At 43.1% G+C, this 72089-nt stretch overlaps 1 protein-coding gene across 1 annotated transcript; it reads left to right on the top strand.

The window, feature by feature from the left end:
- The first annotated feature begins 23960 nt into the window (after window positions 1–23960).
- On the top strand, window positions 23961–68000 carry LOC120517718 (SH3 and cysteine-rich domain-containing protein 2-like). The gene is made up of 11 exons (XM_039740174.1): window positions 23961–25478; window positions 53575–53887; window positions 53970–54067; window positions 55598–55679; window positions 55766–55878; window positions 56130–56184; window positions 57931–57977; window positions 58087–58175; window positions 59822–59873; window positions 65762–65899; window positions 65975–68000. Exons 1-11 carry the CDS (start codon window positions 25389–25391, stop codon window positions 66071–66073), a joined length of 1176 nt encoding a protein of 391 aa, XP_039596108.1. The 5' UTR covers window positions 23961–25388; the 3' UTR covers window positions 66074–68000.
- Window positions 68001–72089: the final 4089 nt, after the last annotated feature.

The following is a 72089-nucleotide window of genomic DNA, read 5'->3' as shown; positions in this document are numbered from 1 at the left end:
TAAATTTCACACAATCATGGAATAAATGACCAAATAGTGGGTAGACAGTAGGACTTTTGGCTGATGTTGGATATGATTAGCAGTTAGTGTCTCCACAAGGCAGTGAGGGGCTTATGTGGACACCATTGCTGGTCAGTCGAAGTCAGCCTGGCATGGGCCCTCAGCTCTTGTCCACAGGGCCTTAAAGATTTGCTACTCCCTGGCAGGTGGTATCCGTATTTTTACAGACATGTATATAAATATCTAGGCGCTTGTATCTGCACTTTTCAGTTTAATTAAGCAGATGAGAAAAGAAAAAAGAAAACCGCTGATCAGAGGCTTTATCAGAGACGGCCGAGCCCCCAGAGAAAACAATTTTCTAAGTAAATTTGCAGTGGTAAGAGTGTGACCATCAGTGCCTATCGCTGTGCTGCTCTGGAGCCTAATGAGGATGGAGAGCAGAGTGGGCTTCAAGCTGGGACACTGCGACAGACGATGATGGTGTTCCTCCCCAGCTGGTGACACAGGAAAGCTTCTGGCTCAAATCAGAACCAAATTTGTCCCACGATTCTCATTTTATACAAAGCCATTCATGACCATCACTGTCAGGGGACACTTTTTACAATGCATTCTCACAGTCACTTCGTCTAGTTTATGGGAGACCTGGAGCACATCCTGGCAGCCCAGGGCACAAGGTAGGAAACAACCCTTGACAGAATGCCAGTCCATTTTAGGGGCTACTCACACTTAGGTAGATAGGTAGATGTGAAAGGCACTATAGAATAGACAGATAGATAGATCATGTAAGGCACTATAAAATAAATAGATCATATAAGGCACAATATGATTGATCATGTAAGGCACTATATAACAGATATATCATGTAAGGCACTATATAACAGATATATCATGTAAGGCACTATATAATAGATAGATATATAGATAGATCATGTAAGGCACTATACAATAGACAGATCATGTAAGGCACTATAAAATAAATAGATAGATCATGTAAGGCACTATATAATAGATAGATAGATCATGTAAGGCACTATATAATAGATATATCATGTAAGGCACTATATAATAGATAGATAGACAGATAGATAGATAGATAGATCATGTAAGGCACTATACAATAGATAGATATATAGATAGATAATGTAAGGCACTATAGAATAGATAGATATATAGATAGATCATGTCAGGCACTATATAATAGATAGATCATGTAAGGCACTATATAATAGATAGACAGATAGATAGATCATGTAAGGCACTATATAATAGATAGATAGATCATGTAAGGCACTATATAATAGATAGATATATAGATAGATAATGTAAGGCACTATAGAATAGATAGATATATAGATAGATCATGTAAGGCACTATACAATAGATAGATCATGTAAGGCACTATATAATAGATAGATAGTGCCTTACATGATCTATCTATCTATTATATAGTGCCTTACATGATCTATCTGTCTATCTATCTATCTATCTATCTATTTATCTATCTATCTCTATCTATCTATATAATAGATAGACAGATAGGTAGGTAGAACTTTTTAGTCTCGAGTATATTCAGTTTTGCAAAAGCTCAAGAAATACTAAACTTTTATGTGTACTTTTAAACACATAAGAATGTCCAAAAGAAGAAAACTTTTAACTTGGCTAAAGGTACAAGAGCAGTCCCAGTGAGATGCCCTGCTGTAGGTATGAAGGGCCCCATTAGGGCCATTTTGGATTATTTATTTATTTTTTTTGTATTTTTGTGTAGCCCAAAAATCACACAAAGATTGCCACAATGGGCTTTTTTTAACAGAGCTTGTCTATTGACAGCCCCCAGCCTTGTCTCTCTAAGAAGACAAGAAAAAAATTCCCAAAAAAACCCTTGTAGGGAAAGAAAATGGAAGAAATCTCGGGAACGGCAATTTGAAGAGAGACCCCTTTCCAGGTAGGTTGGGCATGCAGTGGGTGTCAAACAAAGTGGTACACACAATACACAGAACACAAGTAATCCTCAAATGAATGGAATGACCAGTCGACGTAACCAGTTAGTCTTTAGGGGTTTGGAGCGAAATCCCACTCAGATTTTAGGAGAATATGCCAACTCCACATAGCCAAAGGCCACATACAGATTTGATTCCCAGGATGGTGTATCCATAATGCAGCTGCTCCAACTACTATACTACTGGGCCACAGTCCTTAATATAATTTAAGCCATTTCAAGCCATCCAAGATGGAAGGCGTACTGTTAAACATGCTGCTAGGAATTTCTGGTGGCCATAATGGAAATGATGCCTTTAATAATTGAAGAAACCTCAGAAGCCGACATTCAGGGACATAAAAATGAATGAAGGGCAATGGAGGACATTACTTATTTGAGAAGGTGTTCCCCCAGGTAAGTATTAGGCAGCAGGGAGAAGTATTAGATTATGGTGCCCACCCTGACACGTACTGTACTATATTAGGTAGGCCTTTGTGGGGTCCTTTGGACCTTGAGCTGTGCAGAAAGGGGCTGCAGGGACATTAGACGTCACCAGAGGGAACTCTCAGAAGACTGACCTAAGAGTTCCAGAAGGCATTCACGGTCCTGGTGGGCAACCTAGCAAGTGAGCGTACAGTAAATGCTGCCTCCCGTCATTAGTCTGCTGAGCTTAGAGTCGGGGGGGTCCGTTGTTGGCAAGAGGATGGGAGGCCTGAGGTGCTGATGGGGTGCAGGAGGTTATTTGGAGGAGTGCTGACTGTTAAGTTATTACTCTCAGTACTCTGCATGTATATTTAGGACAAATCCTGTGTACAAAGGCCTAGTGGGCTGCAGCTTATTTGCTTCTCATTTCTCTTTCTCTTATTTATTTCTCTTCTCTTTGGTTTTGTGTCTACTCTTTTAATCTTCTTTTCCTTTATAATAAAAGTACCCCCTTTGTGGTGGACTTTTTCACAATGTTTTGGTATCTTAAAGGTCCAGGATCCTTACCTATTTGTCATTTGTGCACCAATTCAGTAGTCCGGCACCCCCCAAACACTTTTATTTGACTTACGTTAATCGTCGATCATTTTATCCATCCACTCCAAGAGAACCCCAGACCTTTGATCAATCATCAATGAACCGAGCCACCCTAAACTTCAAGGGGAATCCGCCATCCAGAACGGTTTATGGCTTGACCCCCCAGTTGTTTCCAGGCCCACCATCTTTACAATTTTTGTGTTTGCCACTGCTAAGTGGAATCTGCATGTTCTCCCTGTATCTATATGGGTGTTCTCCTGGAACTTCTACAACCCTCCATGTTAGGATAAGCGCCAATTCCAAAGTGGGCCCTATGATGGACTAGTGCCTGTCCAGGAATGTTTCCTGCTGTGCACCCAGTACTGAAAGGACATGCGCTGGTCTCCTGCCACCTTTAATGGAGAATGAACACGCACCGGCCACTTTATTAGGTACACCTTGCTAGTACCGGGTTAGACCTGCTGTAGTTCTTCATGGCATTCAGCCAAGTGCTGGAAACATTCATTAGGGACTTTGGTCCATATTGACCTGATAGCATCACGCAGTTGCTGCAGATTTGTCATCTGCACCTCCATGATTGTGAATCTCCCATTCCACCACATCCCAAAAGCACTCTGTTGGATTGAGATCTGGTGATTGTAGAGGCCCTTTGAGCACAGCGAACTCATTGTCACGTTTAAGAAACCAGTTTGAGATGATCTGAGCTTTGTGACATGGCGCGTTTTACTGCTGGAAGATGGGCACACTTCAGTCATAAAGGGATGGACATGGTCAGCAACAATACTCAAGTAGCCTGTGGCATTTAAACGATGCTCAATTGGTGCTAAGGGACCCAAAGTGTGCCAAGAAAATATCCCCCAAACCTTTACACCACCACCACCAGCCTGAACCGTTGATACAAGGAAGGATGGATCCTTGGATGCTTTCATGTTGTTGATGTCAAATTCTGACGCTACCATCCGAATGTTACAGCAGAAATTGAAGCTTGTCAGACCAGGTGACATTTTTCCAATCTTCTATTGTCCAATTTCCTTGAGCCTGTGCGGTTTGTAGCCTCAGTTGCCTGTTCTCAGGTGACAGGAGTGTCACCCGGTGTGGTCTCCTGCTGCTGTAGCCCATCTGCTTTAAGGTTTGACGTGTTGTGCATTCAGAGCTGCTCTTCTGCATACCTTAGTTGTAACGAGTGTTTATTTGACTTACTGTTGTCTTTCTATCAGCCCGGACCAGTCTGGCCATTCTCCTCTGACATCAACAAGGCATTTTCAACCAGAGAACTGCCACTCACTGATATTTTCTCTTTTTCAGCCCATTTTCTGTAAACCCTAGAGATGGTTGTGCATGAAAATCCCAGTAGATCAGCAGTTTCTGAAATACTCAGACCAACATCCATGCCACGTTCAAAGTCACTTAAATCACCTTTCTTCCCCATTCTGGTGCTCAGTTTGAACTTCAGCAGGTGGTCTTGACAACGTCTACATGCCTAAATGCATTGAAGTGGTGCCATGCGATTGGCTGATTAGATATTTGCCTTAACAAGCAGTTGAACAGGTGTACCTAATAAAGTGGCCAGCGAGTGGGTGTTATAAACGCAATTTAGGTTAAGATGACAGCCAATGCTGCGGTGGGCTGGCACTCTGCCCAAGGTTTGTTTCCTGCCTTGTACCCTGTGTTGGCTGGGATTGGCTCCAGCAGACCCCCGTGACCCCGTAGTTAGGATATAGCGCGTTGGATAATGGATGGATGGATGGATGACAGCCAATAGGCATCCCTCTAGTGGTCACATGAGATCTACAAGGCAAAGCTGGTGAAGTGAGGTTCAAATAGTAAGATGGTAGTGAGGACAGATCCCTACAGTCCTACACCAGGGGGCAGCACTGCCTTCCTAGTCTTAACTACACAGGGTCCAAACCAAATGGCGCTAAGGGGCAGGGGGCCGTGTGAGGGCTCAGGTTCAGCCTAAGTCGCCTCGCCTCACCTCACAGAAGGCGTATTCTCGGCTGCTTGAATGTGACTTTCATTTTTTTCCCATCGAACAAATGAGATGCTGCATTTGTTGCAGATTAGAGACAGAAAAACAAAATAAATTTACCGCGATTTAAGAGTGACATGGCCGTTAGCACCGCGTCCTCTCACCTTCTGGGACTTGAGCTCAATTCCCAACACAGCACCCGACCATATGCATTTGCATGTTGCCCCCCACGTTTATATTTGGTACTTTGACACTTTAGGTTAACACGGTACTTTAAACTGTCGTGGTGTGCATGACTGTGCCATGTCTATAACCTGAATGTATGCCAGATCTTTACCAATATGAATATTATGAAAGTTTCAATAGCACTGTGGCTCAGGGGCCAGTTTTCCAGGTTCAATCCACCACCCTGAAACGATTTCTGTAAAATGTATGCAAATCTAAAAACTGTGGAAGGCAGCATTTGGACCCTGACCTGCTGTTATTAATGTGTTATTAATGTGTTATTAATGTGGGTCTTGTGCAGCCCTAAATCCCTCTGCATGTTACAGGGGCCTGGCCATTTGGGGTTTTAGACAAAGAAGTTAAACCCCTGTGATAAAGGCGCTATATAGCACCCGACCCGGCACAGACTGACGCAGAGGCATGTGTAAAATTCACACAGGCTTTATTAGTTCTTCAGCTGTGGGACACGTCTTCCCCGTGCCACACAGCTCAAACACAGTCCCAAAAGCACTAACGCACAAAAGCAACAACTCTTCACCTTGCACCACTCCTCCTCCTCCTCCTCTCAGGCAACCTCTTCCTCCCGATTCTGACCCTTTAGTGGTGGAGGCTGGCCCGTTTTATAGCCCACCAGGTGATTGACCACCTGGTCCCAATTGCACCTCTGGGTGGGGCTGATGACTCGTCCAGCCAGGTTGTTGAGTCTTGGCAGCGCCCCCTAGCGGCCACCCCAGCTCCCACCCAGGTTGTGGAGGACTCCATGGGGAATCAACATCGGCCAGGGAGGCTGCCACCAAGCGTCCCGGGGGAGGTATTGAGCTGTCCATGGTGGCTCCCCTGGAACATATGCAGCAGGGGCGTCCCGGCCGGGCATGGGACCCGGCTGTCCATCACACCCCCTAGTGGCCCTCTTAGACCCAGTTGTGAGGGTCTCTGTTTGTCAGCATCCTCCGATGGTCTTCTTTTGCTTCTGCCACAGACATTGTGACCTTTTGTCCTTGTCGGTTAATTAAAGAAGGATCTCATTAGGACACATTTGTGTCTGGGTATCCTATCTTCTGGTTCTGGTGACAATCAGCCGCTGAATGTGCAGCACACAAGGGAAGAAAGAAGAGCTCATCCTAGCATTGGCGTTAAGCCTCCTCTGTGCCTCGTGGGCAGCTCAGGCCGGCCTCGGCACCACAGAATCTCAGTGTCACGTCCACCCTGCGTCCCATGTGGGCAGCTCCTCTTGACGTCAACGCCAAGCATCCACTGCAAGCAGCTCTGCATGGCGTCAGAGCCGTTTGTTCTCGACGTTAGGTGTGTGGCATCAATGTCAGCTACCCTTTACGTGCCGTGAACACAGCCTGGCATTGGCGCCGCTCCCTTGTGTGTCCTGCATGCTCGGCTTCAGAGCCACTTGCTTTTGCCATTGTGTGTGCACGGCTCTGCTTGACGTCAGCCATTACGCAGTTGTTCCAGGCATCGTGTGCCATCTGATTACAGCGTGCAACGGCTGAGGCCCCTCATTAGTGTGTGGTAACGGCCCGGCCTGATGTCAGTGGCGCACATGCATGATTACAGCCCTGTCATTTTGTTCCTATTGTTAATCGGCCTGCACTTTCTTCTGCTCTCTTCGGACTCGCCTTAATGGTTAGCGCTCCTATGGAAATGCAAGGCTTAAGCAGAAAGCTTACAAGTTCTGAGAAGAGATATCCTAGCGCCTAAAAATATGCCCGTCTTTAAAAATGCAGAAATGCTCTTGTGTTTGTGGTGGTGGGAGGGGGGATCACATTTCTAAACTTCTCCAGTCTACCGGCAGCCCCTTCATCCCACATACAGAGAAAGATGAAGAGCCGGTGATGCTTAATTGAGAAGAGAAGGCGCGTGGAAAAGGAGCTAATTTATTCAAGACGTGCTAACAAGAACAGCGTGGTACAAAGGCTGGGAAAACAAATGACGGGGAAGGCGTTCGGCACCCCAGTTCAATCCTCAGGTTGGGTGCCTGCATGTTTTCACCCTGGTCATCTCACACAATCCTCCTAAAACCAGAAGCAAAGCTACAAGGGTGCCCCTCGAGGACAGACCCCCCCCACCATGCAGAAGCAATAATGCAATCTTGAAGGGTGACACCCCCACCCCACCCCGGACCTAAAACTTGAAAGGGGGAAACGTACCTTACTTCAATCATCATTAAACCAAGAGGATGAAGACGTCAGGGGAGGGCTCCCCAGTTCCTTACTTTGATCGTCACTAAACAAAGTGGATAAAACCTTCAAGGGGGAGCCCCCTGAACTTTACCATCAATCACTTTTAAATACAGCGGCTGAAAACTTAAAGGGGGACCCTTCTTGCCCGGACTTTAGGTCAATCCTCAGTAAACCAAGTTGCTTTGCTGTTAAATAGACAGGCCAACTCTAAATTCACGCGATGCGACATAACACACCCTAAGGCTGCCAGTTTGCACCCAGTTGATCCAGGAGAGAGCCCAGCTCCTAGCTGACTTTGAACTGGGAAAATTAGGTTTAAAAAGCGAATGGCTCGAGTGGGAATACGAGAATACGAGACAGACATCCTCACTTTACCTGGGACAGCTGGGTAAATTCCTCACAAAAAGCACAAAGGCCTGTCCTCCCAGTAATAACTTCAGTCCCAGTGGCTCTCAAGGGGTTTCATACCAAGGAACGGCTTGCCAAAGACAGCAGTCAGGTCTTATTGTAAATCCTGCCAGCAAAGTGACAACATTTATTTTACTCCAGGTATTCATGTGAAAAACACTTAACATTATGGGGGTAGGGTGGCACAGTGGGTAGCGCTGCTGCCTCACAGTTAGGGGACTCGGGTTCGCTTCCTGGGTCCTCCCTGCGTGGAGTTTGCATGGTGTCTGCGTGGGTTTCCTCCCACAGTCCAACGACATGCAGGTTAGGTGCATTGGCGATCCTACATTGTCCCGTGTGTGCTTGGTGTATGTGTGTGTGTGCCCTGCTGGCGTCCTGCCCGCTGTTTGTTTCCTGCCTTGCGCCCTGTGTTGGCTGGGATTGGCTCCAGCAGACCCCTGTGACCCTGTAGTTAGGATATAGCGGGTTGGATAATGGATGGATTATGGGGGTAGCAGGAGGGCAGCCTCACAGCTACATTTGAACTCAAAAGCCCACTTACTCGCTTGGTTTGGGGGTCCGTTTAGGTACGATGTAAACCAGATTTGCAGCCAGTCTTTTCCATGTGAGCATGCGGGGCTTAGCCCTGCTAGCCCAATTTGAGTTTTATACTCATAGATTTCAGCCAGTGGTCCTGGGTTCCTTCTCCCCTGCTCACGTGTAGATATTTCTCCATGCACTCCGGCTTTGAACCCAACACCATTCAGGACGTGCGTGTTAAGGTGCTTGGAGAATCCAAACTGATCCTGTGTGAGAGAAACACCACTTGTGTTTTGTTCTAAGAGACCCCCTTCTCTTTGACACCCACTGCACGCCCAACCTACCTGGAAAGGGGTCTCTCTTTGAACTGCATGGCAATGCACAGAATCCTCGTTCCAAGGGTGCTTTGTGTCTGATTCTGTCCGGACAGGCGCCTGCATTACTGTATGTGGGGATGAATTGGGCTCCGTGTAGTAAGCAGTATGGAGAAATAGGACACTCAGGGAGCCTGGATGTGTGTGATTTGAAATGCATATGAGTTCTAATTGTGGTAACAGCTACAATTCCTCCGTTTAGAACACTGCAGCTGGTGGGCACATGCTGTTTCAAATCTAAATATGATGTAGAGTTCAGTTATGTGAAGCTGGGAGGCTTCGGTTTTTGATTTTTTTTTTTTCTATAAAACCATTCATTCATTTTCTTAACGCACTTATTCTAATTCAGGCTCACAGGGAACTGCAACCCAACTGTAGATTTAATATCTGGCCGTCATGGGGCAGACTCGCCTACACCCTCACAACACATCCACACAGTGACAATGAACTTAACCTGCACATCTCTGGTATTCCCAGGGAACCTCAAGGACTAAAGGACGACATGCAAAATCTGCACAGATTTGAACCCGGGGCTCTAGAACTGTGTCGTCTCCTTTAATATCATAAACATTGGATGATTTTCTTTGATGTAATGAACTGCCACACTTTTCCTGCCTGTTTCCAGGTCATCTTCTTTTCATTTTTTTCTGCTGTCTATCATAACCGTACACCATCTCCCTAGGATGGCTTTCTTGTTCTTTTTCCCTGTTCTTCAAAGAATTTCAGAAAATATATACATTTACTTTCTTCAGGTTTCTTGCTTTATTTTCCCATTTTGTTCCTGTCAAATGATTTCCTTCCTTTTTCTCCAATATTCATATAAAGGGATACAGATATATATATTTTTTTTAATATTTTCATGATTTCTTTTCTTCACCTGAATATGAATATGAATATTAAACTGCATCAGGCCCTGGAAAGCAGCCCTCCAACTTGCAGGGAGAACACCTGAGGGTTGATGGAACTCCAGCCACCATAAAAACTTCACGCAGATCCAAAATGGCAGACAGGACTCCTTTCTGCTCTCCACAGGAGAAGCTCTGCTGCATCCACCCATAGGAAGTTCTCCTCACACAGTGAAGGAGATGATGAGAGCCCTCGAGAGCCTCCTCCCTGGGAGAGCTGAAGGCACCACAGAGCCAATGGAGGTCAGGCCTGTTGGCATGTTGTTCTGCCTGCCTAAGGTAAAGTCATCCCTGATGGAGGGTCGCAGGAATCGTCGGGTAGAGGGGTCCTTTCATCGGATTGGCTGGCCCAGCGCTATCTCAGCTGTGGAATGGCCAATAGGGGGAGGCAGCTTGATGGCTGAGGTCTCCAGGACTCTAAACAAATCCAAATCATCTTATGTGATATCATCTACTGTTGAATTCTGCTACGTACTTGTAATATTTTTATTTTACTGTTATGCTGTACTGCAGTGGGCTGGCACCCTGCCCAGGGTTTGTTTCCTGCCTTGCACCCTGTGTTGGATGGGATTGGCTCCAGCAGACCCCCCGTGACCCTGTAGATAGGATATAGTGGGTTGAATAATGGATGGATGGATGTTATACTGTATTGAGGATTACTTGTGTTTTGTTCTAAGAGACCCCCTTCTCTTTGACACCCACTGCACGCCCAACCTACCTGGAAAGGGGTCTCTCTTTGAACTGCCTTTCCTAAGGTTTCTTCCATTTTTTTTCCCTACAAGAGTTTTTTTTGTGATTCTTCTTCTTAGAGAGTCAAGGCTAGGGGGCTCTCAAGAGGCAGGGCCTGTTAAAGCCCATTGCGCCATTTTCTTGTGGGCTATACAAGAATAAATTGCATTGCATTGTATTGTATTGTTGTGTGGTGCTGAGGTGTTGCCCATTGCATGGCAGCACTTGGCTCCTAATGGGGATCCCGAAGTGTTTCGCGCCATACCGGTGTATGCTCCCTAACCTGTCCTGACCTGACCTTCACCTCTCTTACAACAGACATCATCCATTAGCTGTGCCCACTTCTTCCAGTAGAGGGTCACAGAGGTTTGTGCCTATGCTGGATGACAGTCCTATATGGGACACACTGACACTGAGCCAGTTTAATTATAAACATCTCTTTGGGGTGGTGGTGGCATAGCGGTTAGTAGTTCAAATTCTGTGTTGACAGAAGGAAAATGATTATAAAGCACATTTCTTCTTCTGAGCTTACAATAGATAGATAGGAAAGGCACTATATGATAGATAGATAGATAGATAGAAGGCACTATATAATAGATAGATAGATAGATAGATAGATACTTTATTAATCCCAAGGGCAAATTCACATACTCCAGCAGCAGCATACTGATAAAAAAATATATATTAAATTAAAGAGTAATAAAAATGCATGTAAAAACAGACAATAACTTTGAATAATGTTAACGTTTACCCCCCGGGTGGAATTGAAGAGTCGCATAGTGTGAGTGAGGAATGATCTCCTCAGTCTGTCTGTGGAGCAGGACGGTGACAGCAGTCTGTCTCTGAAGCTGCTCCTCTGTCTGGAGATGATCCTGTTCAGTGGATGCAGTGGATTCTCCATGATTGACAGGAGTCTGCTCAGCGTCCGTCTCTCTGCCACGGATGTCAAACTGTCCAGCTCCATGTCTACAATAGAGCCTGCCTTCCTCACCAGTTTGTCCAGGCGTGAGACGTCCTTCTTCTTTATGCTACCTCCCCAGCACACCACCGCGTAGAAAAGGGTGCTCGCCACAACCGTCTGACATCTTATTTCAGATGCTGAAGGACGCCAACCTTCTAATGAAGTATAGTCGGCTCTGTCCTCTCTTGCACAGAGCATCAGTATTGGCAGTCCAGTCCAATTTATCATCCAGCTGCACTCCCAGATATTTATAATTATAATTAATAATTACTATTGTAATTACAGTGAATTTGGAAAATACTGTATATAGACTCATTAAATTTCTACACACTTTATTGTGTTGAATATTTAGTTTTGAGGGCGGCACGGTGGCACAGTGGTAGCATTGCTGCCTCACAGTTTGGAGACCCGGGTTCGCTTCCCGGGTCCTCCCTGCGTGGAGTTTGCATGTTCTCCCTGTGTCTGCGTGGGTTTCCTCCCACAGTCCAAAGCCATGCAGGTGAGGTGCATTGGTGATCCTTAATTGTCCCTAGTGTGTCCTTGGTGTGTGTGTGCGCCTTGCGGTGGGCTGGCGCCCTGCCTGGGGTTTGTTTCCTGCCTTGCTCCCTGTGTTGGCTGGGATTGGCTCCGGCAGACCCCCGTGGCCCAGTAGTTAGGATATAGCGGGTTGGATAATGGATGGATATTTAGTTTTAAATTGATACATTGGTTATTTATTTTTGCCCATCACTGCACCTTTAAAAGGACAAGGGTGTGTGGTTGGTATATTTGTGTGTCTGTCTGGTTGCTATGTCTCTGTCATTTCAAAAGATGGCGCATCACAAGCATTTGTAATAATGCATTTTATTACTACAAATGCTGTAGAGGCACCATCTGTGGGAATACTACATGCACATTACAAAATACATTCGAAGATGGTGCACTGCAAATGTTAACCCTGAGTTTTGTATTGGTTACTTAGATTTCAGCTCGTCTTATGTGGGACGCTATCCACTGACCTTAGGTGAAGACTGGACTCCTTTGGTGTCTCTTTGGAGAATCCTTGCGTACCGCTGGTTTGACTTTGTGTTGCTCATGGAGTCCTGAATGAGGCACATTACCTGCATTGTGAGGGAGCGTCAGTTACGGCACTACAGCCATATCCGGCTCGCAGGATCTTCATTGTTGAGGACCCGAGTGGTTGGACCAGACCAAGGGGACACCCAAGTAACATCTTGCTCAGCAGATAGATGGTCATTTCTGGAGGGTGGGACTGCACCGCATGTCTGCCTGGTGGGCTCCAAACAGGATCCCTACCTGTTTCGTCGTGTGGTGGGTGAGGCAACGCACTGTACCAGTGCATGCTCCCCAACTTGACTTGACTTATGTGGAAAGCACAGATAGACTACACTCAATAACCCATAATGACAAAGTGAAAATGTGCTTTCAGAAAGGTTTGCAAATTTATTAAAAATCAAAAACTGAAATCTCTCATCTAAATAAGGATTCAGACCATTTACTGTGGAACTCGAAATTGTGGCCGGGTGCTTCCTGTCTGCTTTAATTCTCCTTGAGATGTATCTAGAACTTGGTTGGAGTCCACCTGTGGCAAACTGACATTGTTTAGAAAGGCACACGTGGACCTGTGTACAGTTTATAAGGTCCCACAATTTACACTGCATGTCAGGACAAACACAATTCTCTGTAGACCTCCTTGATGAAACTGAGGTGAGGCCTAGATCAGGGCAAGGGGATAAAAACACTTTTTTATGTGTTCCCAAAAGCACAACGACTTCAATAATTGGTAAATGGAAAAAGTATGAAACCACCAGAGCTCTTAGTAGAATAGAGTTGATCGTGAGGCCAAACTGAGTTCCCAGGCAAGGAGGGCCTCGGTCAGGAAGGTGATCAAGAACCCAATGGTCACCCTAACAGAGCTTCAGAAGTCTTAACCTGCAGTAAGGAAATCCAACTCAGCAGCAATCCATCAATCAGGCATTTATGTCAGAAGCACTCTTGAGTAAAAGGCACAGGACAGCCCCCTTAGTATTTGCCAAATGGTATTTAAAGAACTGTGAGAGCGTAAGGGAAACGATTCTGGTCTGACAAGACAAAAATTGATCTCTTTCATCAGAACTGCAAACACTATGTCATCACTTACCTTATACCATTCTTGAAGCACGGTGGTGACAGCAGCATGCCATGGGGGTGCTTCTCAGCAAGAGGGACATGGAAACTGGTCAGAATTTAGGCAATGATGAATGCAGCTAAACAGAGAGAGAGATCCTTGAAGAAAAGCTGCTCCAGAGTGCACACTACGTCTGACTGGAGAGACGATTGACCTTTCAGCATGATAATGACTCAAAGCATACGGTCAAGACAACGCTGAAATGGCTTTGGCACAAGCTTGTGTCCTTGAGTGGCCCAGCCAAAGTCTAAACTTAAACCGCATCGAACGCGTGTGGAGATGCCTTACATTTTTGAAGAAGCCAGTGCTTTTGTACATTACTAAGTGCAACAGAGTTAAGCCACAGTGAAATAGAATGAAACATGGTTTTTTAATACATGGCAAGTTACTGTTTAGAATATGGCAGAAAGAAAAAAGAAGAAATTCTCAACTATCATTGCAGAGAAACTGAGTAGACAGCAAGAAGGGGATTTATAAGACTACAGCTTGGTCTTGAACACCATTGCCCCCCACTTATTGGCCACTAAGCTTAAAGACCTGGGAGTGAACATCAGGGGGGGACACAGGAAGGTGAGTGGGTGCAGGATTTTCTAACAGGCAGGCCTCAGGTGGTGAGAGCAGTCAACTGCTTCTCCAACACTTTCACTCTCAACACATGAGCTCCACAAGGCTGTGTACTGAGTCCTCTGTTGTACTCCCTTTGTGTGACCAAGCAGAGCTCCAACATCATTTTTAAATTTGCTGAAGACACAATGGTCTCAGGCTTCATTTCCAACAATGACGAGGAGGTCTATCTGGATGAGGTAGAGAACCTGGCAGTATGGTAGCAGGCTCATAACCTCACACTGAATGTCAGCAAGACCAAAGAGCTAGTGGTGGACTTCAGGTGGAAGCAGCAGCAGCAGATCTATGGACCCATCAGAATTAAGAGAATTCCTGTTGAGAGGGTGAGTGGCTTCAAGCACCTGGGTGTACATCACTGAGGACATGCCATGGAACCAACACAGGTCAGGAAGGCAAGACAGTGCATTTATCTCCTGGGGCAGCCGAGGAAATTCAAGGACTCCCCAAATCATTTTAAAGACATTTTTACACTGGCGCCACAGAGAGTATCTTAACACAGAGCTGCACTTAATGGTTTGGGAATTGCTCAGTCCAAGACCACAAAGCCCTGCAGAGAGTGGTGCGTTCAGCAGAGGACAGCACTGCCCTCTCTGCAGGAAATCTACACTGAGCGCTGTAGGACCAGGGCAACTGAAATAACGTTGGACTCTACCACACCAGCAACAGACAGTTCAGCCTGCTCAACTCAGAGAGACGGCTGCACAGCTCAATGGCAAAGACTGAGAGATTCAAGAGGAGCTTTCACCATCAGGATCCTGAACTCTGACATGCTGACAAACATTCGAACCTAAAACGCACTTTAACTTACTGCACAGTCACTTTATACTTTTTACTGTTTTGCTAAATTTTAATCTAACTTAATTTAATTTTATGATAATAACTATGGGGCTTCGCTCGCCAACACCCCCCTGGCTTGCACTGTGCGCCAGCCACATCACATCTCTGCTGCTCGCGTATGTGGATTTCACTTTCACCAAACAAGAAATCTTTTAATTCTCGTGGATACGTCTCTTCATTGGGAAGAAACACTACTTGTCCCTGATGGCAACACGAATAAAACGATCTACAAGTCTCCGACTTAAAGTTTGAATCTCAACGATACATTCGATCTCTTTTTGATGATTCATTATTTCACAGAGTAATAATTTCAGTTTGTTTGCGCTAATGCAATCATTTTTTGAGACTTTCGAATTTTAGCACTTTCATTATCTCTAACCTGCTCTGCATGTGTATCACGCCAACATTTTTGAATTCTTTTGGACGTTCTACTTTGTCATCTACTCTTTGTCTTTTATTTCCGGCCCCAGGAGTGGTTAAATCTCTTGGCACAAAGTCTCGTTTCACGGGATGTGAAAGTGTCTCTCTGAAAAAGTCACGTCTCATCCCAGGCTAAAAAGTCTCATCTCGTCCCAAGATTTATCTATACTAATAAAAGGCAAAGCCTTCACTGACTCATCACTAATTCTCCAACTTCCTGTGTAGGTAGAAGGCTGACCCTATCTTCACGAAATTTGGTAGGTGGCTTCCCTGCGCTAACCAAAACCGATGTACGTACTTATTTCAGTGGTATGATGCCACTTTCGGCCGCCATATTGAAGTTTCCAATGTCACTAATTCTCCAACTTCCCGTGTAGGTAGAAGGCTGAAATTTGGCAGGCTCATTCCTTACAGCTTCCTTACAAAAGTTGGGCAGGTTTCATTTTGAAATTCTACACATAACGGTCATAACGGTCAACAACGTCCTCCATGTTGAACTTTCTTATTCATGGCCCCATCTTCACGAAATTTGGTAGGCGGCTTCTCTGCGCTAACGGAAACCAATGTACGTACTTATTTCGGTGGTATGATGTCACTGTCAGCCGCCATATTGAACTTTTCAACAGTCTTTGTTACTTATGGGCCCATCTTCAAGAAATTTGGTACACGGGTTCCCAACGCTAACTGAATCCTACTTGCGTACATATATACGTCCATAGCCTGCAGCTCGGTCACCGTGTGAGGCGGTGTTGGTTCCCCCATCCCAACGCCTCCCACGTTGTTGGCTGCCTGCCTATATAAGGCGGTCTGTCGCTCCAGTCTCTTGTTCACTTCCTTGCTTCGCCACGGGACTCGCGTCTTCCTGCTGATAACTACAGCCTTTTTATTTAATCCACGGCTTCTCTGCTGTTTTATTGTTCATTTATTACGATTCTAGTTATTGTGTAGGTATTTTAGACTTACTTTACATTGTTCAGGTACTCATTTCCTTTATCGTTCCAACCGTACCCCGATTAACATGTCTATCGAGGTGATCACCATCGATCAAAGAACTGTCACTTACCGAGTGGTTTCCATGCCCGGAGATGGCACCTACCTTTTCCATTCTTTTTGTTACATATTGCACGGCCATATCAGGCTCACTCTTGATATCTGGAGAAACATTGTGTCTTATGTAGTGAATGACTGGGACAGGTTCAAGGTGTGGACTGATGACGGTACAGGATATAATTATACTACACAGGAGCACTAGAAGAGTGAAATGCTTAAGCCCGTCACCTATGCATCTGCATGTGAGTTGATGGCTGCCGCTGAATTGTTCGGTTGTCGCTTTCAAGTGTACAGAAATGGCCAAATATTTTACACCTTGTGACAACCGCCAATGCCTCTTAAACATCTTAGATTCACAGGTGACGATTTCAGTAGTGGACACTTTGATGTTTATGAATGTTTAAACTCTCAAAAGCTGGATGTGATTTTATCGCTGAAGTCGGTTGTGTGCTTACAACGCTTGACAGATGATGAATGTCTCTTCAACACAACAAGTCCTGTAAATACTGTCATAATTGAAACAAACCATGAAACTCAAACCAATTATGACAATCCAAGCTGTGAGATTTGAAACAAGATTACTGTTCACATGGCCAACTGTAAGTTACATGCTCAAGAGTAAGCTCAGCGCACAGCTTGGTCATATTACAACCGGAGGGCCGAACTCACAATGTGGTATACAAAGAGATCCTCAACAAATAATTATTGGTATATTTTCCCTGTTTAAAAAGGTTTAATTTTCTTCTTAATAAAAATTTTAAGGCAGTACTTCGACGCTGTGAAGCACGGGTATTTTGCTAGTTTTATTATAATAGAGTGATAACATTATAACATCATTACATTTATATTGCGCTTTTCCTTGCGACTCAAAGTGCTTTATACACAGTGAGTGGGGAGCCACTTCAACCACCACTAATGTTCAGCATCCACCTGCATGACGTGACAGCAGCCATTTTGCGTCAGTAAGCTCACCGCACATTAGCTGTTAGGTGGTGAAGTGGTGAGAGATAGTTAGCCAGTCAGAGGCAGGAGATGATTAGAGGGCCAGAATGACTAGGCTGTGGTGAGCAATTTAGTCAGGACATCGAGATACACCCTGCTCTTTACAAAATACCAGAGTCAGGACCTCAGTTTTACGTCTCATCCAAAGGATGGCAAAATTGTTTAAAGCACAGCGTCATCGTCACTGCACTGGGGCGTGGGATCCACATTCAGACCACAGGGTAAGTGCCCCCTGCTGGCTTCACCAACACTTTGTTCAGCAGCAAGCCAAGATTTCCCTGCACATTGTGTAACTGTGTGTGTGACAAATAAAAGTGTTGAATAAAAACAAAAGGTAGTGTAAGTGATGGCTGAGATACTAGAATTTCAGTCAGCAATGACAAAAGAGTCAACACTTTTAAAAAGTACATAAATATATGCTTTCTTACATTAATCTCTCTCTCATATATATATATATATATATATATATATACAGTAATCCCTCGCGATCGCGGGGTTACGTTCAGACCCCACCCCTCCCCGCGATAGGTGAAAATCCATGAAGTAGAAACCATATGTTTGTATGGTTATTTTTATATATTTTAAGCCCTTATAAACTCTCCCACACTGTTTATAAATATTCCCCGCAGAGTTATACAGTATAATCCCTTTGTATTCTCTTAGATATTAGGTAAGATTCATTGAAATTATGTATATAAAACACACTGTTTATATACAATAAAACATAAATATTATTTTAAAGATATTGAGTGGTTCCGATAGCACATATGTTACAGCCATTACGATAGACATGCCACCAGCAATAAATACGTACAATACAAGAAATAGTATACAGTAAATGTTTGTACAGTGACACTAAACGTACGTACATGTACTAAGTACTGTAAGTAGAAAATTAATTATGGTTACTCACCAACAATGACACGATGACTTGTCCGATAACAATGAGTTTTATTTTACTGCACAACAAAGGAGCCACTTCAGGCGATTGTGTAGCTCTGCCGTTGTTCTTCTTCTGGCAGTCTTCAATCCAAATCCCTAAAGCAGATTCCATCCGGACTACTGCCTTATTACATCCACTTACAACTCGTTTTGCACCCTGATTAAAAGGACACTGCGGCCGTAGAGCTTATATTCCTTTCCTACTTTTTAAATAAAAAGAATCGTAGCCTTCAACAAATCCAAAACGTTTACCTTTTCGGCAATCATTAACATCTTCCGTTTGCGCTTGGGCACGGCCCTGAAGCAGTAGCAGATCGTTTTGGAGCCATAATGAAGGGCTTGACTATGCACAAAGATAAACACAAAAGAGCACAACTCTTTACACAGCGAAACACATTGATGCTGAATGAGCGAGACGAGACTTCCTGGTTAACAGTGCATTCAGCAGGCGGGAACTTAACTGCGTGCTCTGATTGGTTAGCTTCTCAGTCATCCGCCAATAGCGTCCCTTGTATGAAATCAACTGGGCAAACCAACTGAGGAAGCATGTACAGGAAGTAAAAGACACATTGTCCGCAGAACCATAAAGCAGCGAAAAATCCGCGTTATATATTTAGTTATGCTTTCATATAAAATCCGCGATAGAGCGAAACCGCGAAAGTCAAAGCGCGATATAGCGAGGATTACTATATATATATATATATATATATATATATATATCCTGGAAACGAAAAGCAAGGTGACGATACGTGATCTTCTCGGAAGACATTTTGAAGACCCGCAAGACAAAAAAGACTGGCCACGGAGCGTCTCGCGGGAACCGTAAACATGAGACTTGGTGCCATGAGATTATCCCAGGGCCGTCTCGCGGGGACGTGGAACATAAGATTCTTCTTCTTATCAAATAAGACCACAGCCAGCCAGCAAAACATTCAGTCATGTAAAGCCACGTGGCACACACAGATCCTGTGCTCTCAGCAAAGAAGAAAGAACAGTGCGGAGAAAAGAGACCCAAGGAGCGATACATACGAGCATACAGAGAAAGGTACAGAATATGAAAGCAGTAACAGTTGAAAGTATTGTAGCATCCCAGCCAAGCTGAAGCCTTTTTTGTTTTAAGTGACTGTTAGGTCCGATCGAGGGAAGGCAGAGTTCAGCACGGCAGACTGATAGCTGGGTGCTGATTGATGCGGTAAGGGGGAGGCGAGACCCGTGTGAAGAGGGGTTGGAGAAGGTGCTAGAAAGTTGTGTTTGGGGTTACGCAGTCGGCGATTGTTAAAGTAGAACTTTTGTGACTCTTTATTACGTCATTCGCTACAGTATCAAAAAAAAAAAAAAAAAGCACAGATCACATTGACGCACGCAAACAAAAGGAAATTAGTTTAAGTCAGAGAATTTCAAAAATGGGGTTTACCTCACATAAATTTATTGGTTACTTTGCAAAAGAAATGATTTACTGCTGATGATGTGGATTGTTTTGTCTGTGCTGAAATTCCAAACAGAGAAACCTATCCTGAATTACAGTACAAAGTCATTAAACACGTCTCACAGACCTCATTAAAAAGATTCAGCATATTGGGTCACGAAAGATTCCAAATATTGTTTTTACAGAAGTCCTGAAATAAAAGTGAAACTAATAAAATAGCAACAATTCAAAGAAAAAAAAAATCTTTCAAGTGTGTATCCGGAAAACCAAACACAGGGTTTGGTGAGCGAAGCGAGCAGGGGGCGAAGCCCCCTAGTTCATCATAAAAACATTCCCAGACAACAGCAAATACTTTGGGTAGTTTAAAATAAAAGTAATAAGTCAAGAAAGTAATAAAACATGACTATCTTTGTTCACAAACCTTTATTGTAGGTGATATTCTCTTCCAGTTATACTATATGTGCTTTGGCAATCAAGCCGTTGTAGCGGTGGCCCTTTAACGAACTGACATGCACTTTGTTTTTAATGTTTTCACACAAACTTCCAAATCAGGTGTTTATGGTCCACTGAAAACGCACAGTCAACCGTGACATTCATTACTGTCATTTACCTTTATGTCATGCTATGAAAATGTCAAAAAGAAAACAAAGAGCCTAGACTGTTAATAAATATGCAGTTTATCTAGTGCGGTTAGCATTACACAGACGAATGCTGCCAGCATGAGTTCCTGAATCTGGGCTTTAGGAGCCGTCAGCCTGCCTGCAGAGTCTACCTTAGAATATGTCTTACCGACCCCGCTACTGGGACGAAAGTGTTCACGGATCTACCAGTACATGTAACGAGCCACTACAGGAAATATATGGAAGGAGCATAGCCGATTGCTATTCATCAAAAGAGGACACATTCTTTGAAAAGAACATTTATCTATGTAAGGAGTAGATAAATGCAGAGGTAAAAGGACATGTGCAGAAAATGTTGCTAAAGAAATAATCTGTAAGGATCATGACAGTATATTAAACAGAAAAGCAACTGACATTACTGAGGCAAAGTAAAGAGAGCTTCCCCCCTTAAATGTAACTTGAAACGAACTTGATCTTTTTTAAAATCTCCCTACCACCTTGACCGCCTCTCATGTATTTTTTGACATTGTGATCCTACCCACACTCACACCTCTACCTTCAAAATGGTCCACAGTGAGCTCCCCTAAATGCCCAGCATAGTTTACACCATGCTTGAAGCTTTCACAATTGCAGAAGGCTAGAGACAAGAGCCTCCCTCATGCTCCCTCTTTATTTCTTTTGCCCCTGCCATCACATGACCGTCACCTGACTAATGTTGCATGGCAACAGACACTGATGGGAGGGGCCAAAGGTAATATGCAGAAAAAGAGGAGGAACTAAAGGCAGAGCCCCAGCCATCACACCAAGACATGACTTTAAAACTCAGCCCTCATTTCTGGGCTAAATCAGCTCGTACTTCTTTACTTTTTCCTTATCGCCTCTGATATTTTGGTTAGTATGTTTTTTATAATGAAGATTTCTCTTTTTGTATGTGACAAGGAAATTGCCTCTGACTCCACTGGAGTTGGACAGCCGATCGTTAAAAGAGTCATCTGAAGAACTGTTAGGACAACTGTACTGTCCAACAGGCCTCCTTCAGCTGTTTGTATATGGAAGTGAAGCCAAAGTTAAAAGCTAGTTTAATCTATCCTTTGTCTACCACCATACTTCTTTGTCTTAATATCCCTGCCATGATTGTAGTATGGCAGCAATTCTAAAAGAATACGTCCTAGGGAGCATGAACCCCCTGCTGGATACAGTGTCCCCTAAACTGATTGTCAATGTTCTCTGTATTGAGACAGCTTATCTTACTGTATGTTACTGACCAATTCCAATCTGTCCTTTGAATATATCCATCCATCCATCCATTTTCTAACCCACTGAAGCCGAATAGGGTCACGGGGGTCCGCTGGAGCCAATCCCAGCCAACACAGGGCACAAGGCAGGAACCAATCCTGGGCAGGGTGCCAACCCACTTCCTTTGAATATATATATTTTTTAATTCATTTCAGCTTCTCATTTTCCTATAACTTTCTCCCGATTTCCTTTTCTCAGTTTTCCTTTCTTATTCATACACGTGTTCCTCTCACTTTGGGCATCCTACATTGTCCCTCTATAATTCTTTTTTTCTTGATTTTCTCAATCATACATCTCATCCTGTTGCTCTTCCTCTATTTCATAACTGTTTTATCTTATAGGGTTGTATGGTGACCCTATTTCCCCCCTTACATTCTTTATTGTGTAAACTTTAATAAAATTTCTAAATCTGATATATTTACCACTGTGTTGTCGGGTACTTTAGCGACACCACTCCTTTCTATACACCTCAATTAGACATAGTAAAGGAACAGGCAGGAGTTAAGTAACACATTTAATTAGATAGTATTGATAATATGCCCCTAATATTAAAGACATGCAGTACAATGTGAATGTTGGCAAACTATACCATTACAGCAGGGCCTCTGGCATCCATAGGTGGCTCTCAGCTTATTTTCAGTCTAACTTGCTTTGCTAACACATGGCCTTTGATTAGAGTATTGAAACAGGCCACATGCTTGACTCAGTATGGCTGCTGAGTTCTCTTTATTTGGTCTTTTCCTAATGGCCAGATGGTGACAGACAGAGAGAGAGAGACAGACAGACAGATTCAGGGGGTAAAGGCAAAGTGACCATCTTTATACCATTGTTATCACAAATCATGAGCCAATGGGGCATTGTGGTACAGAATGGCCTCTGATTCTAAACCAATCATAAACAGTCATACTTCAGACCAATAGAATTTGTTTACCGGCCCCATCCTGAGCCATTTCCCAATGAAAGCTCACAGGTACAACTCTTACCTCAAGTTGCTTTGTGTAAGCACAAAGGATGGCTTACAGGTTCATGTAAGTCCAAACACAGCCACCCTTGAGAAACCCGTTTGATACATGCGCCATCCTCCCTGCCACAAACTTCGCATCCTGAGACAGTCCTAAAGACGTGGTTGTTGGGAGGTTAAGGTTAGGTAAGCATCTAGACATTCTGATACGACATCTAGTGGAATGACAGAGACATAGCAACCGGATGGACCCACGGACACTTATCCATTTATTATGGTGGATCAATGCAGTTTAGTATTTTAAGAGAGCACACCACATCTCAAGGCAGGAGATCTTCTAACTATGACCACTTTATTACAGTCACCAGAACCTGGATATCATCATAACATACACATTTCCAACTCTTAATTTTTTGGTTTGTTAAATCTGCTACATTTCACACCTACAGCCAATCACATCACTTTTGAAAGGTTAGAGGTGAAAGTGACATGGCGTCCTTAGATCATCCAACCCATTAACTGGCAGAAACTGGCAATGCAGGAAATAGACAACGAAAAGCTTAATTCTTCATTGGTAGTGTGTCCTGCATGAACTGGCATTGCGTACATTGGTAGGTTTGTATTCTCCAAAGAACCTGCACTTTCAGTTCAGTTCAGTTCAATACAGTCTTACAAACTGCATATCAACTAAAATTACATGTGAGCTAATCTCTGCATATTCTAATCTAAACGTGAAAAAGGACTTTTAAAAAGGGGAGATTACACTTATTGGCATATCTCAGTATTCTAAAAGCATCATAATTCAATTCGAGACTAAGCCTGTCCCTTACATACTGGGCGCAATACTGGAAGCAGCCCTTGGACAGAATGCCGGTTCATGCCAGATTACATTTATTAAATTCCTTAAATTCCTTCTGATTACACAAATCTAAATTAAGCTAATTACTGAATTGGTGACATCTAATTCGCTGATACTCGATGGTCACAGTCAACAAGCATCTGCATATTTTAGTATAGGATGTCACACCGATTTTAATTTTTTCTCCGAGCTATTACCGCATTTAAGATTAAAGGGAATTGTATTTCAAACAGCTTCCATTGGCTCCCGACTGCCAAACGAGCGTTTCTGTACCCCCACCTTGTTTTGCATAAACGTTTGTCCTCTCACACTCCAGTCACAGACACCTCATTAGAAAATCGTCACGAAGCGCTTCCAATCTACTTGGAGGAAATGGCCGTGTGGGCGTGGCTTTCGAGCTTCATTGACTCCAACTGGAAGCCGCGACGGCTTGCGCGCCTTTACAGAGATCGCATTTCAGCTGATTGCTAGGCTGCCGGTGCTACTGAAGCGGTGGTTGCGGCACCCGGCCACTCACCAATACGACGACCCGCTGCGCCTTTTAGGTTTATATGGTGATCGTTGTCCCAACAATTAAACCGAGTCCTAAGCCGCGCAAACTGATCGACATCACTCTGCATACAAACGCTTCAGACGGAACCCGTTTTAGGTGATCCGTGTGTGAAAGGTGTAGCACAGATTCGCCCGTATCCGCCTCAACGCGATTTTAGCAGACCATGAAAGTGATGATTTATGGAATCGGTCTGAAACTGGGCAAATCAGAGGGATAGTCATACACTGGGCACCCTGTTTTTTTGACATAGGCTAACGGTCATTTACTAAGGCTAACGATAACTAAACTATGGAGATACTCGTCAACTAGTAATGGCTAAAAAGCACGATTTAGGACCAGTCCTGTCAGCCTTCATTATTTCGTTTTAACTTGGACATCCAGGTTCGGCAGTGTTAGCGCTGATTTGTCTAACGGACAGCAGACCCCGAGTCACGTCCTGATTCACTGATTTTATTGCAGCCGCATTTTGGCAGCTGCTCCATCCCGAGTCCCATCTTAATACACTAGCTTCTTCAGGGAATTCGACAAACACCAGTCCGCATTTTTTTTTATAAAGATTTACAACACACCTCTTGAAACGGGGAACAACGGTCCACCTACAAAAAAAGTTTCCTCGGACCAGCCTACGCCCGAAATCTTTAGACACCGTTAGAGTTCTTGATTTGTAAGAGCTCGCACCTTGTCTCAGGGGACAGCTTACATTATTACCTGCATTCATGTGCAAGATGAATCTCTGGACCTACAAGAAGCTTTATTATCCGGCTGACTAGCATCCCGCCCCACGTCTCGGTTGCTCCCTCAGCACACTTGCAGCTTATGACATCGGAGGATCGTTGAGGCAAAAGCCAGCAGCACCAACCGACGGACCACTCATCATTCTTGGCGTGCGTCCTGCCTCAGTGGACTACTTTAGCAACATATTGCTTACCGCCCCACACGAAGCGTTCAGATCACAACCAATCATCCCGACCCGCAAGAAAGAAAGCGCAACCTTTTCAGCCCGCAACATCGCTTCGCTCAAGTCCTGCACCAGCAAGCCACAATCTTGGCGAGGCGGCTTCTCGAGACCCGTTGTGGTCGCATGAGAGGCAGGAGCGTGCCAATTAAAAGTGTCTGCCGTCAATGAACACGTCGGTCATTTTACTGAGCGCGATCTCTGCGTCTGGAGAGAAGCGGCTTGCAGAGGAGCCTACGGCACCTGAATGTCAAGGCAACAGTTAAGGTGAATATCTGAAAGGCAGTCGAGTGAACTGGATCGCCTAGCACCTGTGCGAAAGAAGCACGGGGGAGCCGCGCTTGTCCTCTGAGCGAACAGGTTCACCTTGGAGGCAGCAAACCGAGGGATAGAGAAGACATGACTGAAAACAGCGACAAAGAGGGCGAGCCCCAACAGCCAGAGGCGTCGCGATCTCCGAGTAGCGTGTCCGTGCTGCCGGACTCTAAGGTGGGTACTACGGGCAAATTGGTTAGCGAAGGATGGGGGCAAGTGGGGTGGATCTGAGGCACATTCTCTAGCCTAGGTGAATGTAGTTAGGGTGGATCCAGATCAGATCACTCTTTTTTTTGTGGGGACTGCCTATGACTTCTTTCTAATAATAAAAAAAAAAATGTTTTCAAAATGTCAGGAATACGTTTCCCGATTGTAGAGAGCTGTACGTGCGCGTTGGGTCGGTCCGGTTGTTTTAATTGTTTCATTTGTTTTGAGATGAGATATTAAGAGTTCTTTACTGTACTGGGGCCTGATTAGATAAATACAGGAGTACATCAGTTAATCAGGCATTATCATCCCATCCACTTTCTTAATCTGCTAAATCTAACAAGGGGTCAACTGAAGAACTATAGCCTATCCTGACAGAATCGGGTGCACTGTTGGTCCTGGCAGGATGGCAGTCTATTGTAGGGTACACTTGCGGAAAAACCCACAGTCACTCATATTAGGTCAGGTTAGAGTTGTCAAATAATCTAACATGAATATCTTTGGAAAGTGTGACTTATCCGAGGTGCCAAGAGAATACTAACTGGGAAGAATATGCAAGGCACTAATTGTGCTAGGAATCAAATCCAATTGTTCCAGTTAACGATTATTTTATATCTCATAAGCAGTGGCTTAACTCTGTCATACAGCCTTTTTCAGGGAATGAGGTGTCCATACAGATTTAGTGGGAGATTCCAAGCTGGCTAGGAACTTTGTGGTTTGTTTCGGAGTTGGAAGGCTTAGTTGTGGCTAATATCCTTGTGCAATTGCAGGGGACTGAAAGGAGTAAGGAGACCACCTGGGGTGACGATCGAATCAGCAGACTTGCAATTTTCAGGTCACTTCTGCAACCTCTGTGCCAAAGGACAGACAAATCATTCAGAAATCCAATGTCATTGCATCGATTGGGGGTCCATTTCTGGAGCTTTCCATGTGTGCAGATCAGTATGCTTAAGTGCAGCGTGTTTGATGCCAGTTATGACTCTGGTTGTAGGCTTCTCTACCGAGTGGATGCGGGCTGACAGTCATTCTCAAGGGTGGTCAGTCACTGAGAAGTGAGCTCCTATGTAATTGACTTTATAAAGTGCTTTCCATGGCACAAACACTTCTGCCAGATGAGCTTGTGCTAATCCAGTGGGATACTACACATTTAATCTTAGTTATAATGAAAGGTATAGAGTTTGAAAAAGCTATATTAAAATAGAGATGCACCACAAGTACCTGCATTTAGATTTATGCTTAAAGCTTTAAGCAGTGGAGATTTGACTTGATGACAAAATCAAAATACGTACAACAGATGCTCCACTAAGTCTGAAGCCGTGAGGAATGAATCTCCGTGAGACATTAAAATTGCTGCGGTGGGCTGGCGTCCGGCCCGGGGTTTGTTTCCTGCCTTGCGCCCTGTGCTGGCTGGGATTGGCTCCAGCAGACCCCTGTGACCCTGGGGGCTGGAAAATGGCTGACTGACTGACATTAAAATCAAAGCAGACCTGTTTGGCGGGAACTTCCCATACTTGTATGTCCTCAGCTCAAAATAAATAAATGAATGTTTCTAAAATGGATAAAGAAAAAAATTCTCCTTTGACTTATGTAAGAAATACATCAGGATTACTGTATCTTTCATTGTATCACAGTGACCACTCATGTTCAATCTAAAATTAGGGATTATATTTTGTCCTTTCTGTGTTTTTAGTTTAACTCCATTTTGTTATTATATTTGTAGTTAGTGTATAGCGTGCTGGGTTTGTAATTGAAAAACGTGTCTGTTACGAATACATTGAATTGAATTAGATGAAATGGCAATGCACCTGCTTTGCATAACCTCCCCAAGTCACCTTAGGGGTCCTCTTTTTTTTTTTTTTTAATTCTGTACTGAAAATACTGGCAATTTGATGACAGTTTCAAATTGGTTGTTGCTTTATTGTTTCTATTTTAGGAAATATTACTCTATAATTACATTTTTTTTTTTTTATTGCAAGGCAAGCAAGCAGTGCTGCGTGGGGGTTTGGAAAAAAAAAAAAATTCACAGCTTAAAGAGAACGTAGGCAAACCCTGAAACCTTCTAGTTTAAAGCTCAGCGCCTTTGCCAGTAGGCCCTACTGCCAGTTGTGATTAACACAGGGTACGTCTACCACACGTCCAAAGCTACTTGGCTGTAAACTGGGCTGTTTCACCATCTTACTGTATTTTTAGTACTAGCCCGTCTTAAAGCAAGGTGGTCAAGGTCAACCAGCGATGGTGTAACTTTGCGTTTTGAGCAACAGGTGGAGCAGCGGTTAGTGCCAGTTTCTCACAGATCTGATCTTTATCTTTGTGAAATTCGCATGTTCTCCCTGTGTATGTCTACATTTTTTCCCCCCTCTCATATCTCAAAGGCATACATTTTAGGTGAATTGACGGCCCTATGGGGGTATTTGCGTGTGAGTAGGCCCTGCAGTGGTCTGGAAACCCATTTAGTTTTGGTTCCTGCTTTGCACCTGATGTTGCCTGAATAGGCTCTGGTCCCCTGTAGCCCTGAACTGGTTTAAGAAGTTTTGAAACTCGCAGTTAGAGGGACTCTGCATAAATGTACATTTTCTTTTAGGCACGGAGGAGTCCATATGCAGATTTTGTGAATGACGACTTGCAGCTCGGGACATAGGAGTGAATGTCTTTTTGGATTTTGTTGATGACTGATATTCTTTTGCAATTGCTGGGGACAAAAAAAAGTAAGAGAAAGGTTTGGGGGCGATGATCAGACCAGCTCAACGCCGCAACTTCAAAGACTCGCCACATTTTGAAAGCTGATGATTAATCCTGAAACACACATTTCAAATCTAATAGAAAGTAACAAAATGTGGCGCATTTTGGCAGTAAAAAATAATATTGTGGAGAATTTACCGTGGCCCACGATTGCCTAAGCGATCATCCGTTGAGCCTGTGAGCACTTCATTGATTTGTCTCCATTTCAAAGCTCACATATCATCAGCTTTCGCTTATAAATATGATGCGCATTGCTTAAGGGTGCATAATTAGTCCAGCAGTAAAGAAAAACAGACATAGCACATGATCAGAGAGAGAAAAGGAAACGTTCAATCATTGCAATTTCAGTCCTCAAGGGATGAACATCCTCTGTGTTCAATGTCAGCCATCTTAAAAGGCTTCACGATTTGGATGCATTCCTGTAGACTTCAGTGAGGTTCTCTTGGTGCTAATTTATTTATTTATTTTATCGGGTAGTGTCTGTAAAAGATAATGTAAAGGTGTTCTGTCTAGTAACAAGTTCTCAAAGTGGGTGCACCGACCCTCGAGCCCTGAGCTCCACACCAAATGTCACTTGTGAGTTTTGTCTACTTAAATGCATGCAGTGCTTACAAAAGTAGTTAAAGATGACACCTTTGTATTCGAGGGGCTAAGGGGAAGCCCACTTGATTGAGCGTGGAGAGAGCGAGGAAACTCCGTGTGTGAAGCTTTCTGCAGAGAAGACCCCATGGTGCAGGAGACTGACCTCACTTCAGCCCTACTTGGATTTCACAGTCTTGTGAGCGAAGCTGGAATGAGGTTGGCGGGCATCGTGGCCTAGTAACTAAAGTGGGGGACTTCAGAGCCACAAGGACCGGGAGCAGGATGTTTATTAGACCTCTTATTGACCCACAGTGGTGGCTTAGAGTCTTTTCAAAGAAGTTCTGCCCTTTAATATCAGGAAGGAGAATTACAAAGCCTACTGGTACGTACATCTCTTAAATGTATAAAGACAGACATTATTCACTTCATATTTGGTAGCGCAAGCTCCACTAATTATTTTTGTGTTTATTTTCTGTTTGCTTTTTGGTCTTGTTAATAAATTCTCCTGTTTGTTAATCCTTATTTGAAATTAATTCTTTATTAATGTTTTCCAATTAAAATTCATTGCTTGAGGTCTGTAGTTACTTCACAGTTAATTAATTAATTAATTAATTTCAAAGGTGTTTAATTCAAATTAGAATTGCTATAAATATTTCACTTTCCTGAAAGTACAATGTGATGTCCCCAGGCAAAGTGTTTACCCTAAAACAGGGGTGTCGAACTCCAGTCCTGGTGGGCCGCAGTGGCTGCTGGTTTTCATTCTTACCACCTTCTCCATTAGTAACCCTGATTACTTCTTTTAATTAACTTGACTCTGGCCCTTGTACTTGTTTCTTTTTTCTTTAATTAGCAGCCAAACAATAACGAGACACAAAACGAGTCCGAACCACCTGTGCCCATCAGACAATATCTGAATATAAAGAAAGGTGAAGGTCTCGGTAAGGCTGATCTCTCAGGTCACCAAAACATTTTGACGGAATAAAAAACAGAAAACCAACAGTTTTGGAAATGTCTGCTGTGGCAGAACGAGAGCAGCAACAAGCCATGGAATTAAATAACGGGCTTAATTAACAGCAAGAATCGGCTTCTCATTAAGAGATTAGTTGGAGTGAAATTGGTTGGAGTTTGAAGCCCCAGTTTAGCTGGTCATCTGTCGGCTCGTTTCACGTCTCATTTCTGCTTTAATGAAGATAAGTATCAATTCACAGGACTGAATCCTTCTAACAGGGCTATTAAAGTGATGAGAAAAAAGTGAATTAGCAGTGAAAACTGGTCACTGATTAGGAAAAGGGTGAGAATGAAAACCTGCAGCCACTGCGGCCCTCCAGGCCTGGAGTTTGCCACCTGTGCCCTAAAAGGTCAATCGATCCACTTTCTAACGCACTCATGTAGTTCGGTGTCAAAAGACAACAAAAGGTGCTACTTAAAACAGATCGCTCGCAATTTTTGTGAATATTTAAACTGACAGCATCAAAGCCCTCATGCTGCCCATCAGAGTTGTCTTGCAGACAGAAAGTGACACTGGCCGCCAAGACGATGAGTTAATGCTGACAGACTGCCAACATATCCTGAGAGAAAAAAAAAGCAAAGTGTTAACAGTTCCAGCATTTGACAACAAACAGGTCAAATGGGTGGTGGTGCTTTTACTAAAGACGCCTTACAGAATCCTGGTACCAGAGTTTTTAAAAAAAAAAAAAAAAAGATGGCAGTGACTACATACTGTATTTCAGCAAAGAGTCCCATCCATTTTAAACCAAAGATGTCACTTTTCATAGCAAGCTGGCAGCACAAGCCTTTCGAGCCACAGTATCTCCGATCTGCTGACCGAGCGTGACTTTATCTCCTTTTTCAAAAGAGGGCACAGCACACAGAGCAGTAGGGCAAGGGATAGCAGGCCAAGCTAAAAATGCGAAGGTGTTTGAGCACACTGAGCGTTTTCACAAAAGCAGCCTAATGTTGTGGGAAAAGTGTGTTTCTGTGGTGTCAGCCGTCAGTGCGGCGAGGACAACATCTGCAAGTGCAGCCTAAAAACGTCAAAACATCAAGCAACTAAAAATAGCAGGCACGGAGAAGAGGAAAGGGCTGGTGGCTGGCACTGCAGTGCCATGTGCTCTGGGGTGCCTCCTCTTTTAGGAGCACTCGGCCTGGGGAATCTCAGGGCAGAGAGGCCTTGGCGTAAGAGATTACAGGCCTTAAGGACCTTTTACGGTAAGCTGCAGGGTTATGTGGGCTGGCTGTAATAATTTTAAAATCACCAAGACCAGTACTGCGACTTGCAGGGTATTGAATTTGATTGTATTTAAATTTCCACTGTTTAAAATGCATCCCAGTGGGCCACCTAATCCTATTAGAACACTCTAGACGAGAACAGGCCATTCAGCCCAACAAAGCTCACCAGTCCTATCCACTTATTTCCTCCAAGAAAACATCAAGTCGCGTTTTGAAAGTCCCTAACGTCTTACTGTCTACCGCACTACTTGGTCGTTTATTCCATGTGTCTGTGGTTCTTTGTGTAAAAGATTCCATAAGTACTGGTTTAGGCGGGCATATGCATCAGTTATAGGCCTGGAGGATGTGTATATCTCAGTGGTTCTCAACCAGTGGGGCGGGGAGCGCAAAGATGTGAAAAAAAGAAAACAAGAATCAAAAATATGAAAAATACATCTATTGAAACCAAAACAAATTAATTTAAACTACATTCTGATACTAGAAAGATAAATATAGAGTTAGATAAATGTCGAGAAAAGTTAAGTAGTGTGGTCCCCGGCCGGGCTCCAGGAGGACCAGAGGAGGGCTTGTGCCTCCTCCAGACCGCGAGGGGGCATCCATCCTGGTTGTGTTGGGGGCCTCGGGTAAAGGGCTTGGAAGCCCAGCCCTGTAGGGACCCGTGGCCACCGCCAGGCGGCGCCCCGATGCCAGTATATCCCGTTAGGTCCCCGGCAGAAGACCAGAGGAGGGCTTGTGCCTCCTCCAGACCGAGAGGGGGCGTCCGTCCTGGTTATGCTGGAGGCCTCGGGTAGAGGGCTTGAAAGCCCAGCCCTGTAGGGACCCGTGGCCACCGCCAGGCGGCGCCCCAGAGCCTGATTATCGCACTTCCGCCACACCAGGAAGTGCCGGGGGGGAAACGACAGGGGACACCCGGACGGCTTCCGGGGCGCAGCCGGCACTTCCGCCACACAGGGGTGTGTCCGCGGGAGATTGCCGGGAAGCAGCTGGAGCCCATCCGGGTTCCTATAAAAGGGGCCGCCTCCCTCCAGTCATTGGCGGAAGTCGGGTGGAAGAGGACGGAGCAGGAGTGAGGACTGGAGGCGACCAGGAGAAAGAGAGGCACAGGACTGTGTGGCCTGGACATTGGGGGAATCGGTGCTGGAGGCACTGGGGTTTGTGAGTGCACTAATTGTAAATATCTGCAAAATAAATGTGTGTTGGGTGGAACTATGTTGTCCGTCTGTGTGTGTCCGGGCCAGCGTTCACAGTAGGTATAATAAAATATGCATTTATGATATATCATTAATTAAAAAAGAACAAATTGGTATTCGTGGGATCCTTTCAAAAAAACGTTAGGGGTGAGCGATTAAAACTGCTATGAAAACTCAGGTCGCAAATACTTAAAGGTTTAAAAACGCTGGTCTATCTAGTTACCAATTTAAGACATCCTACTAATGACAGCCAGTGCACTGAAGTGCCAAAGTCACTGGACCTTCAACTTCAAGGTGGGCTATTTCAATTCCATCCCCACCCTCAATGTGTGATTCTGAGTCAGTCATCCATTCTGTAGGTGCTCCGCTATTAATAAAATGTATTGAAACACCTGTAGTGTATCGTGACATTGTTAGTTGCCTTGGGTAAAGAAATAATCATAATGGGGCTTAGGTAGTCTTGTGTAGAGCATACTGAGGTGGAGAACATGTGCCCCTAAATTTCTAAAGTTACAAAGGTTTTATTTATGGGCCTTTAGTTTAGCAGTGCTAGTCCCTTAATTATTTTTTAAGTGGGCATCAGTGGATTTGATTCCTCATAAGTCAATGACTTTGATGTTAGTGCAAGTGGGTTGAGAAGCTTTGTTACTTATTACCGAATCTAGGTGGTCATCTGTAGGAGCATCAATTAAGTGGGCTACTCATAAGTGTTTTAATGACTGTGATCCCCTTGTTTAGCTGCCGGCTGGATTAGTGGGCTCTGTTTCCTACAGTGAGATAGGAGGTACAGAGCTGGCAGAGGGGGGCGGTGCTCGGCCTCATTAATTATTCTTCTAGGTGGGTTTGCATAAGGGCTTCATCTTCAAATTACTGTCTACGGGGTTCTAGTAAAGGGGCTACTAGATTAGATGTTTTGGTCCCCTAACTATTGAATTTGGTGATTTTGTAAATTGGAAGGCTTCTTCTCTTCCACCCATTTAGACATGGTACCAGGGGCTACTGGATGGGGGTGTTAATCCTCCAATTGCAAACTTAGGATGGTTTTGTTTATGTGCATCTGGATGGCCCTAAATCACAGGCTATTGATTAAAGTGGTCTGCTAGAGGACTCCAGAGGTGAAGATGTTGCCACCCTTATCATTTCTCAGGCTGTTCCTGTACAAAGGGGGTACTCATCTGATTTGGACCCACAGCTCCTGGATTAGGCACCCTTACATATCTGACTGCTGGTTTAGGGGACCTGATCCTGTGAATACTGGTGTAGGTGCTCCTGTATATGGGCTACCCACTTAAGATGCCCATTCCCATTTTTTCTGGTTTACCTTCTTCTTTATTCTGTCTACAGGATTAGCCAATATACAGTGGAACCTCGGTCCACGAACGTCTCAGTACACGTACAAATCGATTTACGACCAAAAAGTTCGCCAAACTTTTGCCTCGGTTCACGACCACACACTCGGTATACCAACAAGCCAGTTTCCCTTTCGGTTTGTACATGTTCAGTCTCTCCCTGTGCATTTCCTGTGCAGCGAGAGCGAGGGCGCGACACACACTCATACGAGAGACACACACACACACAGAGGCGCACGAGAGAGACACACACACACAGAGGCGCATGAGAGAGACACACGCACACACACACAGAGGCGCATGAGAGAGACACACGCACACACACACAGAGGCGCACGAGAGAGACACACGCACACACACACAGAGGCGCATGAGAGAGACACACGCACACACACACAGAGGCGCACGAGAGAGACACACACACACACACACAGAGGTGCACGAGAGAGACACACGCACACACACACACAGTTGCGCGAGACAGACACACACGAAACAGAGAGCGAGAGAGGGAAGGAGGGCTGGACACATAAGGTAGAGAAGGCTTGTTTTTGTTTTCAGTTCTGTTTCCAGCGATCGGTTCGCAGCGTGCATTGTTGCAATGTTACTTTTCTTGGTGGTTTATTAAATTACAGATTTTTCAGAAGTTTCTTTTATTTCCCTGTACTTAAAACTCATAAAAAAAAAAGAGTGTTTTTAGCGAGCAGTTCCTAGCACTATAGCGCGAACTATTGCAGTGTTAGTTTTCTCTGTTGTTCAAGGTTTTCTTAGTGTTATTCAATGTTTTTACATTTAGTTTACTATTACGCTGTGCATTCTATGGTATAATTAACAATATTTGTGCTTAAAAACTAAAAACAAATATATTTACATACAGTTCGTACGGTCTGGAACGGATTCATTGTATTTACATACAATCCTATGGGGGAACTTGCTTCGGTTCACGACCAAATCGGGTTACGACCAGAGTTTTGGAACAAATTATGGTCGTGAACTGAGGTTCCACTGTACCTATTATTTAACTGGTTTAGATGGTCTTAATAGGAGCTACTGGGGTTTGTGTTTGACCAATTTATGATTGGCTTGGCGTTCTTGTATAGTAGTGACACTGACACTGTTGGAGGCTTGTACCCCTAAGCACTTGTTCAGGTGGTCTTGCAGATAGGCTACAGATTTAAAGGGTGTGACCCCTTAGTTACTGAATTAGGTGACCTTCTATATCTGGCTGCTGATTTCAGGGTTTAGTCTCCAGGTTAAGGTTTAGATGGCTTTTTATACAACCAGCATTATAGGGTGGCTGTGTGTTAAACTTCTGGCTGAGCACTCTTTGTACACCTGGTTACTCTTTTAGGAGGCTCAGTCTCCACGTCACTCATCTAAGCTGCGTTTCATCATTTAGATGCTCTCCTTCTATGCTGGGCTGCAGTTTCTTTATATTCCTGTTTCATCGCTGGTTCAGCTGGCTTTATCCTATCTGGTGACTGGTTTGGGAAGCTCTCTGTTCTTCAGTGGTTGGTGTATATACGTAGATCTTGTCATTTTGTGTGTTCAGGCCTTGGGGTGGCTTATGACTTTCTCGCTCATTGGAATGTCTTTGTCTCAGCTGCCTGCTGATTCTGCTTTCGGCTGTTAATCTGCTGGCTACTGTGCCTGTGCCCTTCACGGTTACCGTTTTTAGGGGGTTTGCCTTTCAAGCAAGTGTCTCTGGAACTACCATGATGGTTAGTCTCCAAGTTCATAGTGAGGCTGCTGGGTGGGCGGAGAGGGTTGTGGGTGTAGACTGGCATCTAAGTAACCAATGTTTGTGTTATATAGCACCTTGATGTTTAACAGCAGGGGCCTATGGGATTTATAAAGTGCTCACTATATATAGTATATTTGGAGAATATTTATAAGCGCACAACGCCCCACTGCTCTTCATCTCTGGGACTCATTCCTCCTGTTCATACTTGGGGGGAAAAAACGAAAATAAAAAAAAAACCAACTCTGAGCCACAAAACATTGTCTCGCCTCAAAGATTCACTAGTGAATTATTGATCGCATCTCCTCTGTTGCGCTCCACTGCTCACTCGCAGAAGAAAAGCCGAAACAAATAGGAATGAAGCTACGGGGAGAAACAGAAGTGCCTGAATTAGCTTCACAGATGCCCGTGGGGCAGCCTATCAAAATTTCTGCATGTCGCATATAGCCGAAGGCAAAAAACAAAAAGAAAATAGGGAATCGGATCCATGCACGAAACAAAGCACTCATCTCCCAATCTCGCCTGACGTTGGGGGAATAAAAGAAAGGCTGTCGATAGTGCTGCCAGTCCACCCAGTCGCCCCAGTCTCTCCTGGTGCACATTATCATGTCCACTGGGGGCTCTACGTGCTGGACTTGGAAAATGTTTTTTGATGAGAGCCTAACACTTCATTTTACCTTTAAGAATTTCAATACACACAATATATCCATTCAGTTATTTATTATTTTAATTAGGTTTCTCCATTATATATTTGTAGGGAGCTTTTAGTCTATCAGAACAGCATAATGTACAACTCGGGAGTCTGACGTGGCTGGCAGTGTGGCCACCTTGTGCCAGTTTAGTCCCCTGACCCTGGCACTCATTAATGTAGTGACTCAGAGCAAGTCATTTAACCTGCCTGTGTGCAGTTGTACAAAGATGGAACCCTTCATACATTTTTATACCTGTAAAATGCCTTGAGATGTCATTCACCAGCAAAAATAATTTGAAGCTCCTTTAATATTGTTAAGCTGAAGGGAGGAGGATTGCTTTTAGGCCTTACAATATTGAAAGTTTTATTTGACTTAGTAAATCTGGCCTCCAGACATGAGTGTTGTTTTAAGTAGTCCAATAGGAATGTATTTTTTAATCAGGAGAGTTATCTTGCATTTGAAGTGTCTTTTTCTTTCATTTAGGCGTTGATCTTTTAATACAAGTGTAACTGACAAGGCTGCAACCATTCTAAGACGAGAAGAAAATTCAATTTAGGCAGTCGGAAGGCTAGTCTTGAAGACACTGGAGTGTGAAAACCCACACCACACACAAGGTGTGAAATAAAAGGAGGTCCTGGGTTGGTGTGGGACCTCTAGTTAACCCTTTGAGTCCCCTGAAAGCCCGACCATCAAAATTGTAGAGGTTCCATCCATTATCCAACCCACTATATCCTAAAATAGGGTCAAGGGGGTCTGCTGGAGCCAATCCCAGCCAACACAGGGTGCAAGGCAGGAAACAAACTCTGGGCAGGGCAGGGTGCCGGCTCACCGCGCGCACACACTAAGGACAATTTAGGATCACCAATGCACCTAACCTGCATGTCTTTGGACTGTGGGAGGAAACCCACGCAGACACGGGGAGAACATGCCAACTCCACGCAAGGAGGACCCGGGAAGCGAACCCGGGTCTCCTAACGTTCGAGGCAGTAGTGCTACCCACTGCGCCACCGTGCCGCCCTTGTAGGGGTTCCTTAAAATAAATTTTTAAAACACGTTATGGTGTTCTATCCCATCACTGGGATTGTATGAAAGTATTGTAGCAGTTAGGGCTTCACTGGGTGGGTGAGGCTACATGTTTGAGGAGCGGCAGCTTATCCAGTAGGGAAGGGAAGTTCATTCTTTGAAAAGCATCCAAAGGATTTAAAGAAGAGAAAATGAATAAATAAGAATCCCATTGGTGTCTGGCTTGGTGTCAGTGGTGCTGTAGAGTGTGACAAGGGATGCAGAAAGTGGAAGAAATTGCTGATGCCGACAGTCTTCACATTTCAGCAAAAAACTACTTGATCCTTGAAATGATGTGCTTCTGTCTTTTGTGCTCTTAAACTTCCTAGAACTGCAGTGGGGCACATTCACCTTAATCTGCAGGATGAAATTAGCATTTTAGAACTGCACACTCAGTGTCTAAGTGTTTATGCCCAGTGACAAGTGGGTATTCTGTGTGATGCTGATGAGAAGTACAAGGTATCATGACATTTGTTTGCAGCTTGTAAATCCAAATAGCATGCAATTTACCATCCATCCATTTTCCAACCCGCTGAATCCGAATACAGGGTCACGGGGGGTCTGCCGGAGCCAATCCCAGCCAACACAGGGCACAAGGCAGGAACCAATCCTGGGCAGGGTGCCAACCCACCGCAGGACACACACAAACACACCCACACGGACCAATTTAGAATCGCCAATCCACCTAACCTGCATGTCTTTGGACTGTGGGAGGAAACCCACGCAGACACGGGGAGAACATGCAAACTCCACGCAGGAAGGACCCGGGAAGCGAACCCGGGTCTCCTAACTGCGAGGCAGCAGCGCTACCACTGCGCCACCGCGCCGCCCCACCCCAGATAGGGGACGTATTGCAATTTACCTACTTAAGATATTCATATGTTTACTTATAATGTTCTCCATAGCTATTTTTAGTATAACATATTCCATAGTACCAGAGTGAGACTTCAGAGTTCAGCCAACAGTGCAGCACTAACTAGACCCCCTGATTACTACGGGGTATTTCATACACTCACTCCCTGCCAGTCAACCAGTTCACATATCAGTATGCCAATGTAAAGATATGGAAATGCCTGTATTATTTCCCAAAGTGCCAAAAGAATGCAGTCACTACAGCAAGGCACTACACAAAATCAAATTTAGGGTAACCTAAAAAATATCATGTCAGGAGCACCATTAGCAGAGTACTCACAAGAGTATAATGTGCTGTGACTAAACTAGCTTCGACAACGTACTGTATGCACAAATAATGAAAGCGGAGTGTAGATTCCGGACGGCAAAACACAATGCTGTGGATTCCATCCCCTCCACTGACACTTGTCAAAGTATGGAAACCAAATGATATTCTACCTACAAAGTGCTACTGTAGGAAGACGCTTTGTAAAGTAAGACTGTGATTTTATTTGGTAATCTGATCGTGATGCATGTATCATACCTTGGAACCAAACTGCTCCTGAATGATCCTCAATGGTGGCAAAGCAATGTAGCGGTTAACAAAGAGGATGGGCATTTCGCTTCCTCCTCTGGGTCACTGCATGCCACTGGCAGGGTTTTCATGCTACATGTGGGGTACTACACCCACCCTGCAGTTTGTGAGAGTTGCAATCAATGCTCAATGGCAGCAGATCAAGGCAGTTTTGTTTTATTAATATACATTCATTTATATAATTTAGTGTGGATCAGCAGCAGAGGGAACAAGGAAAGAACTGAACATGGACACGGTGCCAGTCCATCTAGGGCATCTAGGGCACTTCTTGCTCACAAATTGGAATTTCTAATTATCCTAACACAATTGACTATAGGGATGTTGGAGAAAACCAGAGTACCTTGGAAACCCCCCCAAGGAGACACAGGGAGCACATACTGTACAGTCTCCACATTGACAATAACTATGTCCAAGATTCAAACCCAGGCTGCTGGACTCCTAGCAGCAGTGCTAACCACCATGCCACCCTACTCTACATAGCAGTTAAATCAATTCATTTCATCAATGATAATCTCCATGCTGCTTTGCATTTGATAATCTCATCTACGCTCCAAGATATATTACTATGAAAAGTAACAAAAATTCTCAAATCCTTATTAATCTAGTTCAGTGTTGCAGAGGGGGTAGAGCTTCTGTTGACTGGATTGGGTGCAAAGCACAGACCACCTCTGAGCAGGTTACAGTTCCATTAAAGGACCCACTCACGCACACAGGGGAAATTTAGAAGAGACGGCTGTCTTCAGCTGCACATCTTGGATCTTGTGGACTGCACTGAACATTGAATTGAATCGAAGTTTTCTGAGCCCAGCTTTTCCTGTATAATCATGCTGGGACTCCTAGCCTATCAGAAACCATAGATCCATCAGGTAACAGTGTTAACTATTAAGTCGCCATCTTGTCCATGTGACAGATGTAATATAAAATAGTAAGTTGATTGGCAATGATTATGTTTTTATATTTTTCTGCCTTATAAAACTCTGTCAGCCATTCATCATTCATTTATTTATCAGTCCATTAGAGGGTCATAGGAATTTGGAATCAATCCTGGCACCTGCATATGTAAAACTTTAGCAGAGAATCTGTCCATCACAGTACCATTCTTAAATGAATCTTTTTTTTAATACTAAGGAGCTTTGCCCCTTGCTCACTTCGCTCGCCAACCCCCGGGCGGACACTACGTGCTAGCTGCTTGGCGGTTCAGCCGCTCGTTTTCAATTTAAACAGATTGTTATTTTCATGGGAATTGTTACATATGCATAACAGAACTATTTTACATTACAGCGAATAATTAACCATATTAAAAAATAGTAAAACGTAATAATTTGAAAGTAAATTATGTTTCATGTTGCATTATACGATGTCATTCTGTTTGGATTTGAAATTAACAGGTAAACACTTTTTAAACTTACACTTTTACTTTAAAACTTCAGTAAAAACAATTTTTTGAATTAAATTTTCGTCAATATCGCATTGAATTTTGATTTTGTGTTTGGACTTACATTGTGACAATGCAAGGTACAACTGCCCGTGAGTGAATTTCATTTCTTCCTCTCTAATAAATAAACTGACTTTTTCGAATGTTTGTCTCTGTGATTTGTTAATTGTCTTTGGAAAAGCTATTCTAACAGGAAACTGTAAATGTTTTAACACGAGTGGCATATCAAGATCTCCTTTGGTGTCTAATGTTATCCATGGGAGATGTACACCATTACCTTCCTTTGATACATCCTTCTTTCTACATTAACTTGGCCAGTGAAAGACCGGACGGTGTTAACGTTTGTAGATATTCTTCATGATATTGTAACTTGATGTTTTCATCTTCCACACGATCGCCTCCAACTGTTTCAGCAGAGTCTATTGGTATGCATGTAACCAATTTGCCATGTAACCGATCGACAATTTTTGCGTTAATTCATTTGACTTCATTATTTCTCGGTGCTAGGATTGTCCGCATACTCATTTCTTCTGTTGATAACCCTTCGTGATGAAATTCTTCAATAAGATTTGGACATAATAAGTCTTCTTTTATTGGGAACTTAAAGTGAGGAAAACGTAAAAATTTATAAGAGCTAAGAGAGCAGGAACTGTGTCTGCCAAAAGCATTCACACGAATGAGAGGTGAGTGGGTTGTGTGTGTGGTTGAATATGATTGAGAGGAGGGCATGACTTGAAAAAAATCTCATGGCCAAAGTCTACGTGCTGGACTTGGAAAAATCTCTTTGAAAAAGTCTTGTCTCAGGATTTCCTTTTTTAATAGAGAGAAATGGCCTACCCTTGGTATCACAATGAGAGCACAAGTAAGATCCCAGTGCCACATCCTGAATGTCCTCAACTCTGCCTACTAGTAGGGGAAATTCACAAACTCCAGCAGCAGCATACTGATAAAAATAAACAATATTAAATTAAAGAGTGATAAAAAAGCAGGTATAACAGACAATAACTTTGTATAATGTTAACGTTTACCCCCCGGGTGGAACTGAAGAGTCGCATAGTGTGGGGTCTCCTCAGTCTGTTAGTGGAGCAGGACGGTGACAGCAGTCTGTCGCTGAAGCTGCTCCTCTGTCTGGAGATGATCCTGTTCAGTGGATGCAGTGGATTCTCCATGATTGACAAGAGCCTGCTCAGCGCCCGTCGCTCTGTCACAGATGTCAAACTGTCCAGCTCCGTGCCTACAATAGAGCCTGTCTTCCTCACCAGTCTGTCCAGATGTGAGGCGTCTTTCTTCTTTATGCTGCCTCCCCAGCACACCACCGTGTAGAAGAGGGCGCTCGCCACAACCGTCTGGTAGAACATCTGCAGCATCTTATTGCAGATGTTGAAGGACACCAGCCTTCTAATGAAGTATAGTCGGCTCTGCCCTTTCTTACACAGAGCATCAGTATTGGCAGTCCATTCCAATTTGTCATCCAGCTGCACTCCCAGATATTTATAGGTCTGCACCCTCTGCACACAGTCACCTCTGATAATCACGAGGTCCATGAGGGGCCTGGTCCTCCTAAAATCCACCACCAGCTCCTTGGTTTTGCTGGTGTTCAGTTGTACGTGGTTTGAGTCGCACCATTTAACAAAGTCCTTGATTAGGTTCCTATACTCTTCCTGCCCACTCCTGATGCAGCCCACGATAACAGTGTTGTCAGCGAACTTTTGAACATGGCAGGACTCTGAGTTTTATTGGAAGTCCGATGTATATAAGATGAACAGGACCGGAGAAAGTACAGTCCCCTGCAGCACTCCTGTGCTGCTCACCACAATGTCAGACCTGCAGTTCCCGAGACGCACATACTGAGGTCTGTCTGTAAGATAGTCCATGATCCATGCCACCAGGTGTCAATCTACTCCCATCTCTGTCAGCTTGTCCCTAAGGAGCAGAGGTTGGATGGTGTTGAATGTGCTAGAAGTCCAGAAACATAATTCTTATTGCACCACTGCCTCTGTCCAAGTGGGAGAGGGATCGGTGTAGCCATATAGATGATGGCATCCTCCGCTCCCACCTTCTCCTGGTATGCGAACTGCAGATGGTTGAGGGCGTGGCGGACCTGTGGCCTCAGGTGGTGAAGCAGGCGCTCCATGGTCTTCATCACATGTGATGTCAGAGCGACAGGCCGGAAGTCATTCAGCTCACTAGGGTGTGATACCTTTGGGACTCGGGTGATGCAAGATGTTTTCCAAAGCCTCGGGACTCTCCCCTGTTCCAGGCTCAGGTTGAAGATGCACTGTCGAGGACTCCCCAGCTCCAACGCACAGGCTTTCAGCAATCGTGGCGATACTCCATCTGGACCCACTGCTTTGCTGGCACGAAGTTTCCTCAGCTCTCTGCTTACCTGGGCTGCTGTAATTGTGGGTGGGGGGAAACTCTCTCCTATGCTGGTATCGGCAGAAGGATTGGTGGAGGGTGCAGTACTCCAAGGTGAGAGTGGGTTAGGGTGCTCAAACCTGTTAAAGAAATGGTTCATCTGGTTTGCTCTCTCCACGTCACTCTCGATGGTCGCACCCCACTTCGAGCTGCAGCCAGTGATGATCTTCATCCCAACCCACACTTCCTTCATGCTGTTATTCTGCAACTTCTGCTCTAACTTCTGCTGTACTGCTCCTTCGCCGCCCTGAGCTGTACTCGGAGTTCCTTCTACACGCGCTTGAGTTAATGCTGATCACCACCTTTAAAAGCCCTTTTCTTTTGGTTCAAAAGGCCCTTGATGTCACTTGTAATCCATGGCTTGTTCTTAGCATAGCAGCATACTGTTCTTACTGGAACCACAGTGTCTATACAGAAGTTGATGTAGTCATAGTGCAGTCAACAATCTCCTCAATGTTCTCACTATATGATCTTTGCAGGATATCTCAGTCCGTAGTTCCAAAGCAGAGCCTGCTTTGCCTCAGGGGACCACTTCCTGAATGAGCGTGTGGTTTTAGGTAGCTCCGTCACTCTTGGTTTGTAGTGAGGCTGAAGCAAGACCAGGTTATGATCTGCTTTCCCAAGCACAAGCGGCGGGGTGGCGCTGTATGTGTTTTTAACGTTTGTATACAGTAGGTTAATAGTCCAATTTCCCCGGGTGTTACAATCCACATACTGGGAGAAGACAGGTAATGTTTTGTCCAGCATCACATGGTTAAAGTCTCCAGCGATTAGCACAAGTGCCTCAGGGTGCTGTGTTTGTAATTTAGCAACAGTGGAATGCATGACGTCACCCGCTATCTCCACATCCTCCCGAGGAGGGATGTAAACAATAACAACAATGACGTGTCCAAACTCTCCGGGCAAGTAATAGGGACGCAGATTTGCGGCCAACAGTTCAATGTGCCTGCAGCAAGTGGAGATTTTAACGTTTACATGTCCAGAGTTGCAGTTGCCTAGACAGACGAGCAAAGGCAGCAAGACAAAACATGTGAGAATGGTAAGGTAAATAAATAAAACCTCAGAAAAGGTCACGACATTGACGTGTCTGTGGCATAACTGATGTAAGTGACACTTTGGACCCTCACAGTGAGGTTTAGCAAAATTAGTAAACTGCTTAGCGCTCCAAAAAGGCTAAAAACAGTCCTGTTGAGTGACTTCACATTAATACATGGCCCAGTTTTTCCTTCCATTATTATTATCTCCCTTTCTGTCACCGAATGGCAAAAGTGCTACTTAGGTCTTCCTGCTGTGGTTTTCCCAGTGGAAGTGTTTCAGCCATGCTGCAGTAGCAAAAGCAGCACAAAGGCAAATGACGCATACACAATTAAATTCTTATTATTTATTTATTTTTTTCCTCTTTTTTTTTTTTTTCTCATCAAAGCGTATAATTCATTCTGTCAGGCTTCATGAAATGATCGTTTCTATAAATTACACATGGCTGCAACCAGCTCAGTCACAGGGATTTGTCACTGGCCTTCCTTTGTTTATAAGATGCTCTCCTCAATGCAGCTGACCATCCCTCACATGAAACAGCGGGGTACACATGAGAACAAGGGCACAATCTCAATTATGATTTTATGCCATAACCTATTTTAAAAGGTTTAGTCAGCTATTTTTCAATTCCTGAAATTCTGGTTACGGGCAGTCCAGATGATTATTAATTAATCCCTATTTCATATGGTGCCTTTCACTGTGTGCTTTTTTCATCATAAATAATAATATGCTTCATAATTAATATTTCCTTTTGCAAGGCTTCCCTAGCCTTATCGTTAAATGCCAGGTTGAAACAGCAGCACTTCTCTGTGGTGCTCACAAGCTTCAGCAGAGGCACGTACTGTAATTTTCTGGATGTGCATTTCACTGCCCTCAATCTGTCCTCATTCCTCACTTCTAACCCACTGGCTTTTCTGCACTTCCTGCTCTTTACTTCTTTCTTTTAGTAGATTGTAACTACAAGGATGCAGAGAAACTCCAACCCTGGCAGAGCAGGACGGGAAGTGTGTGCCTGGCCCTTTAAATGGCTTTTTGGATCGGGGTGTGTGACAGCTGGGGCCACCAAGAGGCAGTGGCATATGGTGAGCCAAGTCACACAAGCAGCAGATAATTAATCAAACGTGCATTCAAGAGTCTTGTGCTCTATTCTTATTTGCTTTATTAAGCAGCAAGTGATGGTCTATGCTGTCAAAGGTACTATAAAGGATTTATTGAAACATACACTGTAAATAGTTGCACTATTCTATTTATATTCATATTGAGCTGCCACTTTAAAAAAAATGTAAATTATAAATTCATGGTACAGGTATTTACTTATTTCTAAAGTGGTGGCCCCAATACACTAAGTGACTTGCTCGAGGTCACAAAAGCCAACTATCGAAAAGAATTGAACAGTCATCTGTGACATTTACAGTTCAATGTATTAACCCTAAGCTGCTACACTAAGTACAACCAGAAGCCATGAATAATTGTGGCAAATACAATAAAAACTCTGTATAAGATGCACAAAAAGAGAAAACATATAGTGCCTTACCATTGCAAACAAGGCATTCCACGGGTACAGTTGTTCCCTTATTCTTGTCACAGAAAGTCACACAGAGCCAGTGGTGGAAACTGAAGCAGCAGCCTTGTGATTTACAGCCCAGTCCTTTGTGCCTCGAAGGCCACACCAAACTATTAATCAAAGTAATCCAAATCTGTTAATTACAGCAGCAGCTCTAAGTAAAGCATAAAGAAAATCAAATATTTTACGTCGCCTCTTTCTACAGTTCACTCCATCCCAGGTTTTGCATTGCTGTTTACTTGTGTCTGCAATGACAGCCCACTGCAGGTAAAGTCATACAGCCATGGTCACCTTAACCACCTGGGAGTGACGTCCATCCATCCATCCATCCATTCATTTTCAAACACATTTGTCCTGAGCAGGGTCTTGGGAAAGTTGGAGCCTATCCCAGAAAAAATTGGGTGAAAGAAAGAAACAACCCCAGTCCTTTGGAGGATAAACACACTCAGACACACACACACACTAGGGCCATTATAGCAATGCCAGTCCACCTAACCTTATGTCTTTGGACTGTGGGATGAAAGTGGAGCACCCAGAGAAAGCTCACGTGAATATGGGGAGTACCCAGGACATGAACCCAGCCTCGATGTCGTGAGGCAGCAGTGATACCACTACTCTGGTTACTACTTCAAGAAATGAAAAACCTGTAAATCCACCCATCTGTCTTCCATATCTGCTTATTACAAGAATAACTGCAAATCTAAATGGGGGAAAAAAAATGTAAACCCATTATCTTTGTTTTACATACCGTAAGAGTCTTACCAGAATTAACATCACGCCAAAGGACCTGACAGGCACAGTACATCCATTTCCTTTGTTCTTCAATGACCCCTCTAGCAGGTTACATGAGCCACTGGCAGTCTCACAGCAGTCCTCACAATCCAGTGTTTTAACCACTAGGAGACTCGGTCCACTGCTACATGAAGCCATCAAAATATGACAGGGTGCCTCGAGAGGAGCTGTGGTATTGTATGAAGAAGCTGGGAGTGGCAGAGAAGTACGTAAGAGTTGTACAGGATATGTACGAGGGAAGTGTGACAGTGGTGAGGTCTGCGGTAGGAGTGATGGAGGTGGGATTACATCAGGGATCAGCTCTGAGCCCTTTCTTATTTGCAACGGTGATGGACAGGTTGACAGACGAGATTAGACAGGCGTCCCCGTGGACTATGATGTTTGCTGATGACATTGTGATCTGTAGCGATAGTAGGGAGCAGATTGAGGAGACCCTGGAGAGGTGGAGGTATGCTCTAGACTCTAGAGTCTAGAGAGAAGAGGAATGAAGGTCAGTAGGACCACCACGACAGAATACATGAGTGTAAATGAGAGGGAGGTCAGTGGAATGGTGAGGATGCAAAGAGTAGAGCTGGCGAAGGTGGATGAGTTTAAATACTTGGGATCAACAGTACAGAGTAATGAGGATTGTGGAAGAGAGGTGAAGAAGAGAGTGCAGGCAGGGTGGAATGGGTGGAGAAGAGTGTCAGGAGTGATTTGTGACAGACGAGTATCAGCAAGAGTGAAAGGGAAGGTAGTGAGACCAGCTATGTTATATGGGTTGGAGACGGTGGCACTGACCAGAAAACAGGAGACAGAGCTGGAGGTGGCAGAGTTAAAGATGCTAAGATTTGCATTTGGGGTGATGAGGATGGACAGGATTAGAAATGAGGACATTAGAGGGTCGGCTCAAGTTGGGAGACAAAGTCAGAGAGGTGAGATTGTGTTGGTTTGGACATGTACAGAGGAGAGATGCTGGGTATATTGGGAGAAGGATGCTAAGGATAGAGCTGCCAGGGAAGAGGAAGTCCTAAGAGAAGGTTTATGGATATGGTGAGAGAGGACATGCAGTTGGTGGATGAAATAGAATAAGATGACAGAAAGATATGGAACAAGATGATCCACTACGGCAGCCCCTAACGGTACTGGCACGATGAAGAAGATAATGACATTGCTGTATTAAGTGTAAAATATCAGTCAAGCTACCTTTATGTTATATAGCATCTCACCTTAGTATCCCAGTGAGCGCTAAAGGTTCTGCACAGCATAAAATATAGAATGTAAAAGAAAAAAAAAAAAACCAACAGTCCTTATTGTGTATAGCATCCTGCCATAGAGAACACAGTTATTAGCACCACTATAAGGGCAGTACATTTGTTCCCTAATTTTTCCCATCACACATTAGATAATTTGGTTAAGGTCATACAGAGTTAGTGGCAGGCAATATGCCACTGTCCTAATGTTTTACAGTCCAGTGCCTTATACACTAGGGGCTACACTGACTACAATACAATACAGTACAGTTTATTTTTGTATAGCCCAAAATCACACAGGAAGTGCCGCAATGGGATTTAACAGTCCCTGCCTCTTGACAGCCCCCCAGTCTTGAATCTCTAAGAAGACAAGGAAAAACTCCCAAAAAAACCTTGTAGGGAAAAATGGAAGAAACCTCGGGAAAGGCAATTCAAAGAGAGACCCCTTTCCAGGTAGGTTGTGCGTGCAGTGGGTGTCAAAAAGAAAAGGAGCTCAATACAATACAATACAATACACAGAACAGAATAAATCCTCAATACAGCATAAAAATAAAAATGTTAGAAGTACGAAGCAGAATTTAACAGTAGATGATATCATATAATAAGATTTTGATATTTTTAAGGTCCCGGAGACCTCATCCATCAAGCTGTCTCCCCCATTTGGCCATTCCATAGCTGAAACCGTGTTGGGCCAGCCAATCCAATGAAAGGACCCCTCTTTCCCACGATTCCTGCGATCCTCCATCAGGGATGACTTTACCACAGGCAGGCAAAACAACTTGGCAGGTGGGCCGTGGCACCAAGTGCCACATTTGAGTACCGAGAAGAGAAACAGAATAGGTGAGGGTTAGTATCCAATTATAACTATCATGTTACTTATGTTTTAGTGCTAATGACTAACAACAGAGATGCAGTCTGTACAGCTAATCAGCAGCTCTAGTCAGGATATGACTACTAACTTAAGCCACGAAGCCCTGTTTCAATAATAATGTTGCCTTAATGTAAAAACAGTAAAGCAATCTTTATTTTACATTTTGTTACCACAGTAATCGCCAGCCCAGTAAGCGCTATGTGTACAGTGAGATTGTGTCTGGAGTTTTTTGTTTTATTCTCTTTGTTCTCCCTGACCATCAGACCTTATTTTATTCTTTGTTAATTAGCATTGCCATTTTTTTTTTTCTTTTTTTCTTTCTTCATCTTGTAAAGTACTTTAAGCTACATCATTTGTATGAAAACATGCTACAGAAATAAATGCTGTTGTTGTTCTTCATACTTCTGTTGTGCAGTGCAATGCCCAAGCAAAAGCTACCTAAAAGAATAAATTACTATGAAACGTGGATTAAAATGTACATGAAAAAATAATCAATAATCTATATTTTATGCAGTGACTCGCCACAGTAAACAGCACCCCGATGAACTTTACACATACAGCACAACTGTTTTCTCCCCTTGTGTTGTATGAGAGTCAAAGATCCCTAAAACACATACATTATATTAAGATCTAGTGAATTAACCACTAGGAGGCACTACTCACCATTAAATGAAGCATCGAACACCTGCTAATTACAACAGCGTCTGTGTCTGAAATGCAAAAGAAATATTAGTCATGCAATCCATATTTTATACAGCATCTTACCCCAGAAGCGGCATGGTGGCACAGTGGGTAGCGCTGCTGCCGCACAATTAGGAGACCCAGGTTCGCTTTCCGGGCCCTCCCTGCGTGGAGTTTGCATGTTCTCCCTGTGTCTGCATGGGTTTCCTCCCAAAGACATGAAGGTTAGGTGCGTTGGCGATTCTAAATTGCCCCTAGTGTGTGTGCCCTGCCCAGGGTTTGTTTCCTACCTTGCGTTCTGTGTTGGCTGGGATTGGCTCCAGCAGACCCCTGTGACCCTGTAGTTAGGATATAGCAGGTTAGATAATGGATGGATGGATGTATCTTACCCCAGAGGACACCACCCTGGCAGGTTGGATAATGGATGGATGGATCTTACCCCAGAGGACACCACCCTGGCAGGTTGGATAATGGATGGATGGATCTTACCCCAGAGGACACCACCCTGGCAGGTTGGATAATGGATGGATGGATGGATGGATCTTATCCCACAGAACACCACCCTGGGAGCTCTGCAGGTAGACTACAGCTGTTTCCTTAGGTCTGCAGTGGGGGCCTCAACAGGTTAAGTGACTGACATGCTGCTGAACTGGCATCCTTGGGGTTTACATAGCAATTGTTTCTCAATTGACTATTTGACTATTAATCAAATCCATCAAAAACCTCTTTTAATTAATTATAGTACAACAGCAAACCTGATTTAAATTTTTAAGGAAAAATCTATGAAGCAAACTTTATTTTACAGTACAGTATATAGAACATTGCCGCAGTGACCAGTACTGTATGCTGTGAAGCAAGTACAGTAAAATTATTTTTTATATTTCTATTGAGATCACTGGTAAATGAAACATTTGCTCAGGGCCATACTGGGAATGTAACTGGCAGCACGGTAAAATTATTTTTATATGTCTATATTGGGATAACTGGTAAATTAAACACTTTCTCAGGGCCACAGTAGAAATATAACTGGCAGCTTTATTGGTTAAAGTGCCAAGTCTTGCACCACACTTCCTATATGTATGCATACAGTGCCAGTTTTAAGCTCTTTTTGCATGACACATTATATCACATTTCATATGGTGGGAAGATATTAAAGGCACTATAGTAAATAAACTCTGATCAGTTGACCGTGCACTTTCTACCACTGTAGTCACTCTGTGCATCCCACACTCCCCTGCCCTTTATTTGGTATAACGTGACTCACTTTGGGTCGCAAAATGAGTCAGTGATGGAGGCTGAACCAGCAGCTATGTGGTTCACAGCCCAACACCTTCGTCAGCAGGCCACACTGCCTACCCTTGTGATTTCTAAGTGACAGAGTGAGCGTGGCAGTCAGTGAGAGGGCATATCTTGGAGGCCTCATAATAGAAGACATGAGCTATGAGCAACTACACCAAGAAGAAAGGAAAAAAATCTGGTTAGTATCTGGTGGAGTGTTAAGCATTTTGTCTGTTGTTGCTCAGGCTCACTTTGTCCTCTTCAGATTTCCCTTGTCAGCTACCATGGGACAAAACAGGAAGAAAATTAACTAACAACGTAACTCCCTTACGTGGCTTAATCCTGTTAAGGGTCACGAGAGCCACAGCCTATTGCAGCCACACTGGGCGAAAAGCAGGAGCTATCTGTAGCAAAGGTGCCAGTCCATCACAGGGCCGACACACACTCGTGGCGCCATTTGCTGCAAAGTCCCAGCACAAAACTATAACACAGCTCTGACGTACAGCGTAACGTGCAAGGCATTATATGAAAAAATATGGACAAAATCAGCTTTGCTACAACCCTTTCTGTATTACACCTTCTAATACAGTTGATGGGTGGCATGCATCATCACACTAGACTTTCAGATCTTTCTCTGCCAACCCTTGAGTCTCAAGATGGACTTATAGCTTTTTCTCTTGCTGTCTCCTCAATTTTTGGAAACCTCATTCTCTTCTCTTCTACGCATGTCCTGCTGAATCACTAATGCAATCCACTGATGCCTTCTCCATTTATGTATATGCATCTGATTTGGGGGTGTGATTTAGAAGTTACATTTTTTTGCTTAGCAGACACTTTTATCCAAAGTGCCATTCAACAGCAGATCTGAGTGGATGAGAAGGAGCATAGGACCTCCCAAGTGTCTCCATATATGTAGGTTGTGCAATATGGCCGGCCATTCACCCCCAGCCCGCCAGATGGAGCCCTTCTTGCAGCATGGAGGTGCCCCGAATGCCAGCAGGGAATTATGGAGATTGGAGATTTCCTTTGCAGCCCTGCTGGATACCACAGGGGCCGCTAGAAGGCGCTGCAGGGAGGAAAAGTGTTTATTTAACCTACGCCCTGGAAGTACATCCGAGTCACATGGACAAGGGGAATGACGTGCTTCCGGGGTGAAGAAAAGAACTTTTGATCTGACCCGGAAGTGATAGAAGATCACATGGACTGGGGATTGGAACACTTCCAGGTCAGGGACTATAAAAGGATTGTGGGAGCTCCCAGACGGCGAGCTGCGCTGGGTGGTAGGAGGGCAACGCATCTGGGGGTGGTGGGTTGTTTATTGTGATTGTTGTGAGTATATTAATGAGTATTGGGGAGAGGAGGGTGCTTTGTGCACTGTTGTTAATAAATATAGTCTACTTTTGGACTTTTATTTGGTGTCTGGAGTCTTGGACAGGGGTTCAAGGGAGCAATACTGCCTCCTATCTGTCACAAGGTGCAGACATACTGACTACTCTGTAGGCAAGCATTAAAGATTTGAACTTAATAAGTTGATCTGAAGACAGAAGTGACAGTGCCCACCTTGGCATGTTGAACACCAGACGTGCTGCTTCATTTTGAAATACCGGGTGTTGTAGATCAGGTGACGGTGGGAGGTATTTTGAGAGGTAATATATTTTTCTTCTAAAACATTTCTCTTGAGAGGTTGTGAATTATAAATTATAACAGGGGCATCCCAAAATCTGAACTGTCCCCTCCCTATTTCTTAGGTACCCCAAGCAGACCTTTAACCAATACATGGCAAACTGGGAAAATGTATACTATTGAGTTCATTAAGTCAAGCTACTGGGTCCTTCATCCTTTTACAGACAGTTAGCACAGCAACCCTGCTAGAAACCTCATTTCAGACGCTTGTGCTCATTATCTCATTCTTTTGATGGCTACCTAGACATCGTGACTAGAGGGGATGGGAAAACAGACTGACTAACGAATCTAAAGTAAAGTCTGAGGATTTAGCTCCCTCTTCTCTACCTTGATCTGGGGCAGCACTCACAAAACTGCATTTGCTGCACTTATATGGTGCTTGGTCTGACAATGCTCTCCTCTCACTCAGTGTCTGCTAAAGAGATGGAAGAGGAGGACATCACATCCTGTAAATCAGAGATTTCTGAACCTGGAAAACCACCGTACTGTCCCTCTGTTCTCTGATGGTGTAACAACAATGCAGAAATAGATAACTCTTTTTGGATTTTTTTTAATACACTGCAAGCATCTGTAACAGAAGTCTTGTACCAGCCATAACTATAATGCTGGTTAATCACAGAGTAAACCCACTGGGCCAGTAAAAACTTAAAAAAGAGACCTAACAGCATGTCTTTGAAATGTGGGAGGAAGCTAGAAGAAACTCACATAAACTCAGGGAAAACATGTCAAATCACAAAGGGGTAACCCAAGCAGGGAGTCAAAGTGCTGTGAAGCAGCAAAAGTTAAAAAAGCAAACAGATTTAAAGTGTGATGTGTCACTGGTGCTATTCACCAAATAATCACTCCTTAACTTTATAGCACGAACCAGCAGTCTACAAAGCATTTCACAGCTTAGCAATACTGATGTCAAAGGCTGGTCATGTAGTAGAAGCAAAGACGCTGACTCTGAAAGAGATATTTGGACACCTGCCCTATATATAGCTAGAGAGAGATAGATTTGAAAGGCACTATATAAGAAATACAGTAGATAAATAGATAGACAGATATGAAAGGCACTATAAGATAGATAGATAGACAGATATGAAAGGCACTATAAAATAGATTTGAAAGGCACTATATAAGAGATACAGTAGATAAATAGATAGACAGATATGAAAGGCACTATATAACAGACAGATAAATAGATCTTTATTTGACTCCAGGGAGAAATGTGGCATTTTCCTTAAGCTCTTTAAATAAATATACACTGTAAATAGGTTGATAAATAAATACATATATACCAGAATGACTATAAAGCAAGAAAACTAAAAAGACTTGTTTTGTTCTTGATATAAAGGAGCCTCATTTCTTGAGACACTTCTGACTTTTGCTAGCAACACGAGCTTGAGTACTAAATGAATGCCACTAATTGTAAAATTCCCTGCATTATAAGGAAAATCCTCGAGAATAAATAAATCATCTATCCATTTTCTGAACCCATTTTCTCCATTACAGGGTCATGGAACATTACATGGGCCAATCATGGGACTACAGCTACCATAAGAAAGAGAGAGAGAGAGAGAGAACAAAGATTTGATATGAGAATACGTTCCTATATAGTCAATGTTTAATATTTTTTAAGATCACAATTAATTCGCAGCTTTCTCACTGTGCTCTGTTATCCAACAAACCCTGTTATCTCAATTTAGAGATGCAAGCTTCACACATATTTGTGTATATCCTGAAAGGACAAGGGTTCAAATAATTTATGCTACTTATATATTCCCATCTAGCACATGTGACATAAGCCAAAAAATGTCATTTTAAAGGGTCCAAATCCTAAAAGCGTTAGGCTTTCCATTAAAATCAAGCATATAAAGACATCAAGTTCTTTTAATATTTTGTTGAGAAGAATGCTCGAGTTTAAACTAAAAGACACACAAAAGCAGCACATAATGGTTAAGCTCTGCCCGCTCATGGTACTCTGGTCCTTATTTCTTTTCTTGACTTATTTTTTCCTCATAGCTACAAAGACTAAAACGCTCTCTGTCCTTCAAGAAGATGATCCGCAGCAAAAGTGTGGAGAACTTCTTCCAGCGTGCCAACAGTGAAATCAAACTTGCCAGCGAACTCATTGCTGTATCGCCCCTTTCTCCTCCTCCTCCTCCTCCTCCAGAGAACTCACCCTCATCTTACCCTGACCCGCCGTCGCCCAGTCCCAGTCCAGCCCTCTTGGCCAGAGCCCCAGCGCCAGCACGCCCACAGCAGACCCACTACTTTCAAGAGCATGTGTTCCGCAAGCCCACCTACTGCCAGCTCTGCAAACATATGATTGTAGGTGCGTCACTCTCCGACCGGGAGCCCAGGGCTTCTCTGCTCTGTCCTTGTCCCGCATGTCTAATTCATTTATTTTATTTTAGGGAATTCCAAGCAGGGACTGCGCTGTAAGAGCTGCAAACTTGGCGCCCACTTGTGGTGTTCTTCAGAACTGTCCCAACAGCTGTGCAGTGGTAAAACGGTAAGGTGGCTTTCTATTCTGCAAGAAGGAGTGAATTAGCCATGCCACTAAAATGATAACTCACAGGCATTAGAGCTGGTTGACATGGATGAGGGACAGAAGTGACAATAAAGTGACAATAAGGTGTTGCAGCAGGACAGCCAGATGACATTGTAGAAGATAATTAGGTGAAATTAAGTAGGCTGGCCTAGGGACAATAGCATGTGCCTTAGGAAAAGTAGGAAAGCAACAGAATGAAAATTTGAGGTGCAGCAGGTCCTACATGAAGAAGAGCAGAATACAACTGTGTCACACTAAGGAGGGCCGGGTGAAACCAAGAAAGAACAGCAGGATTGTGTTAAGAAGGGCAAAGGATAATTAGATGAATCTAAGAAGGGGATAGTGGGTGTCAGTGCCACATGGGTTGGACAGGCATCCTGACCAGGAAGGGGAATGGCTCCTTGCCCAGATGAGAGGCTTCAAGAGGTCAGTCAGGCATCCCGACCAAAGAAGGGAAAGGGACCATACCCAAACGGGACTTCCCAAGGGGATGGATAGACAGCCCAGACAGAGAAGAAGATTCCTTACCCAGACAGGAAGCCCCAGACAGACGCACAGGCGTCCCAAGCAAACATATTTGCAATACCTTCCCTGGCCAGGATGAATGGATAGGGAAGGACTAGCTGTTCATTCCCCCCAGGAAGCTAGATGGCAGCAGCCCTGAATATTGGTGGCAATTCGGGAACTAGCTGGGAATACTGGGTAATGTAGAGGTACATGACAGGAGCAAAATAATGAGAAGCAGAAGAGCAGGGTGACACTGATGGAAAACTGACATGGCAAGAGACATCTGCGACACTGAGGACAAGACACATGACAAACTGATTAAGGACAACAGAAAAGGTGCAACAAAGCAGCAAAGTGACATGAGATGGAGAAGAGGAAACTGAGGAAGGCAGGAAACCTGGGAGATAACAGGGCATATTGGCAATACAGCAGGGCCTGTGATCTGGGTGACATTGAGGGTGGGAGTCCACAGATCTAAGTAACAACGAGAATGGCTCTGCCATGTTTGCAGATACCCCAGGTGACAAAGACTAAGAGTGGCTGTAAGCAGGTGACTGAAGGACACGTGCACAGAACTGTTTACTTCATTACAGGCTCTGCTCACGCACATAGTATTGATCAGTAAGAAGTGAAGTGCCCTGATCGATCAAGATCTGACTTCAGGGAGGGAGAGAAAATTTGCTTCTGCCTTATTAACTACTAGGGGGTCGAGGATATTTAAATAGATGACAAGATAGACATTACAGAGAGAAAGTCTCAAACCAGCAGGGTAAATGACTGGAGGCACTACTGGCAATGATGAAGGCCACCCTTCTTCTTCACCCCTTCATTGCTAAAATATGTGCAACTGGCAAGTTTCGTGTTGCAAAACAAATATGGAAACAAACTGAGGAAAAGGTCAAAGGCTGCTCTGTACTGAGAATTTACTGGAAGTGATTAGGGCATCAATAATTGCAATGGGTTCTCACTGAAATTTTCTCTTAGTCAGGGGCATTCAAGAGAAACTTCAGTTCTCCTTTGCTTGTTAATGACCAGTTGGAAGTTGTGAAGGAGGCGCCACCTGCTGGTAAGAATAACATTGGTGTGGTGGGAATGCTGAAAGACCATTGGCTGATCTAACATGGCGTGTTTGTGTGGTGATATTCCCTACAGGAGGAAAAGGACGTGTGGACCCCGTATATGAGACCCTGCGTTATGGGACTTCCCTTGCACAGATGAGTCGCTCAAGCTTTAGCAGTGTGTCTGAATCGCCTACTCGGAGCCAGGTTAGGATGAGCCACTGCACAAGTGGCAATATCTCTTACAGTGAAGAACGCTGAGCCAGCTTACAGTGTACTCATGTGGAGGTAGAAGACCAGAAGACTAAAACCGCTGGTGTGGGAAGGTGGGGGAGGAATCAGGCGAATGGTATTTCAAGTTGACCAAAAAGGCTTGTAGTACATTTAAAAATCAAGTGACATGGGGGATGCAGGGGAGTGATATTCTGGTTTCTGACTGTAGATGTGATTATTTGTAGGGTGACAGAGAAGAAAGTCCAGCAGAGGAGGAAGGCCAGCATGATAGTGTATTTGGTAAGTTTGGCACTGCAGCACTCTGCTGACCTCCTGTGAGGTCAAAAGGCCTACAACAATGAGTCAGGGCATATCAGGAGTCATACTACTGTGACACATGCAGCAAGCAGTAGAGGCACTATGAGGTATCTATTAGGTGCTAAACAGAAAAAAAAACTAAGTGACACCAAGCAGGAGCCACATATAGACACTAACTGATGCCCAGCAGCTGCCAATACTTCAGGTTATCTTCTCTCTGCCAGTCTTTCTTCTAAAAAATTGAATGGGAACGTGAAGCTCACTGAAGACTCCCACTACTTTTATAGGTCAGCCAATCACAACCCGTGACAATGTTAACATTCTGAAGGTCCATGATGTTGCATGTACCATTCAAGTCCAGATGAAGTTTACTTGAATTATGCCCACTTTTATTTATTGTTTGTTCACATAAACATTCACTTTGATTCTGGCAAGAGAATCAAAAATCAGACTTTAATGACTGAGAGGGGAAATAAGTGTAACATAATCCTTACTGTGAGGAAACACCAAAGCAAATATTATGCATAAACAATAAGGCACACCTAGAAGGTCCCATATAAGTGTAGTAAGTGACAAAGAACAAATGCCAGTCAGGTAACTCCCCACAGAGACACCAGGTGACCTGGAGGTGCCAAGTAATGGCCAGACAGCAGCAAACAGAAACTGTAAGTGACCCTCAGGCAGTTCCACAAAGAGGCATTAAGAGAAATCTAACTAATGGCACACATAGACATTAAGAGACAGCAAGGCATTTCACAAGAGAAGTATAGTAGAGGCACGAAATGACAACTAACCAGTGCCACAATCATTAATTGATATCCTGCCTGCAATACACAAGACTCTAAGTGCTGCCTGCTCATCCAGCAAACAGAAACACAAAGTGACAACTAGCCAGTGACTAGAGTGTTGGACTTTAAGCTACAAGGTAGCAATGTGAATCTGCCACTCTGTATGATCTCCAATTGTTTAAAAAAAAAAAAAGAAAAGAAAAGAAAAGAAAATTGCACCTGGTTATAATATACCCTGATTTTGAAATTGTTAATGTACCCATAAAATGTAGTATAATCGGTGAATCCCAGCCAGCTGAGACTGCTATCCAGCCAGTGTCACACAGAGGCACAAAATGACATCTACCCGGTGCCACAAACATCCATTAATTGACATCCTGCCTACAACACAAAAGCCTCTGAGTTATGCCTACTCGGCCATCAAACAGAAACAAAAAGTGACAACTAGCCAGTGCCACAAGGATATCTATAGTGACATCTTGCCATCTCCTCATAAAAACACTAAGTGATGCCCAGCCAGTGGCACCACAGAAACAGTAAGTTATGCCCAGCCATTATAAAAAGAAGGAACTAAGTGACAACTATACAGTGCCACAAGAATAAAGTAAATGACACCCTATGTGTACCCCCTAAAGACAGTAATTGATGTCCAGCCAACATCAAGCCAAGAGAATAAGTAACCTGTAGCCATTTCCACAAATGTAAGTGATTCTCAGTCACCATTAATCAAGACACTAATTCTCTACACTGTCTAAAGACTCTAGTGACACCATTAAGTGACACCTGGCAAATGCCACACACAGACCCCAAACAAAGTTGAGTCCGTGCCATTCCACTGGTTCACCACCCTTGTCTCCCTCTGGAGGAGGTTTGTGTGCAGTCTGTAAGCTTCATTGTAATTCCAGATGTCTTATTCTGCTCTCTTCCCCTCATTCAACAGCAGCAGAAAATGAGAAGACAGAGCCAGGGGACAGGGTCATCGTGAAGGTATGTACTGTAATTAGTTGATTTATTCTCTTCATTTACTTGACATGAAATTGATCAAGCTATTTTCTTTTCCTCTGCTGTTTCTCTTAACTGTGTCTCCTTCTTCCAGACTCCAAGGCGGATTGAGGTGCATCCCATGCATACCTATGTGGCACTGTACAAATTCATTCCACAGGAGCAGAATGACCTGGAACTGCAGTAAGTGTTTATGGCTATTCACATTTGATTGCTCAGCTCTAAAGCTTTCCTAGGCTGAGGTTCTTAAGTGTTTTAAGTTCTTTGATAGAAATTGGGTAGAAATGTCATGCAGGCTAAGTAAGTTTTAAAAACCAACTGTGAACATCTGCAAGGAATTGACCTTGATCCAAAGCCCTTTTGGAGGAATGGGGAAGGGATGACATGAGGACAGTATTTAGTGATAAACTTCAGATCAAGGTGTGGACTTGATTTGTATTTCATTGTTCTGTGAGATGACCAAGTGCTTGAAAACCCGCTAGGCAGTATGGAGATGGCATGGACAAGAAAAAGCTCTCCACCAAATTAAGTGTGTGTGAATGGCTTCACAGTGGGACAGAGCAAAATGGCTGTCGACAGCTTTTAAAAACATTGACATATTTGGTGATCCCTAGCTGTCCTCTGTGTGGGATGGGCATATCCTTCCCTTATTTACATAGGTATCCCCCCCACAAAGAATCTGATATCATTGTTTTTTTTTTATTTTTCCTTGAACCTTGTCAAAGTTGTCATTCAGGGCAGCCATTCTCTTTCAAACCATCAGCTTTAAAGCTGGTTTTTAACATCATAAAGCAGGGAGTTTGTGCATGAACACATATGCCACATTTTCAAAAAATCATAATCTTCTTACCTTAGAAATTTAAATTACGGTATTTTTATTTATTTATTTATTTTTTTGCTCCAAGCTTGGAGGATTATGTGTGTGTTTTCCTGACTAACAAACAAAGAGCATTCATTTTTCTCAGATTAGGGAATGTCACTACCTGATCTGAATCCCCTATCAAATTTATTTATAACCACTAATGGCGCACTGCACGATAACATGCACTGAATACACTTGACTTGAGCATTTCTAGTTTTCGTCCTCCTTTCTCTGTACGTTTAGCATTCGTTTGCTCAGAGGTTGATGCGCTTGCTGCTTCCTGAGCAGCTCTTCTTTTCTCCACCCTAGCAGCCCGCTTCTTCTCTTCTTCCGTTGTCATTTTTTTGCGTTAAAACTCATTAAGTCAGTGTTTGTGTAGCAATTACTTAGTACGTTTTCTTTCATTTTTCTCTTAAGCTGGCACTTAAGTCTTCAATCTTCCTCGAGAATGATTTAAGCTATGAAGAGGTAGGGGAAGTGACGGGGAAGGTGGGAGGGATGAGAACGGCGTCCGTACGCATGTGCCACATGGCCTCCCTGCTGGCTGCTGCTGAGAGATGATTCTACAAAAAAATAAAATAAAAATATAAAGAGGAATATCCTTGGAGGTCAATCATCACCCCAAAAGTATATAGTAGACATCTCGTAGTATATGTGTACGAAATTTCAGGTCAATAGGTCAAACGGTTTGCGAGCTACAGGTGATTTAGAATCCTGTACAGACAAATGAACAGCCACGGTAGCGTATTATATATAAAGATGACTGGCCTAGAACAATCACTTTGATGTGGAACAACAGAAACCTGATCATCTCAGATCCACCATCTTCTTAGAGCTGTACAGATTGAATTGTGTCATGATGGACAACGTGTCCTACCCAGGGTTGCTTTCCATCCACAAAAATGGCCAAGAATGTATAGAAAATAAATGGTAATTACCAATGCTGGATGTATTTTTTCTATTGCAGGCCAGGAGACCGAGTGCAGGTGACAGATGATTCCAACGAGGACTGGTGGAAGGTAAGTTTCTCTCACCACAGCCTGAAAAAAAAAAATACATGCATCTTCGCTTGAATATTTCATTTTAGGAACAAAGATTATTTTTTTAAAGCCAATAACAGAACAAGGATTGAAGCTCAATGATGTAACCTCTGAGACATGAATGCAAGTTGTAGTTGATTGCCCTACTGGTGTTGAGCAGCAGATAATGTAGGGCAGGCTAATCTTCAGTGATTGATCTGCAGCAGTGAGTTATATTAGCAAATGCAACTGGCACTTATGAAAAAGTAACTTTATTTTAAACATTTAAAACCCAGTTGCAACTTCTACATACACAAGGAGAAGTTCATGTCACGCTTTCGCTGAAATTCACATATCTAACAAACATGCAGTCTCGTGTCATAGTTAGCAAGCACACATAACTTATAACTTGGACTGATGAGTCCATTGTGGGTTGTGCCAGTTGTAAGGTGATCCTGAACTGCGTTTTCTGATTAAAGTCACAAGCTGTGGTAAAACAAAAAACAAATGATAAGAGTTTACATGCAAAAAAGAGAGAGAGTTTAAGTTTCTCTGTATAGTTGCTGACTTTACACTTAGTGATGAGTGGAAGGAGACCTGCTGATCCTGGAAGAGATCAAATTTGAGCGGCGCCTGCACCAGATCAATAAGAGCCCTTTGACACAGTGCAAGAGTTTCCAAGCTTTTTTCGGCCGCAGACCTGTTTACCAAAAACTTTTAAAACCGTCGACCCCCTAGTCATTTATTTTACATACTCAAATTAATAAATTGTACAGTACTCGATATTAAATATTTCACTAGATATCAAACTTTTCATTTTAATCACTTGTAGTTAATGATTGAAAAAGATAAAAGTATGGCATTATCTTGTGCAGCATTTAATATCAAAACCTGCACTAACGAAAATTAAAGCAAAAAATGAGTTTTTTAATATTTTTGACATTTATGAAATAAATATGTAAATTCAAAATAAGTACAACTAGTCCAAGCTATACTGTCTGCATTTCTTTTTTGGTTCAGTTATAATATTATCTGAAGAAATAAAAACTATTATTAACAAACAATTTCGACAGCCCCTGTGATAAAAAAAAACCAATAAAGTATGTACGTACTTGAAACAGAAGATTTTTGTTCAAACTCGAATAAATAAACTGTGTCCTCTGATTTTCTTTTTCGTAGTACTGCTCCTCAATAAATAATTATATTCAAAGTTCAAATCACAAATAAGTACATGGCACATCAAACGAACCAATTTATAGTGTTTTATGAAAGCATGACCGTAGAAGACTGATAGATTCTGCTAATATCGAATATCCATTGTCTCGGCCACCGCGAGCAAGTGCGGACATGCAATGGTTTTTCATGTCCGCACTTGCTTTGATATGTTCAATAAGACGATGCACAGACATGTTTGTGCTACATGTATTTTCATGCTTTCTTACGTGTGACTCTTTTAATAACACATTTTGCCTTTTCGTTCACAAGTTTGGTATGTAATGTGTTTTTATCAATAAAGTGTTTTTTTTTTTTTACTTCTTAATTAGGTGCCTATTGGAATCATAGATATTTTGAAGTAACAAACAAATAGCAGTAGTAAGGGGGTCTATTTCTGCTGTTGTCAACCCCCAAATTTCAACCCCTAGAAAGTTCAAATCGACCCCAGGGGGTCGATATTGACCACTTTGGGAACTCTTGATCTAGTGAGATGTCGGTGGGTGTCTCTCACTGGCATGGCCACCAGTAATAGACTCAATGCAGACCCCACTGGATCACTGTTTCAGAAATAATTGATCACTACTATCTAATCAGTGCTTAAAAAAACAAGTCACTTGAAATTCTCATTAGTCACTCTTCAAAAAGAGAAAACAATAATCACTATAATTAGTTAACAGGGCATAAAAATTCCTCACACAAGCATACAGTACATCAAAGGCCTTACTAGCCAGTTAATGGTTGACCGTGCAATCAGTAAACTTGCTGCTATAGTATTTTACATGCATACACAATTTCACTAAGATAAAATGATATCTCCACTTCAGTTCTGAGTCGTCCTTACTTACTTTTAACAAACATATCAGAGGTGATGTACAATATATTGTGTGTTAGGGTCAAAATTTTAACTTCACATTTTCAACAGATTTATACTTTTTAAGCATCCCTGAATACACTTTTGGAGTAATGTCTGTCTATTGGTTGATCCCTCAGACATGATAACTCAAAAAACAAATCACCCAATCTAAACTAAATTTGGCACAGTCATCGGCATTGTAAAATACTAGGAAGCTATTGACTTTAACCAAATGTTAAATGTCTGCCCCCAGGCAGAAAGATGGTCCAGCTCCACCCTCTGGGAATGACCATCTATCTGCCATAGCCAGGTGTTATGTGGGCGTCCCCTTGGCATGGTCCAGCCACTCAGGTCCTCAACAATGAGGATCTTGCGAGCCAAATCACCCTCGGAGAATTGTGCAACATGGCCGTAGTACCATAACTGATGCTCCCTCACAATTCAGGTAATGTGCTTCATTTGGGACAACCACTCGTTCAACATAAAGTCAAACCAGCGGTACCCAAGGGTTCTCCAAAGAGACACGGTACCGAAAGAGTCCAAAAGTATTGCAACAGGATAAAATTTTAACTTTAAGTTTCAACAGCTGTACTTATGTTAGCACAACTGGATACAAGTTCACCACTTTTTCAACAATGACTATCTGTGAGTGTGAGGATATGATTCTGTTGACATTTCAGGACAGCAACAAATAGCAATTAACACAGTAATTACCATTGTAAAATTGACTTTTTGGATGTATATGATTCATTCTGTGTGTGTGTGTATAAATATACAGTATATATATAAATAATATATAATGCATCCGGAAAGTATTCACAGCACATCACTTTTTCCACATTTTGTTATGTTACAGCCTTATTCCAAAATGGATTAAATTAATTTTTTTTTCCTCAGAATTCTACACACAACACCCCATAATGACATCGTGAAAAAAGCTTACTTGAGGTTTTTGCAAATTTATTAAAAATAAAAAAAATGAGAAATCCCATGTACATAAGTATTCACAGCCTTTGCTCAATACTTCGTCAACGCACCTTTGGCAGCAATTCCAGCCTCAAGTCTTTTTGAATATGATGCCACAAGCTTGGCACACCTATCCTTGGCCAGTTTCGCCCATTCCTCTTTGCAGCACCTCTCAAGCTCCATCAGGTTGGATGGGAAGCGTCGCTGCACAGCCATTTTAAGATCTCTCCAGAGATGTTCAATCAGATTCAAGTCTGGGCTCTGGCTGGGCCACTCAAGGACATTCATAGAGTTGTCCTGAAGCCACTCCTTTGATATCTTGGCTGTGTGCTTAGGGTCGTTGTCCTGCTGAAAGATGAACCGTCGCCCCAGTCTGAGGTCAAGAGCGCTCTGGAGCAGGTCTTCATCCAGGATGTCTCTGTACATTGCTGCAGTCATCTTTCCCTTTATCCTGACTAGTCTCCCAGTTCCTGCCCCCCACAGCATGATGCTGCCACCACCATGCTTCACTGTAGGGATGGTATTGGCCTGGTGATGAGCGGTGCCTGGTTTCCTCCAAACGTGACGCCTGGCATTCACACCAAAGAGTTTGATCTTTGTCTCATCAGACCAGAGAATTTTGTTTCTCATGGTCTGAGAGTCTTTCAGGTGCCTTTTGGTAAACTCCAGGCGGGCTGCCATGTGCCTTTTACTAAGGAGTGGCTTCTATCTGGCCACTCTACTATACAGGCCTGATTGGTGGATTGCTGCAGAGATGGTTGTCCTTCTGGAAGGTTCTCCTCTCTCCACAGAGGACCTCTGGAGCTCTGACAGAGTGACCATCGGGTTCTTGGTCACCTCCCTGACTAAGGCCCTTCTCCCCCGATCGCTCAGTTTAGATGGCCGGCCAGCTCTAGGAAGAGTCCTGGTGGTTTTGAACTTCTTCCACTTACGGATGACGGAGGTCACTGTGCTATTGGGACCTTCAAAGCAGCAGAAATGTTCTGTAACCTTCCCCAATCCTGTCTCTGAGGTCTACAGACAATTACTTTGACTTCATGCTTGGTTTGTGCTCTGACATGAACTGTCAACTGTGGGACCTTCTATAGACAGGTGTGTGCCTTTCCAAATCATGTCACATCAACTGAATTTACCACAGGTGGACTCCAATTAAGCTGCAGAAACATCTCAAGGATGATCAGAGGAAACAGGATGAACCTGAGCTCAATTTGGAGCTTCATGGCAAAGGCTGTGAATACTTATGTACATGTGCTTTCTCAATTTTTTATTTTTAACAAATTTGCAAAAACCTCAAGTAAACTTTTTTCATGTTGTCATTATGGGGTGTTGTGTGTAGAATTCTGAGGAAAAAAATTAATTTAATCCATTTTGGAATAAGGCTGTAACATAACAAAATGTGGAAAAAGTGATGTGCCGTGATGCACTATATATATAAAAACTGTATTGAAACTCTTAGACCCATGTGGTATAATGTATGTTCTTATGTTTTTCTTTTTTTGTTTTTTGGGTACATCGCTCTAATTATAGTCAGACAGATGGGGTTTGTCTCTAAATGCTTTGACACTTCTGTTTTGGATTTCTGCAAAGTCACCCGTTCACCTTCTTTAGTTTTGTAGGCAAAGGTTGCATTTGACTCCTTGCCTTGTTTTTGTGAGATTTTTCCTGTCGTTGCCTTTTCTGATGCATTTCTCTTATGACATTCTCAGCAGTGACCTTTTAAATGTAAGCAAACAATTATTTTTACCAGCCTAACGTCATCACTTGTCTCGCCGTCTCTAAAAGGACGAACATTCTGCTCAGACACTACACGAATGTTTAATGTACCATTGTTTTAATATGGCCATTATTTATTCACTCATTTATTTTCTCAGCTGCATACTCTAATGCAGACTTGTGGTGAGGCTGGAGATTCTCCATGCCAAATCAAGCCAGGAACCAACCCTGAACAAGGCTCGACTCTGTCTATATATTACTGCATGCTATATAAAAATGAAATTGAATATCCAACTACTTAGCATTATAAATGCAATGACATTAAATGAACTTATCATCTCCTACATACAGTAACTGTATAAAGTACTCAACAACCATCTCTTACCTTTAAAAGTTATCTGTTGGGTACTTTACAGCCCTAGGCTAATGTTACTCAATTATGTTTACCTCTTTTGTAAGTTGCTTTGGATAAAAGCATCTGTCAAACAAATACATGTAAAATGTATACAGCAGCTATAAATAGTAAACACCATTCTACAACACTTTACAAGTATGCATACATTGTGCAGTTGTTTACTTCCGTTTTTATAACTGGAGCACAGGCAGGGAGAGTGAGTGGCTTATCCAGTGTCTCACAGTGAGTCAGAAGTGGAGGCTGAACTGACTACTTTGTTATTTGGTGTCCAGTTCTTTAACGGCTTTGTCATTCTGCCTTCCTACACTATAGCTGCTGTTTATTTGCAAGATCCTATATATAATAACCACTCACCAGTAATACTTGTAATAACTAGTACTTTTTTTTGAATTACCGCTTCTCATAAATATTAATAAATTACAAAAGTCACGAACAGCATAGTGGCATGATGATAGGTAGTGCTGCTACCTCACAGATAGAGTGTGCTGTCCAGTCATTATCCATGTGGAGTTTCAACTTTCTCCTTTTGTTTGCATATGTTGTATCCCCACAACCTCAAAGACACAAAGGCAAGTTTAACTGGTGGCTTTAAACTGGTGAAGTGCATGTGCGAGTGTGATTTCTGCACTGTCCAGTCCTCCCCATGTCCCTGAGTTGGATTAAGAGGGTTCCTGGTTCTGTAATCAATACTGGCACTCCCTGTAACCATTTTTGTCTTCTTAAAAGGGGAAGAGCATAGACAAAGAGGGTTACTTCCCTGCAAATTTTGTCCAGAGAGTGAGGCCAGGTGAAAAGGTGTGGAAGGTGACACAATCTTTTCAGGGCAACCGGGACCTGGGCCAGCTGAGCATCAAGGAGAGTCAGGTGAGTCAAATTGAAATGAAGATGCATGTGTGTGTTGAACTGCAGCAGCGCTGATGTCTGTTTCTGTGTCCTCAGATTTGCGTTGGCAAGGGGGATGAAACTGATGGCTTTGTGAAAGTGAGCAGTGGAAAGAAACGGGGTCTTGTACCCACAGACTCATTAGACGAGATCTGAGGTCTGGATGATCTTGCATATTCAAGATGATGTTGTGACTAAAGCCATTGCAATCTACTGCCTGCTCACCTGGACGACCTCAGTCTTCAGCAGCACCCCAAGTATGGATCTCCTCAAAGAAAGCCGTGCACTGACAGCATTTCCCAATACCTCAACCATCAATTTTCAATCGGACATTAGCAAAAGAACAGCCCCCTCACTCACTAGGCTGTGTTAATGTTGTTCAGTGTTGATTATTATAGTATAGGCACAGGGGTGCAGGAAATGTTTTTGATGGCAGTAATTTATTTAAATTGCCATTCTCCAGTTCTTACAAAGAGGGATGGAAAAACTAGTATTGTGTTTTCCTTGCAAGACAGAAACATGTTTGTGGCAGTGTGTACTCATCTTGGGTGTCTGCAAGGCAGCATGCATTATAGAAAGTTGTGTACATTGTAAAGTGACGATTACTAGGCTCTCTTACTGCACTAGCACATCTTTTTGCAACTGAAATGTTCTTCTTGCCATCATAACACAAAACAAAAACACTTGCAGCTGATTTGCAACTCTACATTTCCTCTCTGTGAACAGTGATTTTTCCAGTTCTAACATTAGTTCAACCCAGCAGTTAGTGCATTTCAGGTTTTTCACAGAGGTTCACACAGTTCCAAGTCCGTCACAAGATAACCTCGATGATCAATGATGTGTCTGCTCAGGAATTTTCTCAGGGCAACACAACCCCCAAAGGAGTTCTCCTTTGGCACAATTTGAGCTTCTGTCTTTGAGGGTGCCTCTTACGCAACTGTAGGCTGTCTCTCTCTCAGCCTTCCTGTGACACTCACCCCTTCCTCAAGTGAATCAAGGTCATGATACCATTTGTCCCTGCTCCAGAACTCACTCAGGGCAGCATCCTCCTTTCACATACTTGTCCTCCCTTAGGGAACAGCAGTGGCAGAACTCAAACTTGGGGAATTTGGATTACATGTAGGCCTTTCCTGCCACCATACAAAAGGATCTGCCTTTGGCATAAGCGGATAAGGCCTCAGGTTTGTGGACAGCTTCTCCGTGTGAGAATGTGAAATAGAAAGGATCACGGTACTGAGCAATTTCTTGCTGGTGACATATCGAGATTGAGAGAGTGTGCCTGCCAGCTCTTTAATTTGATACTGTCCCAATTGCAGTAGAAATCATAAGCTCTCTGGCTCAGTTTGGGGAGTGACTTCCCTTTAGCTCTAACTAGATAAGCTGCTGGTTAATGACTCAGAGGTCCTGGGTTTCAGGCCAGCTTCTCTGTGTGAGGACATGAAACTGAGACAGGTGAGGCCAGGTATAATTTATTACTGGTGACAAATGGATTCCATATATTTTGTAGCGTCAGGTTGTGGTGTTCCAGCATGCTTGTCTAGTTTGGCTATGTCCATCTACCACATTATCTTTGGCTTTCCAATTGTCAAGCATGCAAATGGTGGTCACATTGCTAAGTATTGAGCTTTATTCCTTGTAACTCATTTTGTAGCATTCTTTAAAACAAACCTCCTCATATTCGGAAACTTTCCTTGCTTCATTTATCTATATTCTCGGCTCTACTAAAATTGTTCTAACCCAGCAGCATGTTGCACCTGCCTGCATGATTTTGATTCCATGCGTCTCCCAGTTTGATCCAAGAAATTCAAAGATGCAGAGGTCAGTAAGAACTTGACCATAGGCAAACATCTGAACATTTATGTTATTGCGGTAAGCAGGAGACAGACACAAGCACCTGTAGGTTTTGGATGAAACATCTTTTCAAAACGGGATGTCAAATACAAGAACTTTTCTTTCCAGCGCTTATTTCATTCTAGATCATTCACAGCAGTTTCAGTTGTTATTTTTTCGGTTCACCGACAAAAGCGCGATAGACATATGCGCCCCGACAAAACCGCGACAGACAAATGAGCGCCGACAAACCCGCTAACTGGTTTTCGACAAATGCGTGCCGACAAAACCGCGAAAGAGGCCAAGAGAGTGGGACACCCTTGCTGCAATTCTTCCTACATATGCAGGGCGTGATCTTAAGGACTATCTGCGTGCCGTGCTGATGGCATGCCGCGTCTCACAATATTAACTTCTAAAATAAACATTATTATATATGCTTTAAACTTGTAATTCATATTTAATAAAACTTTCGCGATTTTGTCGGGGCGATTTTGTCGGCGCGATTTTGACGGCATGTTTTAATCGGCGCTATTTTGTCGGCGCGCAAATGTCGGGTCACAATTTTTTCAAGGCTGTAACAGCAGAATTTGTCATCAATGCTTAGTGGGCTTTATGTCTGTGTCATAACAGACTTTAACTTTTCACTGATCAGAGGATTCCATGTTTCTCGCAGGAAATATTGTTTATAACAATTGTTTTACACCAGGGCTGTCACATGAATGACTGTTCCTAGTGGGTCCACGTTTCTCTCAGGACAGTTTGCCTCCTGGTACTGCACAAGCTATTTTGTTTTTTAAGCAGTTATCTGGTTGCAAGCTTATCATGTATGTAGATGTTGGTTTCTGGTTCCCCCACAAGAGATTTTGTTCCCACTCATCTGGTTCCAGGTTCCTCATTATCTGGTTCATTATTCCATAGTGATCAGTTAAATCCTGGTTTGTTTCCAGGGAGGTTTTTAATCCCAGGACTCTTAACTGAAACTTTTGTTTTTTGTGGTCAGTGGATTTCATATCTCTTGCAGGAGATCTATTCTTAGAGAACTTTAAATTCCAAAGTTTGCAGGGCTTTTGGTGTTTGTGTCTCTTTGGTGTCAGTGAAACATGCCCTCCAGACTTCATCTGGAGGACTTCGTTCTTTCAGCCATTGTTAAATTTTAGGTGTCACATTTTCTGCATTCAGTGAATTCATGGTTCCTCAATGGAAATGTTGCCCCAAGTGGTAATGTATCTCCATGTCTCTCATTTATGACTAATTTCTGTGCAGTCAATAGTTTCCAAGTTTTTGAGACTAATACTGCTTTTTCACTAAAATCAGGAACCAGAACCCTAGTGGCAGTTTGGTTCTAGGTGATATTTCATTTCAAGAAAGAAGGCTCCCTTGAGCATTTATTGCATCAATTGTAATCAAATCATCTTGTTGTACTTATCCATGTAGAAGATATGTCCAAAGTACAAGCAATATGCATTTTTCTTTTTGGTGCTTTTTACACACTTGTTTAACTTTAGATTTTTACTCTACACTGTTTTAAGCAAGATCAAGGCAGTAAACAACCCAGGACAGGACCTGACAACAGTGCATTGGAGGACTTTCTCATACAGACACCAACAGAGGGACATTTTAGAATCGCCAGTTAACCTGACACACATTTCTTTGGGAATGTAGGAGGACAATACAGGGAAAATCTGCAGACTTCAAACAAGTAACCAGTAACAGGCTTGTGAGGCAGCAGCTCTAACCTCTCCACCCCAATGCCGATCCCAGGAACCAAATTAGCCATACAATTTCAGTTTCTGGAATTTTGAATAACTTTGCTTAGCCTGGATTTTGATGGTATGGAAAGATGGCAACTATTCCCACTGATTAACTCATTGCAGTATGTTCACAAAAATCAGTTTCTCCCAGTAGACACTGCATTGCAGGTTCCTCAAAAATACATCAACATATTCTTGAAAAGTCATTATGTAAGATATTTTGTTCCAATGGTCAGTAGTGTATAAATGTCAACATAAAAATTTTTGTTCACAGTAGTTATTTATTAAAAAAGGAGACTTTCTTTTCTGTGACAAATAGATTCCAGATCTTCCACCATACTCTTTTTTGTTAAGTAACATAGGAATGATTTTTTTCTGTTTTGCCAATTTGTACGTCTCACTAGAGGTCTTGTATCTGTCACTTGCTTATTATATAAGCCCGATTGTTTCTTTAAGGGTCAGTCAGACTTGATTCCTTTGCAAGTGACCTTTTCACGAGTCTTATTTGCTTTTCTCTTGTTTTCTTACACAGGAATTTTCAAGAGCTAAGGGTGTTCCTGATCTCTTGTTGGGGATGTTTGCTGACATTCACTCATAAGAGATTTCTTTGTCATAAGAGATTTCTGCCCCAGTGAATCGTAAGGAAACCTAACTCAAGGTGCATTAGCTCTCCCCACTCAAATATTGGCTTTCTGACCAAGTCAATTTGTATAGTCTATTTTGTGAGTCGTGTAAAATTCCCTTTTCCTCATCTTCACTTGATGTAATTTTATTGGCCAGGTTTTACTCTTGAGAAAATCCTGGTGCTCACCAAAGCAAAGTGCATGACTGAAAAGCAATATTTGCTCTAGTATAGTTTCTTTTCTCATTAGTCCTAATTTGATTTATCGAAAGAGTGAAGGAATATTTTATAAAACATGAACTGTGGCGTCAAATACAGTATCTTATTGGAAAATGGCAATTTATACACTATCACATCACAGCAGCCATAATTCTAAGTGCAGCAGAGGCAAAGGACACCGGCCATTGTTCAGTGCAAATCACTGGATCACTTACATGTTTATGGTAAAAAGTGGGGAATTTTCAAACATCCCAGTAAAATGCCACTGATATGGAGAAATATTCCATGTGGATATTTTTGTCTTGTGTTGTCCAAATCATCTGTCCACTCATGTTCTGTTTCTCTTTTTTGTCCGATTCAGGGTCTCAGCAGGATAGGGCACAAGGTGGGAACCAGTGCTGGACAGGATCCCCATCTATTTTGGGACACACTCATCTCTTTTGTCTTAATATCTACTTCTGTAATTAAGAGAAAGCTGTGTTTTTCCGACAGCCTTTCCGCATGTTCTAATCAAGTGGCTCATTTGTATCTCTATCAGTTACTGAGTCCGAGGTCATATTTTATCCATAACATTTTAATAATGAGGTCTCTTGCATTCTTAGTGAGAAACAGCAAGAAGAAGAATTTTTATACATGTAAAAATGACTAAACCTGTGAGCTTTACACAAAGGAGTACAGTAGCTTTACCTCAATCACAAATACAACAAAACACTTTCAATTGATACTGTATAGCTCCTTACAATATGAGCACACATGGGATGAGTGATTTACTCAAAATCACAAAGTAAGTCGGAGGCAGGAATGCAACTGGCAAACTCAGGGTCTAACGTCTAGTCCCTGCAGTTACTAATAAAGAACATGTTAAGATCAGTTTAGGGTTGTAGGGGATATGTGCCTATTCCCAGCAGCATAAGACACAAGGTAGGACCCCTGGACAGGACCCTAATATGTCACGGTACCCACTTTCAAATAGGGCAAATCTGAATTCACCAATCAATTTAACATGTTCACTTTTGGGATGTAATTACCACACAGATATGAGGAGAATATGAAAGCACCCCATAGATAACAACTCAAGATGCTAAATCCATGTGGCAAAAGTGCGAACCACTGTACCACCTACACTTACCTATTTCTTTCCACGTGTCTGAATTAGGTTAGGTTAAAAAGAATTAAAAAAAAAAAAGAAAAGAAAACTTGTAAATGAAAACAAATAGATACCCTATGGACAATAACTTGTGATGCAAAAGCGCACTATACTAAATTTTAAGAGCAGAAAACTATACATTGTAAAGTGTTTATGATGTAGTTAACTAACTAAAGACAAGCACTAGCCTCTGGTCCTGATTATAAGTAGCCAACATGTTAGGCACTGATAATTGAACATGAGAGGTACTACTGACTAACCCACTGCAACAGATCCTTCTGTGTTTATCCTTACCAGTTCTGCTTTGCAGTTGGTCAGAGCTCACCCAGCTTATTCAATGTTCTGGATCGAAGAAAATAAATTACTAGCTGTGTAAGCCCATGCTATAAAAAGCCTGGGGTCCTAGAAACTATTGAAATTGTCAGATAAAAAATTGAAATGTAGAGATTTCAGGTAATAGAAAGTAACTACTCTCTGCTAGGAGGTTTCGTTTTGCCGACATGCTGGCCTCGCTTGTGCGTTAGTGGCTAAGCGACGTTGTCTTTCTTCAGAGGTTTCGTTTTGCCATCGTGCTCACCTCGCTTGTGTATTAGCGGCTAAACG

This window comes from Polypterus senegalus, chromosome 17 (genome assembly GCF_016835505.1).
Source record: "Polypterus senegalus isolate Bchr_013 chromosome 17, ASM1683550v1, whole genome shotgun sequence".
NCBI lineage: Eukaryota > Metazoa > Chordata > Cladistia > Polypteriformes > Polypteridae > Polypterus > Polypterus senegalus.
The sequence above is the reverse complement of the archived record's forward strand: the minus strand, read 5'-3'. Positions and strand labels throughout refer to the sequence as shown.

What these genes read in the sequence shown, in the direction of transcription:
- LOC120517718 (XM_039740174.1), top strand. Translation starts at nt 25,389, where the DNA reads ATGACTGAAAACAGCGACAAAGAGGGCGAGCCCCAACAGCCAGAGGCG. An exon ending in CCAGCATGATAGTGTATTTG is followed by an intron (nt 56,185 to 57,930) that starts GTAAGTTTGGCA and finishes CTCATTCAACAG; the next exon opens with CAGCAGAAAATGAGAAGACA. An exon ending in GGGACAGGGTCATCGTGAAG is followed by an intron (nt 57,978 to 58,086) that starts GTATGTACTGTA and finishes TCCTTCTTCCAG; the next exon opens with ACTCCAAGGCGGATTGAGGT.